The sequence below is a fragment of the Urtica dioica genome, chromosome 8, assembly GCF_054948205.1.
Source record: "Urtica dioica subsp. dioica isolate 48M chromosome 8, U.dioica_male_clone48M_v1_H2, whole genome shotgun sequence".
Classification (NCBI taxonomy): domain Eukaryota; kingdom Viridiplantae; phylum Streptophyta; class Magnoliopsida; order Rosales; family Urticaceae; genus Urtica; species Urtica dioica.
This window is the reverse complement of record NC_142763.1, coordinates 2757085-2829173: the sequence shown is the minus strand read 5'-3', so window position 1 is coordinate 2829173 and position 72089 is coordinate 2757085. Positions and strand designations below refer to the sequence as shown.

Genomic DNA, 72089 nt, shown 5'->3' with positions numbered 1-72089 from the left:
TCTTTTGTCACTGATGCATGTATGAAGAATGCTCTTTTCTACATCTATCCCACTCAACCTTCTCTTTTAGACACCGAAATAGATAACGATCTAATTAGGGAGCCAAAGAGGATCAAACTTTCTGAATCCTCCGATCTAACAAAATCAACATACCTCTGGCACTTAAGACTTGGTCATATCAGTCTAGATAGGATTAAGAGACTTGTGAGGGATGGTCCACTCCAAGCCTCTGCAATAGGCTCACTACCTACTTGCGAATCCTGCATAGAAGGAAAAATGACTAAGCGACCTTTCTCCGATAAGGGTCGAAGAGCCACTGAGTTCCTGGAACTAATACATTCTGATGTATGTGGTCCGCTCAACCAACAGGCACGTGGAGGATATGAATACTTCGTTACCTTCACTGATGATTACTCAAGATATGGGTTTGTCTATTTGCTTAAACACAAATCCGAGACCTTTAACGTATTTAAGGTCTTTAGGGCTTTAGTGGAAAGCAAACTGGCAAAGTGATCAAAACCCTTCGATCTGATCGAGGTGGTGAGTATATGTCTGGAGAGTTCGATGACTTTCTTAAAGAAGAAGGTATCGCTTCTCAGCTCACCGCACCTGGCACACCTCAACAAAACGGAGTGTCAGAGAGAAGAAACCGAACTCTTATGGAGATGGTTAGATCAATGATGAGTTACTCATCACTCCCGCTTTCCTTTTGGGGATATGCCCTCGAAACAGCCGCCTACATTCTTAACCAAGTTCCGTCCAAGACGGTTCCTGGTACTCCTTATGAACGATGGACTGGCCATAAAGTGAATCTTGGCCGCATCCGAATTTGGGGTTGCCCTGCACACGTGCTGAGGCAAAAGACTAGCAAGTTGGCTAGTAGGTCAGAATTGTGCCTGTTTGTAGGATATCCGAAGGAAACCAAAGGTTTTACTTTCTATAGTCCCGAGGACGATAAGACTTTCGTTAGCACGAATGCTCGTTTCCTTGAGGAGGACTTTATGAAGGATGCGAAACCTAGAAGCAAAATTGTGCTTGAAGAAAAGTTGGGTGAGGAAGCTTCTACCTCATCTGTAAGCACTGTTCTTACCCCAACTAAAACACAACCTAACTCATCAGAATCTCGTCAAGTAGTACTTAGACGTAGTGGGAGGGCTACTCAAAAGCCTGACAGGTACATGTCTTATGGAGACTCTCTTGTAGCCGTCTCCGACATGGATGACCCTGTTTCCTATAGCCAAGCGATGGCTTGTTCTGAATCAAACCTTTGGCTTGACGCCATGAAAGTTGAAATGCACTCGATGTATGTCAACAAAGTCTGGAAACTTGTAGACCTTCCTGAAGGGATTAAACCCGTAGGGTGTAAGTGAATATACAAGAAGAAAATGGGTCCTGATGGGAACGTCGAGACGTTCAAAGCACGACTTGTGGCAAAGGGTTATACCCAACAAGAAGGGATTGACTATGAAGAAACCTTCTCGCCAGTCGCGATGCTTAAATCCATCCGCATACTCCTATCCATAGCTGCAGCTCTCGACTATGAGATCTGGCAAATGGATGTCAAGACAGCCTTTCTGAATGGCAATCTTGACGAGCGCATTTACATGGCTCAACCAGACGGTTTCGTGGATAAAGGTCAAGAGACCAAGGTTTGTGAGTTGCTTAAATCCATTTATGGACTAAAGCAAGCATCTAGGTCATGGAATATTAGATTCGATGAAACTGTAAAGAGCTTCGGCTTTGAACAGTCAATAGATGAGCCTTGTGTTTACAAGTTAATACACGAAGGCAAAGTTGTGTTTCTGGTACTATATGTCGATGATATACTACTCATTGGTAATGACGTGGGTAAGTTATCTGAGGTTAAGGTCTGGCTAGCAAAACAATTCGATATGAAGGATCTAGGAGAAGCCGCGTACATTCTGGGAATCCAAATCTTTCGAGATAGGAACAACCGGACCCTGTCGCTCTCTCAAGCATCTTATATTGATAAGGTGATGGATCGCTTCTCGATGCAAGACTGCAAGAGGGGTCAAACACCCTTTAGGCATGGAGTTTCACTCTCTAAGGACCAGTCTCCCAAGACTGCACAAGAAATTGAAGACATGAGAAAGATTCCTTACGCCTCTGCCGTGGGAAGTCTCATGTATGCCATGCTTTGCACTGGACCTGACATCTGTTTCGCCGTTGGCGTAGTTAGCCGTTTCCAATCCAACCCTGGACCCGAGCACTGGATTGCTGTTAAGCATGTTCTTAAGTATCTTCGAAGAACTAGGAACTTGATGCTTACATACTCAGGTACTGACCTGACTATGACGGGATATACCGACTCCGATTTTCAAGCGGATAAGGATTCCAGGAAATCCACATCAGGATCTGTGTTCATCCTTAATGGTGGAGCTGTTGTGTGGAGAAGTATTAAGCAATCTTGCATTGCTGACTCCACAATGGAAGCAGAATATGTGGCTGCTTGTGAAGCATCCAAAGAGGCTGTATGGCTTAGAAAATTCCTTAAGTATTTGGAAGTTGTTCCAAACGTCGACGAGCCCATGACCCTTTATTGTGATAATAGTGGGGCTGTCGCTAACTCAAAGGAACCTAGAAGCCATAAGCGCTCTAAACATATTGAGAGGAAATACCATTTGATTCGAGAGATCGCGCAACGCGGAGACGTGGAGGTGAAGTAGATCTCTGGAAGATCCATTCACCAAGGCCCTAGCGAACATGGTCTTAGACCAACTTCGAGAGGGATTAGGCATGTAGGACTACTCACATCTTCTTTGAGTCAAGTGGGAGTTTGTTGTCTATGGTGCCCACAAGAAGAGTAGTAGTGTCTATTTATGTACATTTGATGTCATATAGTCTTACGAAGACTCTTGCTTGTAATTGCTTATTCATTAATAAAAAGTTGAAACGTTCATTCAATCTTCCTTGTCTGAAGCTTTATGATAAAACCATAGTCTTTCAGTCCATAAACAAACTAAACAACTTACGAATAGACAAATGTAGATTTGCATGAACAAACTCTTCGTAGTTTGCTTAAAACGATATATTCGCAATCTTAGGGTCAAAGGACTATTGACCTCAGTATGATTGTTAGAAGAATCTATGATGTCTGGTTATGAGGCATTGAGAGTTAGGAACTCTATAGTTCTTCTAGGTATCTTCCGAAGGTACTGAATTGACCAGTGCACTTCTAGAGACAAGATAAGAACAAACCATTTAACCTCTTATGTCTCGAAGTCACTATGTATGAATTGCATCATGCTTACCTTAATCCTGAAATGAGACATGCCATTTCACACCTTAGTATTCTCATTTGAGAAAGTCAGAGTTCGGACTCACTATGTCATTCCGAACAGGGCCTATTGGTGAAATACTAAGTTGTGAGTATGTCATGAGTAACTTTGTGAAGTTCTCATAGATATGGAATTCATGTACAAGATTGCTGAAATGCAATGTATGTCACCTCATGCTTTGTTCCTTGGAGTGTGAATAAATGAACTGGCCAGTGTCCAAATTGAGTCCTGACTCTTTCGGATGAAACAATGTGACTTGTTAGCTCCTCGTCAATACATTGTTTCTAACTTATTCACAAGCGACAAAGGAGTTGAGGAAATAACAGCTAGAAGGGTAAAATGGTAATTTAGTAAATCCCGACTAGCTGATGACATTCATGAAGGGTAGCATAGATAATATTCAGTGGATCCGCTCATTATAATTAGGTCGAATTCTTGAGTAGAAAACAAATTCATTTGAACCGAGAGATTTTCAGTGTCAGCTCTTTAGTGGAGTCAGCTGGCATTAAGCTAAACTTGGAAAAGGTTTGTGAACTTTTGAGTCCAAGTGTTTAGCTCAAGTTTTGTTCATTTGGGTCCATGAGGTCACTGTCACGAATCACATCGATAGGAATAGTTAAACTGGAAGCTAAGTCAAAACAAGAACGAAAATTGTCGAAAGGGTATTTTTGTCTTTTGAGACATAAGAATGAAATGGATGTCAATAAATTTTGACAAGTTCATTTGATGACTTAATGTCACTCGGCCATAATTTGATTAATTGGGCCTTGTGAATTAATTTCGTTTCATAAGAATTTTATTGAAAATTCTTAATGGGTCTTTCACATGTTGTCATGAACAAATGAAGAAGCTTCTAGAAGCTCCTTCTAGATGTGAAATGGGCGCCCAAATACCCAAGGGAAAGAGAAATTATTTTGTGCATAAATGTATCAAGATACTTGCCAAAAGAAAAAGAGGAAACAAATTTCCTCTATGAGGAAAGCATAAGTTCGGCCAACACAAGGGAAAGAGAGAGACAAACTAAATGAGGAAACAAATCCAAGGCTTATTGAAGCACATGTTGGACGTGCAAAGCAAGGGAAAAAGAGGAAATAAGATTTCCTCATAAAGGCTTGGAAAATAAGAGGAAACTACTTCTTTCCAAGGCCAACCCTTCTCCTATAAATAGGACCCTCATTCCTCTCATTCTATTTTTTTCAACATAAGTTAGAGATTGAGAGACTCTCTCTCTAGACATTGTTGGCCGCCCCTCTTCTCTCTCTTTCTAGTTTCTATTTTCGATTTTTCTTGTCTTGGCACCTAGGTCCTCACTCGACCTAGTCTTTAGCTCTGCGACTTTGAGACTCGTTCTTAAGTCGTAGTGTTTAAAAGTGTCCACTCACTGATTCCTTCTTTTCGAGTGATTTAGTGATAGAAACTTTCGTGGTTGCTCGAGGTGCCGAGGAAAGAAAGAGAGACGTGCTGCGAGGGGAGACGAGCGTTGCAACTTTCCAAAAGCTTCTACAAGGTTCAAGCTTCAAGAAAGGTTAGTAACTTTAATAGCTCATATTAGTTTTTATTTACATGCACATGCTCTTGTCTAGGTTAGTAAAAACTAGTTTTACTTAAAAAGAAAATTTTTAAAATTCCGCCGCTTAACGAAGCGTTAAACTTTTTCTCAAACCCTAGATCGATTCCAACAGAAAAGACTTGAAACCACACTGAAACAACTGTGCAGGTTTACAATGGCCACATTAACACCTAACTACCGGTTTAGAGGTTAGACCAATTAAGGCCACTTCGTTATAAAATAAGGGCCATGATGTCACATGGTCCAAGCGGTTATCCATATAACCGCTCATACACGGGGGTTAATAAGCTCATGATGTAAACTTTATCCACACTTCTAGAAAACAAGATAAACTCGACGATGAAACTCTACGCACACACAAAATTAAGGGGAAGAAATGAATTCTCTCCTTTCTTTCATCTTCACTTATTTGTATTTGATGGTTTGTTTGGCGTTTGGCAGACATCGATCTCCGTTAAAACAATGATTGTAATTATTTTTTGTCATTTTATATTTCAAAATATCAGTAGTTGAGTGTAAAAGTGTCAAAAAAATAGAGGTATAATAAGTTCTATATATACCTTCAAACTTCATGTATATTATATGTCTTTCCAACAAATTTCCTAGCATATTCAACAAAACAAAATAGGGGAGTTGGTTACAAGGAGTTTTATTATACATTCATGATGTACTGGAATACTGTATGGTATATGAAACTCTGATCAGATATCGCACACAATGTAGAGACAATATGTGCGATAATTTGTTTTGATGCAAGCGATGGATTATAAAAAAAAACAGTGCCTAAATATAAATGACACAAAAAATGGTAACTCAGCGGTGCAACGTCAACTCTAGAGGACAATGTTCCCAGTGGAAATAAAGTTCACTATAACAAAAAGTAGTTAACAGTACAACAATGGACTTATATGAACATAAATCCTGTCTCAATGCCATTTTTCTATTACTACCCGTAAATTCCAAATCAGGCTTCTCCTGAATATGAGATCCCATCAATTCCACTTCAAACACTCTCCAGTGTTTGATATTCTTTGACGTCAACGCTCGTGAAACATTCAATCACTAAATCACAAAATTCAGCAATGGTCTAACACTCAAATGTATGGAAATGTGTTTGGAGAGTTACACCACACACATCACACAATTAGTTTCTCAGTCTACCGATCTTGCACGTCGAAGAATCTCAAAAGTATGATGAATGCGTCGAGACTAATAAAAAGGAGGCGCTTGATTTTTATAGTAGTCAAGACATCTGAAAGTCGATCTATGGTTTCTTTACCATACACACGTAGAGAACTAAGTACAAAGTCTTCGACGAGACATTCTTGAAATTAAGAAACTTGACAAAAGTACAATCAAACATATTGCCGAATAAATTTGCAGTAAAAAATAATTCAACACCACAATTTGTTCAAACAATTTTGTTTTTTCAAAAACATTTTTTTTTCTTTGTACGAGTCCTCTCTCTTTCTCTAAGATAGGTTTAAAGTGGGAGGCGAAGTGCTTAATAATGACCTTTTCCCACCCCTTTTAAATTAGATGCAATAAATTCTTAAAGAAAATGTCTAGATTATCACTATGAGTGACAACGTATCGTATTCAAGTTTTAATGTTATCTCAAAAGAAGGAAAATATATATATTTTTCAATTGAGAATAATAATTGAAATTTGGATACATAATACATGATATGTATATGTATCTGTACATTGTATATGTATATGTATATATTTATTTTATGTTACATATTCATGAAGACGTTGAAGTTCCGGTCTGAGACTCCGTTGACTACTTTAATAATTTAACTAATTGATCAATTTCAAATAATTATTTAATATAATTTTCTAAAATACATATAGCGTAATTTATGTCTAAATCTTTCGTGATATTATCTTGAATTACAAATTTTATATAGAGCGCAATGAGTGTGTCTATATTTTATTTGAGATATTGGAGGAATTATATGTTTGACACAAGAAAGCTAATAAAGCAAAAAGAGCAAAACAGGACCCCACATTTTGGTTCTTTTTCAACCTTGCGATTAGTCAAAGTCAAGCCGAACTTACCACGTATAGTTGTGTGGTCCAAAGTCTCTATGAAATTATGAATGTCATATTTTTCGTATGAGACAAACCCTAGTTGATTAAATTACTCTTCCCACATATTTATTATTTCGGAAACTAACTAATTGTTAAAATAGTTAAATATAACCTAAACGACGTTATGTTGGTTTTAGAAGCTAAACTAAGCGCGGATTATTTGTTTTAAATATTATAAAGTATCGAGTCTTAATAATTAGAGTATAAACTCCAAAGCAGGGCCGGCCCAACCTACTACAATGAGGTCTTAGGCAATAATAAAATTTGAGGCCTCTATTTTGAAAACATATAAAATGTAATCTAAAAAATTGGGTTTTATACATAATAATAATTTTATTTTTTAGGCTTGTTTTTCTAAAATTTTGAGTATTTTTCTAAAATTTGAGGCCTTTTTTGAACTTATTTTTCCATTAAAAATTTTGAGGCCTTAGGCCATTGCCTATGTGGCCAAGAGCTAAGGCCGGCCCTGCTCCAAAGAAGTGAGGCGAAATTTTTTTTCTTTTCAAAAAAGTTAGTATAAGTTATTTTGACTAAATATCGAATATAACGATATAAAGTAAAATGCTTGACGCAACGAATAGACTAATATATATCATCACAACCCCAAACTGCGGACTGGGACGAATATGACCTTTTATTTATTGAGTTGATTTTTAGATAGGTTTCACACTTTCACATATGGTATAGCGTTGAGATTTTAGCGTAACAATAATAATCTCAATTAAAAGAATAAAAAAAAAGCTTGGAATCGGATTACTACACTTTAGTTAGTTATATTTTAACCAAACCCTATATGATGAGAATTGCTTGTTATCTTTCATTCTTTCACAACTTTTGAATGACAAATATGTGTGGATCGAAGAGAATATTAATTTATATAGCAAGTGTCATGCTCTGAAAACAACTTTAAAAATTCTTGTTATATTGTGCTTGTGTGTGTGAAAGTGATCCACGAATCCACAGGAATCAAGAGAAACGGCTAACAAATATAGGGATGAGATGAGATATATGACAAATGATTTTTAGTAAAAGGACAACAAAGGATATACCAATCTCCAAGTACACAAACTCAAAACCTACAATACCAAATTTTATAATATATTATTCCTAGAGGAATTTCAAAACATTTCATTCATATCTCACACCGTGTCATGTTCGCAATCTAATTCGTTATAATAATAATATACAAATGATCAACATCATAGCCCAAACAACACCTATATTCGTTTCGTTCATGTATAACTGCCAATAAAGTTTCTCGATTTGGTTCTCTAATGCGTGTTGGGTTGAATTATAACGAGAACATGGCTTTAGTTCTTTATTTCTAGACGCCTTTTTTTTTTTTTTTTTTTTTTTTGTAAACTATTGATACCGGTTCATTTAACTTTGTCACTATTTAGATGTTCGTTCTATAATATTAAAATTATGAATCCTAGATTAATTCTTGCTACCAAAGAACACTAAGAGTAGATTAGAGTGTAAAATTAATGTTATATATATATTTTTTAAATAGCTAGGAAGTTTATGACATAATTAGTGATGTTATGGTACTTTAATCTATACGTATTAATAGGACAAAACTTCATAGCTTGCCATCAGGCGATTTTTTTTTTCCTATCTTCGTTTGGTTTTTGTTTTTGTTTTTATTTCATTTTATATAAATATAATTTAACCTCTTTTTTTTTCAATTTATCATTTTTTAATATTTTTACCAGCATTAAATATATTTTTCATATGCAATTATAAAACTTTATAATAATGGTTTTGGTGCCTTTTCTTAACAATTTTTGTAAAAATTTTCAAAAAATTATTTGTAAATGATCTTAATTACACATGTCGTATATAATGACTTGTGCTCAGCACAAGTAACATTTAGAAAAGAAACTAACAAAAGTGCATTTATTGAGTTATTTTAAAATTTGCAAAAGCCATTTGTTGTTGTTGTCAGTCCCTTGTTTTCATTGTTTATAATTTGATAAAGCGAATCAAAAGCCTTAATTCAGTAGCCCACAAGCTACAAGTCCAAATTTTATAGCCCATGATCCAGTGAGGGTGGGGAGAGTGGAAATTGCATGTAATCGTGTTTCGTGGGAAGGTGGAAATTGCATGTAATCGTGTTTACTCATTGCCAAAAATAGCGTGTATAAAGATTTTAGAGGAATTGCCATAACTATCGTCAACTCAATAACTATTTCCAATAATCGATCAAACAATAATTTTGGCCAAATATATATACCACTTGTCTCTATGTGTAAAACCCTAAATACCCTTACAAAAATTATTCTTTACATTTTATCATTTAATTCCTTCTCTCTCTCTCCCTAACGTCTGATACCTCTCCAAAATCTCGTCACTCAAACTCACCCAAAATCAAAACCCTTCTTCTTCTTTGAACCACGATCAAAATCCTTGCCCAAACATTTCAGCGAACGAAACCCTTTTTCTTCTCCACGAATCCCTTCTCCTTCTCCACGAATCCCCTCTCCTTGCCCGGATTCTACTTGATTAGTTTCAGCGAATCTCTTTGCCAAAGACTCTACTTGGTTAGTTTTAATGTTTTTTCTAACCATTTATTTCGTTTTTGTGTATGTTTATTCTGAGTATGTTTAAATTTGGGGCAAAAATAAGGTTTTCGTGATTTTGGATAATTTTTGAAGTTGTTCAGCGAAGTTCGTAAGTTTCGTCAGATATCAACAGTTGACATCTTATGTCAACAGTTAATGTCATATGTTGACATATATTTGTTTATGTATAATGTCAACAGTTGACATGAACTGTTGACATCTGATGTCAACAATTACTAACTTTGGATTTCTTCTTTATTTGTACAGTGATGGCGGAAATTTATTTATTATTCAAGCAAAGTGGTACTTGGGTTGAATCTGGTCGGTATCATGAGAAAGGATCTTTTGGAATTATGGTGCCGTCTGAAGTGAACTTCGCTAGCTTTGTTCAATACCCTTGTGCCATCGAATCCCCTTATGCCATCAATACTCGAGGAGGGGTGTGATTCGGTCTCAACTCATGAATCGGCAATTCATTCTACATTAGGATTAGATGACTACTTTTTTATACTTTGTTCAGACTACTTTTTTTAAAAAATTTATTATGCTTTGTTCATACTACTTTTGTTTAAGAGTCTCTATTTATATAATTCATTATGTTTTTTGTTCAAACTATTTTTGTTAAAGAGAATCCTCTTTTGTACAGACTATTTGTTGACCTCAACTGTTGATGTCAACAATTGACGTCAACTGTTCACATCAATGTCAACAACATTAATGTCAACAATTGACGTCAACTGTTGATATCAATCTCAACAGTTGACGTCAATTGTTGACATCAATGTCAATAAACAGAGAGCTCATAAATCACAGATGTCAACAATTAACGTCAACTGTTGAGATTGATGTCAACAATTGACTTCAAAACCAGTAAAAAAACAACTACAGATTGATAATTGATATATTGTTGATATTCATTAAACATGCTATCAAAAGCATACCAAAAGATTAAGATATGAGTAGTGAACAACATTGCTATCAAAAGCATACCAAAAGATTAAGATAAAAGTAGTACGTGAAACACATTGCTATCTATTATTTACATTGTTTCCTAATTGTCATAAACCTCCATGTCCGATTCAACACGGGTCACTAACTTCACTGCCCCGTGCCGGTATAAGTCGATCGTGAACTTTTGCCGGTGCATGTACATCTCCTCTTGTTTGACATCTTGCAGATCTAAGCCATGAGACATAAACTCCATGGTCTTTAATGACAAACATGCCACAATCACCACTGTTTTTTTTTAAAAAAATTGGGATTAGACATCTTCTTTAGTATATAAATACGGTAACATTAAATAGTAGCTATATACGTACCCATTTCTCTGTTGTGTCATGGTGAGCGAAGTGGAAATTGTGAACCGGGCTGAACGGGTGTCTTCAATACCCAAACTATCAAACGCATGAATAGAGCAGAGGACCAGTGGGTCAAGTACTTGGTTGTCGCGGTGATGTAATCGTAGATCCGATACTGCTTTGTCCAATCAAACTTGTCCTTGTCATTGCAATTCAGCCAAACTTGATACCCTAGAAGGCAATAAGTGAATTGTGAACGATTTTTGCAATTTGCCAGTCATTCTCTTCTTCCGGAGGTAGTAAGAAATGATATCAACATGCTGCCAAAAAAAATGAGGGATTAATATCAACAAACAGAGAGCTCAAAAATCACAGACGTCAACTGTTGACATCGATGTCAATAATTGACGTGCTGCCAAAAAAATGAGGGATTAATATCAACAAACAGAGAGCTCAAAAATCACAGACGTCAATTGTTGACATCGATGTCAACAATTGACGTCAATGTCAACAATTGACGTCAACTGTTGTCGTCAATGTCAACAATTGACAACAATGTCAACAATTGATGTCAACTGTTGACATCAATGTCATCAATTGACGTCAAAACCATTAAAAACAACAGTGGAATTGACTGTCGTACCTGATCGCAAAGCAATTCTTCTTCGGTCCAGAGTTCATAGTAAAATGTCTTCAGTTTGATTTCAACTTCTGTGAAATTCCATCCTTATGACAATTTATCTTCTAGTGGCTTGTACCAACGCCTTTCCTCATCTTTCTTCTTCAACAATCCAAACTTCAGCCAACTCTCCATTATAGTGACGTCATCAATCAATTTTCGCCATCACTGCGTACAAATCAAGAAGAAATCCAAAGTTAGTAATTGTTGACATCATATGTCAACAGTTGATGTCAACTGTAGACACTATACATCAACAATATATGTCAACAGATGACATCAACTGTTGACATAAGATGTCAACAATTGATGTCAACTGTTGACGTCAATTGTTGACGTCAACTGTTGACATCTGACGAAACTTACGAACTTCGCTGAACAACTTCAAAGATTATCCAGAATCACGAAAACCTTATTTTTGCCTCAAATTTAAACATACCCAGAATAAACATACACAAAAACGAAATAAATAGTAAGAAAAAACATTAAAACTAACCAAGTAGAGTCTTTGGCAAAGAGATTCGCTGAAACTAAAAAAATAGAATCCGGGCAAGGAGAAGAGATTTGTGGAGAAGGAGAAGAGATTCGTGGAGAAGAAAAAGGGTTTCGTTCGCTGAAATGTTTGTGCAAGGATTTCGATCGTGGTTCAAATAAGAAGAAGGGTTTTGATTTTGGGTGAGTTAGAGTGACGAGATTTTGGAGAGGTATCAGACGTTAGGGAGAGAGGGAGAAGGAATTAAATGATAAAATGTAAAGAATAATTTTTTTAAGGGTATTTAGGGTTTTACACATAGAGACAAGTGGTATATTTGGCCAAAATTATTGTTTGGTGGATTATTAGAAATTGTTATTGAGTTGGTGGTAGTTATGGCAATTCCTCTTAATTATTTAGATTTTTTTATTACATTGACACGTTAATCTTTTTCTCCACTATACATTTCATGAACGAACTTGACTAGACCCAGTACTTCCAGATAAAAAAAAAATAAAAAAAATTTAACAAGTCATCAAAATAGACCTTTTATGTTAAGAGTAATAAATTTTTCAAAAAAAAAAAAAAGTTAAGAGTAAAAAATGATATTCAAGTATTTTAATTTCACATTTTTTTTTAATTATCTGGCTTTAGTTTTGCACTTGATTTATTAGGTCTACTAAAAAAATAGCTAATTTGAACTTCTGATATTATTAAATAGTCAACTTTTAATAAATCCTACTTAAATAGTCACTTTTAGACGTAAACTTTAAATAAATAGCCACTATTATATATCAAACGTTAACTATTTACCTAAAATTTACGTCTAGAAATTGTTATTTACTTAAAATTTACAAAACGTTAGTATTTAACAATATCAAATGTTTAAATTAGTTATTTTCTTAACTTTTTATTTATTTTATCCATCTAAATTTTCCTCTTAAGCTTCACTTTCACATCCTAAAGCACATTCAAAATAAACTTTGTACTGATATAATTATTTTTTTTTACATGTTTTTGAATATTTAAATTTCACAAAATAAAGAATATTAAACAGTACATTGAATTTCATCATTGTAATAAAACTCGTTAGTCCGTTGGATTTAGAGTTTAGACTGCTTCAGATACTTTCAAAATTTTTTTTTGTTAATTCTGAGCTATTGTTAAAGAATATCATATGCCATATCATATCATATCCGAAAAACACAAACATATATTTTTAAGAAGAGTTTAGATGTGATTATTGGAAGTTGAAAAAAAGAGAGAGAGATAAAATATATTGAGTGTAAGAATATTGTTGATAATAGATTAAGACCATCTCCAACCAAAAACTTCATAAATGTAATTTTTTGCACTCTAAAATATAGTTTATATGTCCCTTCACATTATTTCATCTACAATTCAATACTTTTTTTTACACTAAAATATCATCATCCATATTTTCTCTAATATTTTAATAATTTTAACTTTCTAATTTTTACATTATAGTACATATATATTTAGCTTGTATCTTTCATATCCAATCGGGGTATACAATTTTATACATATTATATGAATTTAAAATAATTACGTGACTCTCCAATAATATAAAATAATATTTTTTGTTAAAATAAAACTCATTGCATATAACATTTAACTACTTTAATTTATATGTATGATATGTACTTTAATGATTGTTTTTTTTATCAATATTCATTCCAAATTAGAATAATATAGCATGATTTTGTGATAAATTAATATTATTACATGTAAAATATTAAAATTCATTAAGTTTTTGGGTCATTTTGTAATTATTTAAATTATGTTAATATGATTAAAATTTCACTCTGAAATGGAGTGAAATGAATAGATAAACTCTATATTTGGAGTTTTTCTATTCACTCACTTCATAATTGAGTGAAAAATGTGTTGGATTTGAGCAAATCCAACCCCATTTTTATGGGCCAAATAAGATTAAAAAAATCATCTAATATATGATAAAAATATTTTTTTAAAATTGAATATATATATATATATACACTAAATTAAAGGGGTCAAAAGGACCGGTCCGGCCCAACTCGACCCTTTCAAGCTTAAGAGAGGCATGGCCCGGATCTGATCCTAATATTTTAAGGGTCAAGCGGCTATATAGCCAAATAGAACTCAAGCTTTTGCAAAATAGCCATAGTTTGCCAACTATAAGCAAACTAGCCTAAGTAAGATTAATTTAGGCTGGATTAAATTTAATCCCAACAAACTATAAAGACAAAATGTAAGTTTTACGAAGGCTGGATTAAAATTAATCGAGACATGATTAAAAGTCGTAGTACTCTCAATTGGCTATTTTGCTATACCTAATGAAACTATGGCTATTTTACAAAAGTCATAGTTTGAATTGGCTACTTCATACCATTTTTCCATATTTTAATTGGAAGGTCGGGTCCACAATTGGAAATGGCCTAAACTAGATCTCAGAGAGCCAAACTAAAATCATTTCTAAATGAAAATATAGATTTTAAACATATAAAAATATATATATTTTTTTAATTTTAAAGTGTTCGACCCGAACCATGCCTAAACATGGAACATGGCCTGAGTCATGCTCTAGTTGGGCTTTTTTGAAAGCTCGGGTTTGAGGACATATACCCTAGCCCAATCCCTTCAACGGACTAGGTTCGGCTCGACCTTTTGTCGCAAATGACGTTGTCGAACTAAACGATAGAGAAAGCAAAAGAAATGACACCTTGGTTATCGGGTTCGACGATAACAATAACAATCCGACTGAACTCACCGTCCCGGTATGGTTCTCATGATCACTTTAAAATAAAATAAAATAATTAATAAAAAAAGTTTCGATTTGTACTCCTTTTCTATTTTAAGATTATAGTTTGAGTTTTTTTAAGGTCTCGTCTAAGCTCTTTTTAAGCCGGAATCTAGCCCTAAAGGTCGAGGGCTTGATTTTGGGTTGAGCCTAAAATCTTATTCCTTATGCACGACCCTATCCTACCCTCTAATAAAAAGGTTTGGGCCAGGTCCGGATCTCTTTTGGGCTTGAAAAAAAGGCCCGGCCCAACCTTTTTAAACACCTTTAGAGCTAAATATCTAATTATTGCCGGAAAATAAATGATAATGAACTACATTAGTTCTTTGATAAATGTTGCTTCTTGTTTGATATGGACCTAAAACTTCTATCATGTGTATGAGTATTTTTTATTCAGTTCATCAATAATACCTAAAATAATATATGTTTTGGATTAAATAATCTATTACATAAATCACAAAGACTGTCCATATTACAAACTGTGGGAAAATGTCTACTCTACTCCGACTCCGAGGGTAACCTCCACAAAGTCAAGCCTAAACTTTCCTTTTAGAGGTTTACCATTCTAGAAAGGGAAAAAGAGAAATCGGGTCTTCAAACATAGTAATGAAAATTTCATTCTATCTGCAAGAAGTGGAGTAAAAAAATAAATAAATAAACTTTCAAAAATTAATATCCAAACTATGGAAAGAGAAAATCCTATACTTACTTTCGAACAAATGTTCGAAGTTATTTTTTTAATAAAATAAAATTCTGACTATTTTTTTTATTAAGAGCGAAGATTATTGAAATATTGACCTAATTGTCCTTATAATATAATTAACAATTGTGTTCAAAATTCTCAGGTATCGAACACTTGCTCTTTAAGAAGAAAATAATCATAAACAAGCAATTGAGCTTCTTTGTATTCTATTTTAATAAATATGTTAGTAATTTTGGAAAGTTAATTACAGCCTTCAATCGCCAGCTAATGAAATTGTCAATACCGTATAGTAACAACATCCATTCCTTCAAAAAAAAAAAAAAAAAGTAACAGCATTCAATTGCCAGCTAATAACTCCACGTCTTAAGCTTGCTCTCCAAGAAGTAGAAAAGGAAGGTCATGTGAAGATACTATCATCGTTCCTGATTCGTTCGATCAAAAACTCCAACTCTAAATCCAACGGCCTAGCACACCCCAAAATAGAAAGCAACGGTAATATTTCGAACATCACATCACATCATACTACATATAAAGAACTCGAGGGCTTTTAGCGCACAACTCACCCGCCTTTCTCTCAGTCTCTCTCTAATTGCGATTTTTAGGGTTTCCTCCAAAATTCTCCTCATCTAGTGCTTCTTCTCCGCCGTCGCACTCGCTAGCCGCCCCGCCGAGGAGCCTTGACGCCGTCGTCAGTATCTCGCGGCCGATCTTCCAAGCCGGTCCCTCTCAGAAGCCAGGGTTGCGAGTTTACTCGTCCGTAGAGCTAATGTTTGGGATCGGCGGCGGTGACGTTCGAGAGAAACACCCCGGAATAGAGGTCTTCCGGCGAGGACAAGGCTGGAGAGAATAGACTGGTATCTTTTTCTTCTGAAATCGTTTCCAATAGTGTGATTCGTAACAAGACAAGATCATTCGCACATAACAACCAGGTTTTTTTTCAATCTCTCTCTAATCGCGGGTTTTAGGGTTTCGTCGAGAAAAATCCTGATTTAGGTTTCTCTGACTCGCCACCGTCGGCCCGCCGTCTCTCCTTCCTTGCCGGTCATTCTGCGCTGATCCCTCTCAAAAGCCAGGGTTGCGGGTTTACTCGTCCGTAGAGCCAATGTTTGGGATTGGTGGCTGTGACGCTCGCCGACTTCCGGCATGGGAAGAACGATGCTCGGGTGGAGAAAAGAGACTAGATTAGTATCTTTTTCTTCTAAAATCGTCTCTAATTGTAAGATTTGTAACATCATATAAAAAGTCAAGACCGTTCACATATAACAACCGCGTTTCTCTTCTCAATCTCTCTTTAATCCCGATCTAGGTTTCTCTGACTCGTCTCTCTAATCCTGATCTAGGTTTCTCTGACTCTCCACTGTCGGCCCGCCGTCGTTCCCTCCCGCCAGGAATCCTCGACGCCTTTGTCATTATCTCGCGGCCGATCTGTGAGCCGATCCCTCTCAGCAGCCAGGGTAGCGGGTTTACTCGTCCGTAGAGCCGCTGTTTGGGATTGGTGGCGGAGACTCCCGAGAGAACCACGTTGGCCTAGCGGTCTTCCGGCGAGGGCAAGAATAACGCTCGGGTGGAGAGAAGAGACTAGACAACTAATCCTTTCTAATAGTAGAAATGTCGGTGTTTCGGGGTTAGGGTTTCATGGGGTTTGACTCTGCCTTTCAATGATTTAAAATAAACTTCTGGTGTTAATTTGAAAGTCATGAGCGTTGAAGGAGACATAATGGGTAATTTTACGAAGTGCGTATGCAAAGTGTGGGATATGCCCTTCCACGAAATGAAATACCTTTCTGCTGTATTGGGTGCCAGGTGAATGATTGGAGTCTCTTTAAGAATTTCTTTTTTCTCTTTTATGTTTATTCTTACCTTCTTAACTATTTCCCTTTGTTTTAGGAACCCGTGTACGCTGCAAGAACTTTTGGCGACGATGCAATCAAGGAGGCCCCAATACGGAACTCGTGTACGCTGCGCAGGTCATGATTTCTTTAGTGCGTACAACTCTTTTGTGCTATATAGTTAATCATTTGATCTCTTTGTGTGTTGTTGCTTCACTTTCTTAGGAACTTGGTTTTGATTGCTTACTACATGGTTGGGGCAAAACTACAGGATTGCTGAACATTGGCAGATATTCAAACTGGTTTCATCTTCTATTTTCTTTGTTATGCATTCTTTTGCAATTTGCTTAGTTCATTCATTAGTGTTTGAATGGTGTTGAATGTGTACAGATAATTGGAGGTGTAGTGCTTCATGATAGTCTCTATGCAGAGATGATAGGAAAGAGGAAATCATATGGATGCTTCCTGTGTATCTCATGTGAAACTGACAGCAACTAAGAGGAAGGTATTTTGACCAATTTTTGTATAATTCTGAAACTGCTTTTGGATAAATTTTTGGAAGTGATGTTTATGCCAAATTAGCCAATATTTATTTTTTTCGGGATTTTATTTTCATGAGGCTGCTGTGAGGAAGGAAATGGCCGATGAAACTGACTGTGAGATGGGTTGCAGGGCAAATTAAATATCTAAAATTCCTATCCATCTCAGTAATATGAACCTGACGGTACATAATATGTTCTCTTGCAATCATTTACCTCGTTATTTAAGACTTATTGCGTTGATAGATATGTAGTGTAGGTGTAAATTCAAGCACTGATTCATTAATGTGCTTTTATTGTTTTTTACCTTGGCAGTTGTGAACTTAACACTGTTGATCTTCCTGGATTTACAAAAGTAGATGTTGATGAGTGTAATCTCAAAACCTTTGGAATTCGAAATCCTAGTTTGGCATTAATGTTTTCAGAACTAAAGAATCTTATGTTTGATTTTATTGATTTTTATAGGGTCAACTTGATAGCATTGTGCGGAACATTGATAATTCATTGAGAAGGTAGTTCGTTTTCAAAATTTATTTGACTCCTTTCAATTATGAAACTGTATCACTTGAGTTGAGCATAGCAATTCGGAACAAATTAAATCTCTTTCTCAGATCAGTAAGTCGGATCTCAAACCCACAAGTCGCTGGTTCCTCCTCATCGATTTCCTTTGTTTTTATTTTACTCTACGAAATCTTAATCTAAATTCGAAATTCATCAGTTTATGACTCCTTAAAATCAGGTATTCATTTGCCTTTTGACCTCTCTCTCCAAACAAACTCTGCTGATATGTTAATCAACAAATAATGTCACAGATTTTTCAATTTTATTTTATTTTATTATTTTTTTTAAATTTGTTCAAACCGAATTAACTATGTATCATTGACATTTTTTTTATCTGAAATATTATAGAAGCATTTGATGCTTTTCTATTGAAGTATTGATGTGCAGGTATCCCAATTTGGGCTTCGCCAGACGAAATGAAGAAGCTTGACAGCTCAGGCTTAAAACTAATCAGTGGTTCAGTGCTTCTGATTTGCTTTTTTTTTTGACAGACAAATGAATACGAGCATTTGGTTGAGATTTGTGATGAACAAGACAAGAAGATCGAGGCGCTTAAGATAAAGGTAACATCTGTGCTCTTTCACTTCAATCTTACTTTAATAAATCACGAATGCTCGAGGCAAAGTTAACACCTCTCTCTCTCTCTCTATCTATATATATATATATATATATATATATATATATATATATATCTACACTCACATACAACTGACATGGATTATGCGTCGCAGGTTGAGGAGTTGCAGAAGAGGAAGCTTGAGAAGCAGACATGTTCACACAGCAGTAAATAAAAATGTTTTATTTCATCTCAATTAATTGACGATACAATATTGTTTAAATAAAATAAATAAACATCTCTTTTAACTCTGTGACCATAAAGTCTTTAATGGTTTTAAATATTTGAACTTCTGAGGTTAATTTGAAAGGCATGAACGTTGAAGGAAAGAGAATGGGTAATTTTATGAAATTCTGTGACTAAGAAGGTAAACAGAATAATAAAAATCAGAGTTAAATCTCTCTCTCTCTCTCTCTCTCTCTCTCTCTATATATATATATATATATATATATATATATATATATATGCGAAGTGCGGGATATGCTCCACGAAATGAACTACCTTTCTGTTGCATTGGGTGCCAGGTGAACGATTGGAGTCTCTTTATGAATTTCTTTCCTTTCATGTATTTTTTTTTTGTCTTTCTCAACTATTTCCCTTTGTTTCAGGAACCTATGTACACTGCAAGAAATTTCAAAGAAGATGCAATCAAGGAAGCCCCAAGTGGAAGCAGGTGATGAACTCTTTTGTGCATACAACTCTTCTGTGCTATGAAGTTGATCATTTGAACTCTTCACTTGCATAGGAACTTAGGTTTTGCTTGTTTACTACATGGTTGAGACAAAGCTACAGGATTTCTAAGCATTGGTAGATATTCAAACTAGTTTAATCTTCTACTCTTTTTGTTCTGCAAAGATTCTCCGATTTCAGTGTGCAGATCTCTCTCTCTCTCTCTCTGAGTATTATTTTTTCATTAATTTGTTTATGAATTTTTTTTCATGCTTGATTTACAGATCGTTGGAGGTGTAATAAAGCCCAAAGGATGGTCTAGAGGTATGGACTAGTTGACACCCTCTTTTTACTCTATGATCAAATTATAGGTTATTATCAAAGCCAGGGTTGCGGGTTTACTCGTCCGTAGAACCAATGTTTGGGATCGGCGGCCGCGACGCTCACCGACTTCCGGCGAGGGAAGAACGATGTCGCTCGGGTGGAGAGAATAGTATTAGTATCTTTTTCTTCTAAAATTGTCTCTAATTGTAAGATTCGTAACATCATATAAAAAGTCAAGACCGTTCACATATAACACCCGTGTTTCTCTTCTCAATCTCTCTCTAATCCTGATCTAGGTTTCTCTGACTCTCCACCATCGGCCCGCCGTCGTTCCCTCCCGCCAGGAATCCTCGACGCCTTTGTCATTATCTCGCGGCCGATCTGTGAGCCGATCCCTCTCAGCAGCCAGGGTAGCGGGTTTACTCGTCCGTAGAGCCGCTTTTTGGGATTGGTGGCAATGACTCCCGAGAGAACCACGCTGGCCTAGCGGTCTTCCATCGAGGGCAAGAATAACGCTCGGTTGGAGAGAAGAGACTAGACAAGTAATCCTTTCTAATAGTAGAAATGTCGGTGTTTCGGGGTTAGGATTTCATGGGGTTTGACTCCGCCTTTCAATGATTTAAAATAAACTTCTGGTGTTAATTTGAAAGCCTTGAACGTTGGAGACAGAATAAGTAATTTTACAAAATTCTGTGACCAAGAAGGTAAAGAAAATAATCAAAATCAGAGTTAAATCTCTCTCTCTCTCTCTCCGTATGCAAAGTGCGGGATATGCATTGGGTGCCAGGTGAACGATTGGAGTGTTTAAGAATTTCTTTTTCTCTTTAATGTTTATTCTTCCTTCTCAACTATTTCCCTTTGTTTTAGGACGCCATTTACGCTGCAAGAACTTTCAAATAAGATGCAATTAAGGAAGCCCTAAATGGAAGCAGGTCATGAATTCTTTTGTGCATACAACTCTTTTGTGCTATAAAATTAAAAATTTGAACTCTTTGTATGTTGCTTCACTTTCTTAGGAACTTGGTTGTGATTAATTACTACATGGTTGGGGCAAAGCTACAGGATTGCTGAACATTGGCAGATATTCAAACTGGTTTCATCTTCTATTTTCTTTGGTATGCACTCTTTTGCAATTTGCTTAGTTCATTCATTAGTGTTTGAATGGTGTTGAATGTTTACAAATTATTGGAGGTGTGTTGCTTCATGATAGTCTCGGTGCATAGATGATGGGACAGAGGAGATCATTTGGATGCTTCCTGTGTATCTTGTATGAAACTGATAGCAACAAAGAGGAAGGTATTTTGACTAATTTTGGTATAATTCTGAAACTGGTTTTGAATAAATTTTTTAAAGTGATGTTTATGCCAAATTAGCCAATATTTATTTATTTTTTTTCGGGATTTTATTTTTATGAAGCTGCTGTGAGGAAGGAAATGGCTGATGATGCAGAAGTTCCAATCCATCTCAGGTTTATGCTCTTGATGGTACACAATATGTTCTCTTGCAATCATTTACATTGTTATTTAAGACTTATTGCGTTGATAGATATGAAGTTTGGGTGTAAATACAAGCCTGATTTATTAATGTGCTTTTTTTGTTTTTTACCTTGGCAGTTGTGAACTTAACACCTTTGATGATCTTCCTGGGCTTACAAAAGTAGCTGTTGACGAATGTAATCTCAAATCCTTTGAAATTCGATATCCTAGTTTGGCACAAATGTTTTCAGAACTAAAGAATCTTATGTTCGATTTTATTGATTTTTATAGGGCCAGCTTGATAGCATTGGACAGAACATCGAGAATATGGTTAAATCATTCATTGAGAAAGTAGTTTGTTTTCAAAATTTATGTGATTTCTTTCAATTATGAAACGGTATCACTTTAGCATAGCAAGTTGGAACAAATTAAATCTCCTTCGCAGTCAGTAAGTCGGATATCAAACCCATAAGTCTCTCTGCTGCTTCCTCCTCAACGATTTCCTTTGTTTTTATTTTACTGTTCAAAGTCTTAATCTAAATTCGAAATTTGACAGTCTATGACTCCTTAAAATCAGGCGAACATTTGCTTTTTCACTTCTCTCTCCAAACAAACTCTGCTGATATGTAAATCAACAAATAATCTCACAGATTTTTCATTTTTTATTTTTTGGAATTTGTTTCGAAGAGAAAGAACAATGCATCTTTGAATTTTTTTATCTGAAATATTATAGAAGCATTTGCTGCTTTTCTATTGATGTGCAAGTATCCCAATTTGGGCTTCGCCAGAGGAAGTGGAAAAGCTTGCCAGCTCAGGCATAAAACTAGTCATGAGGTTCAGTGCTTCTGATGTGCTCTTTATTTGTTGTGCGCCTGTACTTTTTCAGATTTTTTTTTCCTTTGCAGACAAATGAATACGATCACTTGGTTGAGATTTGTGATGAACAAGACAAGAAGATCAAGGCGTTTAATAAAAGATAACACCTGTGCTCTTTCACTTCAATCTTACTTTAATAAATCACGAATGCTTGAGGCAAAGTTAACGGTTTTCTCTCCATCTCTCTCTCTCTCTCTCTCTCTCTCTATATATATATATATATATATATATATATGCATATATACACACATACAACTGACATGGATTACACGTCGCAGGTTGAGGAGTAGCAGAAGAGGAAGCTTGAGAAGCAGCCAAGTTCACACAACAGTGGTGACTAAATTGATTTCAATTAATTTGCGATACAATTTTTTTTATAAATAAAAAAAATAAACATCTCATTTAGCTCTGTCCCGTAAGTTTCTGTTTTCTTTTCATCCCCTGACGAAATACATATGTGTTGAACTTCAGTATATTGATGGGTCCGAGAAGAAGAGAAAGGGGCAACTTAATGCTTAAAATTGTAATGGAGTAAATCCAACATGCTGATTTACTGTTTAGTAATGGAGTTGCCAAACTTAGGCTTAAAGTTGTTGACGCCGAAGTAGCCGACTTACCAGCCCAACTTGATGCTTCTGAGAGGTTTGTTCCCTGCCTTTACGAGAAGCTCGACACTTATATTTGTATTTATTTTTTTTGGAAATGAAAGAGGCCATCAAAATGACTGAGGTGGAAGCAGTAGCATAAATCTCTGAAATCGGGAACTTTGTTGCTGTTTAACTTCCGCAAGTTATCCTTTTATATTCTTTTTTTTTCTATCCACTTCAGATATGAGTGTAAATTATTTTTCATGATGTGCCAGATGATTGGTTAAGCGTACGAGGATATGCAGACACAGAACCAACATCACTTGTTGCAAGTGACGGCGAGGGATTATTACAATCCCTAAAAGTGTTTTTTTTTTAATTTATTTATTTTTAATTTAAAGAAATTTATTTACTGTTGGATGTCTTATTCATATTCGATAAGGAAAAAAATATAGTCTATATAATCCTTTTTATTTAAATTTTGTTCTTTGAATTAATGCCAGCTTAGTTATGAAAGTGAAAAGAGAAAACCGGCCCCAACGGCTTTAGGAGCCGAGAAGCAGGTAATGGTGAATCAGCCAGCTTCAACACACAAGCTTGTTACTCAAATCTTCAAGAACGAGAATCGCGCGTGAGGAAAAGCAGGTATGCATATATATGAATACGAGTGCTGAAGAAGACGAGTGCTGTGAATGGGAGGGAATCGTGTGGGACAACGTAACCGGTCATGTCACGCACCTCCAGCTCGGTGATGCGTCATTATTATCAGGCAACATGTCTCCTTCCCTGCTCAATCTTAAACATCTTACTCACTTGGATTTGAGCTAGTATAACTACTCATTTGAACTCTTTGTATGTTGTTGCTTCACTTTCTTAGGAACTTGGTTTTGATTGCTTATTACATGGTTGGGGCAAAGCTACAGGATTGCTAAACATTGGCCGATATTCAAACTGGTTTTTTAGCTTCTGTTCTCTCTGTTCTACACTCTTTTTGTAGTTTGATTAGTTCATTCATTAGTGTATTGAATGGTGTTTTACAGATTATTGGAGGTGAACTGCTTCATGACAGTTTCAGTGCAGAGATGATGGGACAGAGGATATCATTCGGATGCTTCCTGTGTATCTCGTATGAAACTGACAGCAACCAAGAGGAAGATACTTTGACCCCTTTTGGTAAAACTCTGAAACAACTAAGAGGAAGGTATTTTTACCAATTTTGGTATAAATCGGAAACTGGTTTTGAATAAGTTTGTGAAAGTTTATAGCCAATATTTATTTTTGTTTCCAGGATTTATTTTCATGAAGCTTCTGTGAGGAAGGAAATATCCGATGAAACTGACTGTGAGACGGGTCCCAGCGAAATTGAACCTCTAGAGTTCCGATACATCTCTGTATTATGCTCCTAATGGTACACAATATGTTCTTTTGTAATTATTTACCTTGTTATTCAAGACTTACTGCGTTGATAGATGTGTAGTGTAGGTGTAAATACAAGCCATGACTCATTAATGTGCTTTTAATGTTTTTGACCTTTGCAGTTGTGACCTTGACACACTTGATTTTCCTGGACTTACAAAAGCAGCTGTTGATGAATGCAATCTCAAAACCTTCAAAAATTGAAATCCTAGTTTGGCAATAATGTTTTCTAAACTAAAGAATCCTATGTTCAAGTTTATTGAATTTATAGGGTCAGCTAGATAGCATTGTCCAGGACTCTCATTTTGGTTCGATCATTCATTGAGAAGGTAGCTTGTTTTCAAAATTTATGTGATTCCTTCAATTATGAAACGCTATCACTGGAGCGTGGAACAAATTAAATCTCCTTTTCAGGTCAGTAAGTCAAATCTCAAACCCACAAGTGTCTCTCTGCTATTTTCCCCTCACCTGGGGGCCGGGTCAGCTTGCTAAGTGTCGAGTGTGCCGTAGATCCTCATCCGCGTGGTGGCTGGAGAGCAAAATGAAGGTGTAAGTATCTGCGTATAAAAGTGCCATGGAGTCTGTCGAGATAAGTATTAAAACCGTTATAGAAGTTAGGTCATGTATAGGCGTTAGTTTGTTCCTGTTTATTAGAGATTAGTTCCTGAATATCAGCAAATAATAAATAAGTAAATTGTATTTCTTTATTAGCTGTAAGTACTGTTAGCTACGTTTGTGGATTTTAGTTATTCTTGTAATCTATAAATTCCAGTTTCAATAATAAAGAAAATATTCCGCCATATTATCTCTGCTATTATGGTATCAGAGCTAAACACACAAACACATATACGGTTCTAGCCAATTCCTCATGGCAGAGCCGAGTAATACCAGTACCTGTTCTACAGGTGAATCTGTTCGTAACAGTACAAACACCTTCTCTCATTCTCACTCTGAAACCCTTCAAAGCTACTCTATTACCTCTCATAAACTTAATGGAGGTAACTTCATGGAATGGTCACAGTCCGTTAAGCTATATGTCCAAGGGAAGGGCAAATTCGGCTATCTCTCCGGATCTGTGACTAAACCAAAAATAGAGGATGAAGGTTACGAAAAGTGGGAAGCAGAGAATTCTATGATCATGTCATGGCTAGTGAATTCGATGGAGCCAAGCCTAGGAAGGACGTACTTATTCTTACCAACGGCGAACGCGATCTGGTCTGCCGTGAAGGAAACATATTCTGATTTGGGTAATGCAGGTCAGCTCTTTGAGATCAAGACTCGACTCCGGAAGGCTAAACAAGGGGAGAAGAGCGTCACTCAATACTACACCGACCTCAAAACGCTATGGCAAGAATTGGATCTCTACTGCAACTATGAATGGAGCTGTCCACAAGATAGCGCCTTCTATCAAAAAACCGTGGAAAAAGAGAGAGTCTTCGACTTCTTGGTGGGCCTGAATAAAGAGCTTGATGAGGTACGCGGAAGAATCCTAGGCCGCGAGCCTCTTCCCAATACCAGAGAAGTCTTTGCTGAGGTTCGTCGCGAAGAAAGCCGGCGTCACGTCATGCTTGGACCGGGAGGTAATAACACGGCGTCTCAACCAGATACCTCGGCGCTGTTTACCTCCAGACCTGAGCCCAGCCGACCATACAAGCGATCTGAGCGCCCTGTCTGCGAACACTGCAACAAAGTGGGGCACGTTAAGGCTAAATGCTGGAAGCTTCACGGCAAGCCTGCTGACTCTCCACCAAACAGATCTTCACGGGACAACAAAGGAGCATATCAGGTCACCTCCGACACTCCAAAAGGAGCTCCGTCTTCTGATCAGTCCTTCTTCAGCAAGGAAAATTTAGAGCAGCTCTATAGACTCTGGAACTCTCATCAGAATGCTTCATCATCAGCAGATCCCTCATCCTCTTTGGCTCAAAAAGGTAGTTACCCTACAGCCTTCAATTCCTCCTTAGAAAAACCCGACCCCTGGATCATAGATTCAGGGGCCACAGATCATATGACTAGTTCTTCGTACATGTTTTCGTCATATTTCCCTTCTTCTGGATGTCAAAAGATTAAAACTGCAGATGGAAATCTCTCATCCATTGCCGGGAAAGGTTCCATCATTCTTTCACCCTCTCTTACTCTACAAAATGTCCTTCACGTCCCAAACTTATCCTACAATCTTTTGTCAGTGCATAAACTAACAACCGAGTCTCACTGTCGCTTAATATTCACATCCAATGGTTGTCTATTTCAGGACCTTCGCTCGGAGAAGATGATTGGCAATGCTAAAGAAAGCGGAGGGCTCTACTATCTAGACTCCGAAGAAAGCTCAAGTAAACAATGTCAGATACCGAAGTGTTCTAGTTTCTTATCTTTAGGAGATGAAATAATGTTGTGGCATTTTCGACTTGGTCACCCTAGTTTTGGTTATTTGAAACATTTATTTCCAGCTTTGTTTAAGAATAAAAATCTTGATCATTTTCAATGTGATATTTGTCAGTTTGCAAAACACAAAAGATCTGTTTATCCAACTCTAAAATATATGCCTTCAAAACCTTTTTCATTGATACATAGTGACATTTGGGGGCCTTCTAGAGTGAAAAACATATCAGGAACACGGTGGTTTATAACCTTTATCGATGATCACACTAGGAACACATGGATTTATCTCCTAAAAGAAAAATCTGAAGCAGCTCACACTTTTAAAACTTTTAATGCTATGATAAAAACTCAATTTCAGACCCAAATTCAAGTTTTTCGGACTGATAATGGGAAGGAATATTTTAATAGCATTTTAGGTCAGTTTCTTGCTGAGCAAGGCATTCTCCATCACAGCTCGTGTGTTGATACACCGCAGCAAAATGGAATTGCCGAAAGGAAAAATAGACATCTTCTTGAAGTTGCCCGAGCCCTAATGTTTTCTATGAACGTTCCAAAAAGGTTTTGGGGAGAGGCCGTACTCACTGCTTCGTACCTAATTAATAGGATGCCAAGCCGAGTACTTGACTATCAAACTCCCATATCTACTCTTCAAAAATATTTTCCGGAAAATAGACATTTCACAACTTTATCACCTAAAGTTTTTGGTTGTACCGTGTTTATTCATGTTCTTGCCAACAAAAGAGATAAGTTAGATCCTAGGGCCACTAAATGTGTTTTCTTAGGTTTTTCTCCAACTCAAAAAGGATATAAGTGTTTTGAACCTAGCTCGGGCAAAATTTTTGTAAGTAAGGATGTCACATTTTTTGAAAATCAACCTTTCTTTCCCACAATTTCTCTTCAGGGGGAGAATGAAAATGAAGATAAATTTTGGGAGTTATATGTCATGCCTAAACCTGTCCAGATCGAGGAACAAACTGTGGAAATAGAAAAAGAAAAAACTGTGGAAACTACAAACAAAAACCAAGAAACAAATGATACAAATCAGGATACTATTGTCGAAAATGCTACAACAAACAGGTCTGATCCTAAAGAGCTGGAAACCACTACTACTTCGGCCCCAATCCCTGACATCCGTGTATACTTGAGAAGGAAACGGAGAAGGACAGATTTGGAGTCTCCTGCTGCAAAGCCCTCATCAGAACCGAGCAAGGACCAAGGTAAAGTTCATTTTGTTCCATCTATTCCTCATATTCACGAGTCTAGTGTCCCACCTATTCACGAGTCATTAGAAGATCCAATCGAGTCAAATGATGAGCCCATAGCACTTAGGAAAGGAGTCCGAACCTGTACCAAACACCCCATATCCAACCATGTCTCATATCAAAATCTATCTCCTACCTTTCGAGCCTTTACCACTAGCATTACTGATGATGAAGTTCCCCTGTCTATCGAAGAAGCTCTAAGTATTCCGAAGTGGAGAGAGGCTGTTTTAGAAGAAATGAGAGCCCTAAAGAGTAATCAAACCTGGGAACTCACCACTTTACCAAGTGGAAAACAGGTTGTAGGCTGCAAATGGTTGTTTACCATAAAATACAACGCTGACGGGAAGATAGAGAGATTTAAAGCCAGGCTAGTCGCTAGAGGGTTCACTCAAACTTATGGTCTGGATTATGAGGAGACATTTGCACCGGTGGCTAAGTTAAACACAGTGAGAGTCTTATTATCCCTAGCAGCTAATCGTGATTGGCCACTGCTTCAGTTCGATGTCAAGAACGCCTTCTTGAACGGTGACCTTGAAGAAGAGGTGTTTATGCAAATTCCTGCAGGTTTTGAGAATGGCAGGTCAATTGGAAAAGTGTGTAGGCTCAAGAAAGCTCTATATGGTCTTAAGCAGTCCCCTCGGGCCTGGTTTGGAAGGTTCTCTAAGGCCATGAAGGAGAAGAACTACACTCAATCCCATTCAGATCATACTCTCTTCTACAAGCACACAAGAGGTAAAATAGCCATACTAATCGTCTATGTCGATGATATGGTCATGACAGGAGATGATGAAGTGGAACTAGCAAGCCTAAAGAAGTTTCTAGCTCAACAATTTGAGATTAAGGATCTCGGAAATCTCAAATACTTCTTGGGAATGGAAGTAGCAAGGTCTCCAAAAGGAATAGCTATTTCCCAGCGGAAATATGTCCTTGACCTTCTAAAGGAAACAGGTCTCCTAGGCTGCAAACCGGTATCGACTCCCATGGATCCAAATCACAAGCTTCGAAGAAGTAACTCAGATGTTCCCGCCAACAGAGTTCGCTATCAAAAATTAGTGGGTAAACTAATTTATCTAGCTCACACTAGACCTGATATATCCTTTGCTGTGGGCTGTGTAAGTCAGTTCATGCATGATCCATCAGAAACTCATCTCCAAGCCGTCTACAGAATTCTACACTACCTCAAAGGAAGTCCAGGAAAGGGAATTCTGTTCACCAAAAACAGCAATCGACAAGTTGAGGTATTCACTGATGCTGACTGGGCAGGTTCCTCAGAAGACCGAAGATCAACATCTGCCTACTGCACGTTTGTATGGGGAAATCTCGTAACTTGGAGGAGCAAGAAGCAGAATGTGGTAGCAAGAAGTAGTGCTGAGGCAGAATATCGAGCTATGGCACAAGGAGTGTGCGAAGCCATATGGCTTAGACGGATTTTAGAAGAACTAAGGGTTGAGGTGGACAAACCTATGAAACTCTTTTGTGACAACAAATCTGCGATCAACATTGCCCATAATCCGGTGCAGCATGACCGGACGAAACATGTGGAAATCGATCGTCATTTCATTAAAGAAAAGCTTGAAGGAGGTGAAATTTGCATGCCATATGTTCCAACAGCAGAACAATTGGCCGATGTCCTCACCAAAGGCCTCTACAAGCAGGTGTTTGAAGACTTATTATTCAAGCTGGGCATGATTGATATCTTTGCTCCAGCTTGAGGGGGAGTGTCGAGATAAGTATTAAAACCGTTATAGAAGTTAGGTCATGTATAGGCGTTAGTTTGTTCCTGTTTATTAGAGATTAGTTCCTGAATATCAGCAAATAATAAATAAGTAAATTGTATTTCTTTATTAGCTGTAAGTACTGTTAGCTACGTTTGTGGATTTTAGTTATTCTTGTAATCTATAAATTCCAGTTTCAATAATAAAGAAAATATTCCGCCATATTATCTCTGCTATTAGAGTCCAGATTGCTTAATTTCTTATTCTTTATTTTTTATGTCTGGCATAAACTTGCATTTTGTTAACATCTTATACCACTTTGCTAGGCAACAGAGCTCATTGATTTAAGATGATCTACCTTCCTTCCTTGTGACTTTGAGTGTAGTAAATGTTAGGGCTCTCATTTTAGCCAGCCCAAGTCATGGTTTAGGACTTACATAATTGTAAAATTTTCAGTTGGTAAAATAATGTGGAAAATAAGGTTTTAAGAGAAATAATGATGAAGGATCAGATATCAAGGTTTCAACTATATTTATCTTTCCACGCGCTACGGACTTTTAAAATGAAATTGTTTTTGTTTCGCTGTTTGCATGGGGGATATGGTCACGCGGGGATGGTTAGCAATGGTTGTTGTGGGAGAGACTCACTGTGGAGTAGTGGGTGTGTTGAGCACCAACCATGGTGTAGCCTATTTCTTCTCTATCTTTCTTTTCTTTTTCTCTTTTTGGTTGCCCATTTTGTGTATTGTTCTAATGTCCTCTCTGGAAATACTGTTTATTCATGTTAATTGCTGCCTGCTATTTTGTGGCTTGGGAGATCCTGGTCTGTAGCTGTGTCCTTAATGCTAGCCGAAATATCTAATGGTATCACTTGAGCAAAGCAAGTTGGAACAAACTAAATCTACTTCTCAGGTCAGTAAGTCGAATCTCAAACCCACAAGTCTCTCTGCTGCTTTCTCCCATCGATTTCCTTTGTTTTTATTTTTATTCAAAACCTTTGAAATTTGAAATCTTTGTTAGGCCGTTATAATTGTAAATTGAAGAGTCTTATGTTCAATATTATTGAGTTTGTAGGGTCAGTTTGACAGCATTGTGCAGGACATCGAGAATATGGTTCGATCATTCATTGAAAAAAAGGTAGTTCGTATTCAAAATTTATGCAAGTCCTTTCAATTATGAAACGGTATCACTTGAGCATAGCAAGTTGGAACAAATTAATTCTCCTTCTCAGCTAAGTAAGTCAGATCTCAAACCCACAAGTCTCTCTGCTGCTGTCTCCTCATCCATTTCCTTTGTTTTTATTTTATTGTACGAAGTCTTGCTCTAAATTAAAATTCGACAGTTTATGACTCCTTTAAATCAGGCATTCATTTGCTTTTTAACTTCTCTCATCAGACAAACTTTGCTGCTTGTTAAACAACAAATAATGTCACAGATTTTTCTCTTTTTTTTTTTGGAACTATGTATCTTTGACATTTTTTTAATCTGAAATATTATAGAAGCATTCGATGCTTTTATATTGATGTGCAGGTATCCCAATTTGGGCTTTGCCACATCCTAAATCCTATCTCTTCCATGCGAGGCATGCGACAAAGGCGAAGAAGAGATCTATATTGGGTGTTGTGACACAAGTCATGAGGTTCAGACACAAGTCATGAGTTTCAGTGTCTTTGATTTGCTCTTTGTTTTGTGTGCCTAGCTTTTTTCCTTTTTAGATTCTTCTTTTTTTTCCCTGGCAGACAAATGAACACGAGCATTTGGTTGAGACTTGTGATGAACAAGACAAGAAGATCAAGGTGCTTCGGTTAACAGTAACACATGTGTTCTTTCACTTCAATCTTACCTTAATAAATCATGAACGCTAGACGAAAAGGTAACACCTCTCTCTCTCTCTCTCTCCACAACTGACTTGGATTACACGTTGCAGGTTTAGAAGTGGCAGAAGAGGAAGCTTGAGAAGCAAGTAACTATAAACACGGTCATACAGCAATGGCGATGACATGTAAATCGATTTCAATGAATTGACTATACTAACTTTAAAAAAAAAAAAAAAAAAACCCTTCCCTTTTAGCTACGTTCTGTAAGTTTCTGTTTTTCTTTTCATCCCCTGACGATAGATGTATGTGTGTTGAATTTCAAGGCATTGATCGGTCCGAGATGCAAAGCAAAGGGCAAGCCATCAAGCTGATTTACTTTTAAATAATGGAGTTGATAGTTAAGCAGCCAGAGGAACTGAAGAAGCCTGTCAACTCAGGACTGTTGACGCCGAAGTAGCCGAAGAAGCCTATCTATATATATATATATATATATATATATATATGTATTATGTATATGCATATATACACACATACAATTGACATGGATTACACGTCGCAGGTTGAGGAGTTGCAGAAGAGGAAGCTTGAGAAGCAGACAAGTTCACACAACAGTGGTGACGACATGTAAATTGATTTCAATTAATTAGCGATACAATTTTTTTATAAATAAAATAAATAAACATCTCATCTAGCTCTGTCCCGTAAGTTTCTGTTTTATTTTCATCCCCTGACGACATACATATGTGTTGAACTTCAGTATATTAATGGGTCCAAGAAGAAGAGAAAAGGGCAAATTGATGCTTAAAATTGTAATGGAGTAAATCCAACACGCTGATTTACTGTTTAGTAATGGAGTTGCCAAACTCAGGCTTAAAGTTGTTGACGCCGAAGTAGCCGACTTACCAGCCCAACTTGATGCTTCTGAGAGGTTTGTTCCCTGCTTTTACGAGAAGCTCGACACTTATATTTGTAAATTTTTTTTTTTTTTGGAAATGAAAGAGGTGGATGCCGTAGCATAAATCTCTGAAATCGTGAACTTTGTTGCTGTTTAACTTCCGCAAGTTATCCTTTTATATACTTTTTTTTTCTATCCACTTCAGATATGAGTGTAATTTCTTTTCATGATGTGCCAGATGTATGGTTAAGTGTACGAGGATATGCAGACACAGAACCAACATCACTTGCTGCAAGTGACGGCCAGGGATTATTACAATCCTTAAAAAATGGTATTTTTTTTTAATTTAAAGAAATTTATTTACTGTTGAGAATGTCACATTCATATTCGATAAGGAAAAATATTGTTGTCTGTATAATCCTTCTTATTTTATTTTATTTTTAAATTTTGTTCTTTGAATGAATGCCAGCTTACGAAGGTTTCGTTTCAGACTGCTCCGTTTTCGGGTTTTTCTTTTGGACCCGGGGGTCAGGATGTAAACGTCTCATCTTTTTGTAAAGTGGTTTTTGCCTTTTTCAATATATATACTAAGAGGTTACTGTTTCAAAAAAAAAAATGAATGCCAGCTTAGTTATGAAAGTGAAAAGAGGAAACCGGTCCCAAAGGCTTTAGGAGCCGAGAAGCAGGTAATGGTGGACCAGCCAGCTTCAACACACAAGTTTGTTACTCAAATCTTTAAGAACGAGAATCGCGCATGAGGAAAAGCAGGTATGCATATATATTTTCAACAGTCTATACATGTAGTCTTAATTTCTCTTTTTAAGATATTTGATAGTGCAGATGATGGGTTTCCTGGCTGAAACAAGCAAATCAGCGGAAGAATAGAGACAGCTCGAGGTAGGCCTCAGGAACGCAAAGCTCCAATTAGCCGACTCCAAGTAGGAATTCAAGGTCACCGACTTCCAGTTCTCTCTTCTCTTCTCTTTTCTTGTTTGTTTTATATAAAACAATGGTCGACTCAAAATTGATACAACCACATTTTGTCTACAATCCGGAACACAACCTTCTCGCTCTCCCCACAACAGGTATCAATTTGGAGTTAAGATGATGATGATCAAAGCATAGCATTAACTCAAACCCCTCTGTGATAAACCAGTCACTTACTCACTTGTGAATTTAACTTAATAGAAAGTTGTGATTCACGACTTGTGAGCTAGTAGAGAAGCAAAGTTGATAGAATACACGAATATCTGATGGAGCAATATCGTGCCTCTGTTGATGTTTCTGGAAAGGTAAAAGAAAGGATCACTAGACGCGTGTTGGAGAGTAGAAGTTGAGGAAGGCAGATATAGAAGCCCACTACAAGAACTGGCCATGACTCTTCAACACGTGAAGCTACTGCAACCGCTTACATACATAATACAACCTCATATCTTACAATGTTAACTTAATAATCCAATCTTCTTCTTCTATAATCCCAATAATGCAAAGATTATCCGATTTCAGTGTGCAGATCTATCTCTCTCTCTGTGTTATTTTTTCATTCATTTATACATGAAATTTTTTGTCCATGCTTGATTTGCAGATTGTTTGAGGTGTAATAAAACCCTAAGGATGGTCTAGAGGTATGGACTAGTTGACACTCTTTTTTACCAATGTTCAAATTCTGGGCTATTATCAAAGCCCCATACTCAAACGCACTCTGATTTGCAGATTGTTTGAGGTGTAATAAAGCCCAAAGGATGGTCTAGAGGTATGGACTAGTTGACACTCTTTGTTTACCAATGTTCGAATTCTGGGTTATTATCAAAGCCCCATACTCAAACGCACTCTCATCTTAAACAGAAATCTATATTATTGTTCAACATGAATCATTTCTTAGGTTGCGAAAGATCCTTCTGGGAAGGAAATCACTGCTATGGAATGGCATATCAAGAACATTTTATCTGAGGCACCCCTTCAGCCTCCGTGAGGGCATTCATACGGCTATCTCCCAGAGCCTGTGGCTCAACATCCCCCACTACGGCGCTCTCACTCAGCTCGTAAAGCCTACTGAGAGACACACAAGTTACATTTTTTTTTTTTGGCGAAAAATCTATTCATTGATTAGTTTAATTGTTCAAACATTCATGCCCTTTATGTTTGTATTTTAGGTATGTTGATGTTGTGATGACCATTTTCCAAGGGCACTCTTCCAATGTGCAGTATGAATCTCACATAGAATTCAGTCATGTCTCCCAGAACCGCTTTTAGGGAGAAGCTTGTCACTTTTACGAAATCTCGCAGCCGATCGTCTGCACTGACTCCACGTCTTTGAGTGTCGTCGACCAACGGAATTTTTCCAGGAGGGAAGGTCGCGACACTTCCAGGTCTTTTGTGCGTTTGGGTGATCCCGGGAGCAACTTTTGTGGCAATGTGGCAGATGGTGACGCCCGAGAACCCGGCGCCATTGATCAATGATGGGAAATTGTTACCATAAAGCCTTTTAATGGTTTCAGATATCTGAACTTCTGGGGTAAATTTGAAAGGCTTGAACGTTGAAGTGACTAAGAAGGTAAAGCGAATAATCAAAATCAGAGTTAAGTCTCTCTCTCTCTCTCTCTCTCTCTCTCTATCTATCTATCTATCTATCTATCTATATATATATATATACATATATATATATATATATATATATATATATATATATATACGAAGTGCGGGATATGCTCCATGAAATGAACTATCTTTCTGTTGCATTGGGTACCAGGTGAACGATTGGAGTCTCTTTAGGAATTTCTTTCCTCTTATGTTTTTTTTGTCTTTCTCAACTATTTTCCTTTGTTTTAGGAAGCCATTTACGCTGCAAGAACTTTCAAAGAAGATGCAATCAAGGAAGCCCCAAATGGAAGCAGGTCATGAATTCTTTTGTGCATACAACTCTTTTGTGCCATAAAGTTAATCATTTGAACTCTTTGTATGTCATTGCTTCACTTTATGAGGAACTTGGTTTTGCTTGTTTATGACATGGTTGAGACAAAGCTACAAGATTGCTAAATATTGGTAGATATTTAAACTGGTTTCGTCTTCTATTCTCTTTGTTCTGCACTCGTTGGCAGTTTGATTAGCTCATTCATTGTGTATTAAATGGTTTGATTGTTTACAGATTATTGGAGGTGTAGTGCTTCATGACAGTTTCGGTGCAGAGATGATGGGACACAGGAAATCATTTGGATGCTTCTTGTGTATCTCGTAGGAAATTGACTGCAACTAAGAGGAGGATACTTTGACCTAGTTTGGTAAATTTCTTAAACTAACAGCAACTAAGAGGAAGATATTTTGACCCATTTTTGTAATAATTCTGAAAGTGGTTTTGAATAAATACTTGAAAGTGATGTTTATGCCCAATTAGCCAATTTTTATTGTTTTTTTTTTAATTATATTTTCATGAAGCTTCCGTGAGGTAGTAGCCGATGAAACTGACTGTGAGATGGTGGCACATAGTCGATTAAATCTCTAGAGCTCCAATCCATCTCAGTCTTTATTCTCCTAATGGTACACAATATGTTTTCTTGCAATTATTTACCTTGTTATCTAAGACTGATTGCGTTGATTGATGTGTAGCGTAGGCGTAAATAGAAGCCCTGACTCATTAATGTGCTTTTATTATTTTTGACCTAGGCAGTTGTGAACTTAACACTGTTTTCTTCCTGGATTGCAAAAGTAGCTGTTGATGAGTGCGATCTCAAAACCTTTGAAATTCGAAATCTTAGTTTGGCAGTAATCTTTTTAAATCTAAAGAATCTTATGTTCAATTTTATTTAAGTTTATCGGGTCAGCTGGATAGCATTGTGCAGGACATCGAGAATATGGTTCGATCATTAATTGAATAGGTAGTTCGTTTTCAAATTTATGGGATTACTTTCAATTATGAAATGGTATCACTGGAGCATAACAAATTGGAACAAATTAAGTCTTCTTCTCAGGTCAGGAAATCAAATCTGAAACCCACAAATCTCTCTGCTGCTTTCTCTTCATCGATATGCTTTGTTTTTATTTTATTTTATACTACAACGTCTTGCTCTTAATTGAATTCGAAAGTTTGTGACTCCTTAAATTCAGGGATATACTTGCATTTTGCACTTCTCTCTCCAAACAATCTCCACTCCCTTCTATGTAAATCAACAAATAATGTCAAACAGATTTTTCATATTTATTAATTTGTTTCTTTTGCTGTATTATTGTACTCTTCCAGTCTTATACCATCGGCTATCAAGTAATTTAACAATTCAACTTATAACATACCTCTATTGTATTACGTGCTTGAGCAGGATAGGATAATATGGAAATATGTAATTTTTTCTGAGCACGTCACATCTTCTTTGTTCTTCAATGAGTATTTTTTTTTACTTTTGATTTATCTGATTATTGTTAGGGCTTCAGAAACCTTAGTTACACTGAGAGCAAAATGAAGGTGTAAGTATCTGCTTTTATAAGTGCCATGGAGTTGAAATTGCTTAATTTTTTATTGTTTATTTTTTATGGCTGGCATAAACTTGCAACTATTTTTAAAGGTACCATTTTATGTACATGTTCTGCTAACATGTTGTACATTTTTGCAGGGCTACAGATCTCATTTTCTTTTTCTTCTGAATTTCACAAACGCATAGGTGAAGGTACTCTACTCTCAGAGTCTGGGTTTAAGATGATCTATCTTCCTTCCGTGTATGAACATTTTGTTAAGCTGACTTTGAGTGTAGTAAATGTTAGGGCTCTCATTTTAGCCAGCCCGAGTCATGGTTTAGGACTTACAAAATTGTAAAAATTTCAGCTGGTAAGATAATGGGGAACACAACAAGGTTGCAAGAAACATCATGATGGAGGATCTGATATCAAGGTTTCAACTTTATATAGCTTTCCACACGCTTTAGAATTTTAAAATGACATTGTTTTTTGTTTCGGAGTTCGGTCACGCGAGGATGGTTAGCTATGGTTGTCATGGGAGACTAACTGTGGAGTAGTGGGCGTGTTGAGCACCAACCATGGTGTTGCCTATTTCGTCTCTGTCTTTTTTTTCTTTTTCTCTTTTTGTTTGCGCTTTTTGTGTATTGTTCTAATGTCCTCTCCTGAAATACTTCTTTATTCATGTTAATTGCTGCCTGCTATTTTGTTGCTTGGGAGATCCTGGTCTGTGGTTGTGTCTTCAATGCCAGCCGGGAAGGTCAAATGGATGAAGAGAGAATTCTTGTTTTGTTTGCTATCTTGGATTTCAACGATTTATCCACATCCATCCATATAATATGTATGTGCATGAAAATTGTTGAATTAAATATATATAATATGTTTGTGCTGGAGAGTTAAGTAACTTTTTAACTAGTTTTTGTTTGAAAATTGCTTAGGAATTTAAACGGGGTTTTCTTTATTTTATTTCTTCAAAAAAAAATTCTGTTTAATGGTTATTGAATATTTCAATATTTGCTGCTTTCAATTTATTTCATATTCTCTTGCATCCAAAGCTCTATATCACTTCTGTTTTGTTCATTACTAGTTAATTTTTTATTATCTATAAGCTTTTTGAATATATGTTTATGCTATTTTGAAAGCACCAGTATCTATACTTTGCTTGTTTTGACTGTTGTGTTGATTAATTCTACGATCTTTAGCCACCTAAATTTTGTATATACTTAGGATAGTTCCTTTGACCAGTGATTTGAGATTTTCCAAAAACCATATCATTTTATTGTTCTGCTTCTATCCTTGTAAATTGAAGTTCCTTTTGGTGTAATTAGTATCCAAATTAATAGTAGGTTTTATTGTGAAATTATTTCTTAGGCCAGTAGGGTTCGTTGATATCCTTTCTGTTAACTTGTAGATACACTGAACCAAGAAAAAAATAATACTATATCTTTGAACTGTTTTCTAATGTTGTCTTATGACTTGCTTTCTGGTGGTTATACATTCGAGAAAGTTTTTTCAGTTTCATATTTTTCGAGAAAAAAGAAGCAAGAAGCAAATGATCGAAGATAAACCCTAGTCAATGACATCCGTAAGCACTTGATTTAAACGTTAAGTTTGAGTTCTTTGCGTTGCTGGCTTCACTTTGCTGAATTCGGTCGTTGCTTCATATCTGAGGATTATTGCTCCCTTCCGCTCACGATGCATTGTTTAATATGTCAGTTTATGTTCTGTTGCTTTTTGTTGGGTTTGCTTTAAATTCCTCATAACTTTGTTCCTCGTTTATAGATTTGTGTTTTTATCAGTTTATGTTTTGTTGCTTTTTTTGTTAGGTTTGCTTTAGATTCCTTGTAATGTTGTTCCTCGTTTATGAATTCGTTTATTTCAGTTTAGGAATCTGGTTTTACAACGGCCTGCGTTGATTCTGTTTGCTGCAATCGTAGCTTCTCACATGAGGTTTTGCTATCATGTATATGAGTTACTGCACCTTTTTTTTCTTCGCTTGCCATGTGCTCAGCATTCTAGAGTGAATGAAGACTTTCAACACGAAACACCAAGCATTTTTTTTTTCTTATTTGGTTTTGTGTTTGCATGATATGCTTATTATTACTTTCAAGTTTTTGTTCCTTGTACGATATTGCTCAGGGTCTTGACTACCTTACCACTTATTGAGTAATTTGAAATCACCATTTCAGCAGTCGATTCCCGCACCAGCTCCAAGGGTCAATATTATCTGAGGTGAACAACCACGCCACCATGGAGTAGAATGAATAGAGAAATTCCATGTTTGGAATTTTTCTATTTACTCACTTCATAATTGAGTGAGAAATGGGGTTGGGTTTGAGTAAATCCAACCTCATTTTATGAGCCAAATATGATTAATAATATCATATAATATACGATAAAAATATTTTAAAAAAATGAATATATATACACTAAATTAAAGGGGTCAAAAGGACCGGTCCGGTCTAACTCGACGATAACAATAACAATCCGACTGAACTCACCGTCCCGGTACGGTTCTCATGATCACTTTAAAATAAAATAAAATAATTAATAAAAAAAAATTCGATTTGTACTCCTTTTCTATTTTAAGTTAGTAATTGTTAGTAAATAAATAAACTTTCAAAATCTAATATTCAAACTATGAAAGAGAAATCTTCTACTTACTTTCGAACAAATGTTCGAACAGATCCCGAAAAACTTAACCGGCGGCGAGCTTTTTGCAGTGGATAAGTGATCCAATCACCGGAGCCACGTTGATCGCCTTGCAAACCAAGCTGTCACGACTCGCAAGCGACAGCTCGCTCACGAACCGCGACTGATCAACTCAAATCTGTACATGACTCATGTTACAAACATATAAATTAAACGTAATAAAATAGTTTGCGAAAATTCGGGGAAATTTTTCGCTTTTATAACTTAGAGTCTTATAGCGACTCCTATACAAATATGTTCCGGAACGTTTTAACAGAAGAAACTAACCCCCGATTAAGAAACCCCATAGCCCATAGGTCAAGGCAATACGCGCTCGGTCTCGGTCTTCAATCTCGTTTCCCGCTTACCAGTTTTTCCCTTATCTACATTACCAAGGGTCATAAAACTATGAGTCGATTGACTCAGTAAATGGGAGTCTATCTATACAGCAAAACGACTAATACCATGATACAAGAATTCAGAATGATTGCTAGATGTAGCCATAACATAACATTAGAGCATGACTGACGCGTGATATCACACTCTATCTATTCACTTGTCGTTCTGCAAGATCGTACATCATCTTCTGCTACGATCTCCAAAACGACAATAAGCCAGCCTCACTTACCTGGAAAAGATCGTCTGAAAATTTGTTGACTTCCGGAGTCTTACGGTGGCTTGGGTGTTTTAAGATTGTCTGGGATCCACTAGTGGTATCCCCGAAAGAATTAACGTTTCTCTTTCGCGCTCATTAAGTGATTTAGAAAGAAGATTCGGGATGTGACTCCCGGTACTTACACCCTTGATTCGAATCCAAGAGTTTGACTTATGCTCACCCGTCACCCTTGATCTAACCTATCCACTATGGTTAGCAGAGGAATCTAATAAAACAAGATAACATCGTGGTTGGTTCAAGTTAGCGTTTGAACCTAACGGGCGTACCTGAACTAAGTTTTCAAGTACGAGTGGCCGAAGCCTTAACTTTAAGTTTATTCATTTTAGGGCTTTCACCTACTCTTGTTTACTAGCAAACAAATGCACAAACGAACAGGGTTATTCCCTCGGTAAGTAATTGACTTATGTCTCCTCACTTACCTGGAAAAGATCGTCTGAAAATTTGTTGACTTCCGGAGTTTCCTTGCTTTTCACGCTTCTCGAGACTCTACACATCCTGAAGCGTTAACACATCCTGAAACGTCGAGAAACTAAAACCTGAAGTTGAAATCTCATTAGTCAATGATTCGGGAGAAGCTAACAAGCTTAAGGTTCGTTATCGGGATTCACTGCGAGTCGGTTCATGGGTTCGAGAATTTAATTCACTTATTTCTCGGCTTTTCGGAATTTAAACTTATTCAAGACTCGTGCGAATTCGTACCAGAGAACGAGTACGAAATAAAATCCAAATCATTATTTAACGAGTCTTAAATAAATTAAATGAATAATCCGAAAAAATCATACAAACCGAGAATTCTGAATTAATTGACAAGAATTTAAATTCTCGAGCATTCTTAAATAAATAATTAATAATCCCTGAATACAATCTCAAATCCAAAAATTAAAACACGAGTTTAACGCTATAAAGCGATAAACGACTCACGAGTTAATCGAGCTTTATTTCGATAACTCTTTTAACTTGATATCTTCAGAAACCGGTCTTGTCGCTCTTGACTCGTCTGAATCCCGTCCGTCCGTCAAGATCTGTAATTCAAACCCGGAATCCGATAACGAGTTAACATCTTAATTCCAACTCTAATAATCCAAATCCCGTTTTCACAACTCAAAACCCGAAGCCAAAATCAATTCAAGTGAGAACTCAACCCGAATCCAACTAACCGAAAACGTCCTAACCCAACAACAATCATCATAATTTCCTCAAATAAGTGCACACGGCCAGAATAGCAACCTCAAAGGAAATTCGTCCAAAAATTCAACAAAATTCAAACAGTCATATTGATCAAAACCCAAGCTTTAAACAATCTCAGAAACGTCTCAGAAGCATCAACTAAAACGCAGGAATTCAAAAGCCCCAATTATCAACGTCCAAAACCCTCGACTATGAAATTTTCGACCAATTTCATATCAAAACCAAGAAAATTCGAGAACAATCATCAAAGACAAGTTATAACCACCAAATTCCGAGTCCATTGAACACTCAAACACCATCAAATTCACTGAAATCATTCGCGAACTCAAAACCCCCAAAAATTGAAACCAAGAACCCTAGATCTCACAAATCCATTCGGGTTTGATTTCTTACCAAGATTTCCGTGAGTTTGGACTCCTCGGCGTGCTCTTTCTCGGGCGGCGGCCACGGCGAGCTCGCAGCGGTGTTGCTCCCTCGACTGGTGCGCGCGGTGGACGAGGGTGGTTCGGCTGGTGATGGCGCACGAAGAAGAAAGGAAGGAGAAGAGAGAGACGTGATGGTGGTCGGCAAGAGTGCAGACCAAGCTAACCCAAATTTTTTTTCTTTTCCTTGTGTCTGCAGATGAGCGCGCGCGAAGAGAGAAGGAGAGAAGAAGAAAGAGAAAGAGTGAGAGTGAAATGATGAGGTGGCCGAGAGTGAGAGAGGAAGAGTGGATTAGGAGGCTACGTGTCACTCTCAAAACGACCCCTCTTTACTCTTTTCTTTCAAATTCGTCCTTCAAAATGTTGCACATAAGTCCTTTTAAAATAAAATCTCACAATCCTGTCCTTAATTAATTAAAAATAATCTTGAAAAATAACAGAGAAAATTATTATTATTTCCCGTTATCTTGAATATATTTAAGGGGTTCCGGAATTTATTTTTACTATTGAGATTTTTAAATCTCCATGTATATTCCGAATAATTATATTGAATTACTCGAATATTCTCATTCCGAAATTTCATTGACCTTAAATATTATCATTTTCCAAGATATTTAAAATTTAAGGACATCTCATATGCAACAAGAAATTGAAATAAAACCCGTCCATTTTATTCAAATTCACACGTCGAACGTTTACAAAAGTTTATACATTACACAAGCCTTCCAAGAGCATGACTCCGAGTTGCAAAACACCTTGTGATGACGACAACTGCCTTCTGATAAGCGAACGTTCAAAGCCTTAAACGCTCCGATCGAAATAATATAATGAATCACACTATATTATAAAACAAGCAAACTTTAGCTATTTGCTTATGAAATTTGTACCTTATTAATGCGTACATGATGGGTAAAAATGTATTTCAAAACATTATATTCTCTATATATTTCTCCTTTTGGTTCACCATACCCCCAACTTTAATTTTCCTATTAACGAGCATTGTGTTTTCCTAAAATACTATTAAATTCGTTTCTTACTCCCAAAAAATATATAAATAGGCCATTTTTAAGTTTGGGTTTCGTAAAATAGCACAACTTTCAAAAATTAAGGCAAAAAAAAATTCAAAAATACCAACACATCGCTAGGTATCCAAACTTGGCTCTGCGCGTCATATCTCGGCAGTCGCGGATCAAAGGCTTCCATGGCGGCGAGTCACGCTGCAGAAGAGTCGAATCGCTAGTCGACCGAGGAGAGCGTTTTGGGTGTGGAGTTTCTAACTTAGGGTTATGGTGACTATCGCCCTAGCGACGGTCAAGGCGAGGAGGATAACGGCGGAGATCGCGATGGGACGCTGTTTCTTCGCTGGATAGGATTTTTGGAGCGATTAGTAATTGTTGACATCAGATGTCAACAGTTGACGTCAACAGTTGATGTCAACTGTAAACACTATACATCAACAATATATGTCAACAGATGACATCAACTGTTGACATAAGATGTCAACAATTGATGTCAACTGTTGACATAAGATGTCAACAATTGATGTCAACTGTTGACGTCAACTGTTGACATCTGTCGAAATTTACGAACTTCGCTGAACAACTTCAAAGATTACCCAGAATCACGAAAACTTTATTTTTGCTCCAAATTTAAACATACCCAGAATAAACATACAAAAAACGAAATAAATGGTAAGAAAAAACATTAAAACTAACCAAGTAGAGTCTTTGGCAAAGAGATTCGCTGAAACTAACAAAGTAGAATCTGGGAAGGAGAAGAGATTCGTGGAGAAGGAGAAGGGATTCGTGGAGAAGAAAAAGGGTGTCGTTCGCTGAAATGTTTGGGCAAGGATTTCGATTGTGGTTCAAAGAAGAAAGGTTTTGATTTTGGGTGAGTTTGAGTGACGAGATTTTGGAGAGGTATCAGACGTTAGGGAGAGAGGGAGAAGGAATTAAATGATAAAATGTAAGGAATAATTTTTTTAAGGGTATTTAGGGTTTTACACATAGAGGCAAGTGGTATATTTGGTCAAAATTATTGTTTGGTGGATTATTAGAAATTGTTATTGAGTTGGTGGTAGTTATGGCAATTCCTCAAGATTTTATCAAAAATAATATTTCTTAAGTTGTAAATAATCATTTTTATTGAAATTTTAAAAAAAAATTAAACACAATGTGTAACTACGATTACAATTTCATTTATAAGAAAAATAATCGTAGATAACTATATGTGGTAGACCTTTTTTTTATCATATAAAATAGGTTCATTTAACTTTTTTTTTTCACTTCATTTAGATGCTCTTTACAACATAAAATTTTCATTTTATAAATTTTGTAATAGCAATAATTCTTGAGTGAACTTGTTACTAACCATTTTTAAATATGAACATTTATCCCCTTATAGACTAATATACCTCATTTCAAATTATTTTTATCATTCTCTCACTTCTATATCTTAATTATCTCTATAACTCTTTCGGTTCTCAATCCTTACTATTCCATCCGATGGTCTCTAACGATCGTAGAGGAACACACGTTTTATTTTATTTTTTTATCTTTGAACTCTATCATTGAAAAATCTATTAAATTTTCTCAAAACTTATCAAATTAATCGGATTTAAGCGCAAACACTCTTTTTAGATTCCCTATTATCCATATAAGAATCGGTGTTGCCTTTACATTCGATTAAATTCGATTATATATATTATACCTTAGATTAAATAATTGAATGCCGAATATGCAATTTTTTAAAAAAACATTATAACTAACCAAGTTATATGAATGTCAATTATATTTTAACCAGTATTTGATTCATAATAAAAAAAATTAGCCGGTTTAATTACATGGTAAGTGATAATAGGAATGAAAATTAGTCCATTTGATGATGTGGCATATGTTTAACAATAAGCGTCTAGAGTCTTATTGACTAATTTCTAAATATTAACTGAACAAATGACTAAAATACATTTTATTGTATAATATATTTTTTATTTGTTGAAGGTCTAAAGCTCAATAACAAAATTACTTCAGGAAAGTGAGAAGTATTGAGAATATGAAATTAGCCCCATACAGTTTCCGAAATTATAAAATGCGCGACTAAGTGGGGTTTGACTGTAAATATAACAATAGTCCAGTTTCGCTTCTCCTCTATTCTCTCGTCTCTCTTCTCTTTTATTAACAGATTTCTAGGGTTTCTTCGATTTCATATTCTTCAATCATTCTCTGCATTCGTTTCGGAAACCCTTCTCCAATGGCACCACCAGGACCTTACTCGGGAACCAGTACTCTGGCTCTGGTAATAATCCTCTTTCGATATTCATTTCGCGAAAAAAAAAGTTTTGATTTAGTCTTTGTTTTAGCAATTCATCTTCGGATCTTCAATTTTTTATATTCTCCTGTTTCATAGGTTGAATTAGAACTATGTTACCACTATTGTGTACTGAATTAGGATTCTGTCGTTCTGTTCAGGTCGCTCGAGCTTCGGCGTTTTCGATCGGGCTTGTCTATGGAAGCCTTAAGCTCAAGTACCTACAGGTAATTCAACATTTCGCCCTTCTCTGTCTAATTTTTTTCGTTAATCTTTGAGTTGTCCTTGAAATTTCATTGAGAATTGGGGATTCGCATTTTGGGTATTTTATTATTATTATTCATCTTGTGATGTTTATGTTTACTTCCCTTTTTTTAGTTTAGTCAGATGATTTTTTGTTTATCTAGTTTATATTAAACTTGGAAATCTGTTTATAGCATTTCCTTTGTTCGTGCTGGTTAGGAATCCAGGGCGTGTCGCATAGCTTTATAAAATGTGTAATTATCATAGCCGCTGTAATAGATTATATATTATGCGATGACAAACTTGGGATTATGTGTAATTTCTTGTTGATGTGTTTGTTGTCAATTTAACAAGTAAATCTTTGTTAAACGGTGTTTGTATACCCAACAAATTGAATGATACCATTTGTACGGAAGAGCCTAGAGAAAGGCGAGAGAACAAAAGAGAATGGACGGGTTATAGAATAGGTTTTTTTTTCATAAGTTTTTCTCTGTCTGTTGTAGAATCTGAACTCCTTTACTCCAAAGAGATTGGTGTTTTACATGGGGACTATACATCAAAGCTTAAATTGATTTTGAGGCTGTATTTTAAGATATTCACACTCGACCCCTTTCCTTGAATTATTGAGAATCGGTTGTGTCCAATTTGTTTTGGTTTAATCATTGACATTTGATATCAAATAAAGTCTATGCTTGAAACAAATGGCAGACTTACATTCTCTGTGTTTCATCGTTTAGTTATTGCCATATTTTATGCTTAGTTATGAGGTGAGATTTGAGCGAGGATGTTGATAGAAGTAGAACAACTTATCTCTCAATTAGAAGTACATAATATTGTGTCTCTGTTGGTCTATGGGTAATGAAAGGTGTCATATGAATGCAACTAGGTATAAGCTGTACTTGAAGGGTGTCAAGTTCAAAATTTAATTTGATAAATAATAAGCATGCTTAATTATGTATTCATTTTATCAACTGCAGGCAAAGGCAAAATCTCATAAGAAAGCTGAAGCAAGTGCACATCATTAGGAGAAGTGAGGCTGAGAGAGATCGCATTATGTTGGACATGGAATAATTGATAAATAAAAGAATGGCAGATTTTGTGGATTATGAAAATGCTTTTTTCTTGCAGTTCTTGAATTTTCTTTTTTCTTCTCATAGGGAATCCCTAAATTCAGTTATTTTGAGATTTATATCCGACGTTGGCCTTTGCCAATGATGTAACATACTTCGGTTTTTGACCCGAGTGAATCTTTTTTTTTTTTTTGGTTGCGTTAAAAGTAAAATTCTTAATTTCTTATCGTGTCCTCTTAGTATGTCCTCTTCCATTGCAAGTACGACTCTCCTCAATCCAATGAACTAATCGTTCTTGCGAAGGTAACGGTTTTAAGCATCAAAATTTTGCCAAATTTCCTGGATTTGTTTTTGCTTCACTTGATGTTAGTATGAAGTAACGCACACTGTACAGAAACATTTTATAAAGTTCAATGTTGGAGAACACAATTTATCACTATTGGTGGTTTCGCTGAAGTATCGGGTTTTGCTGGCTATGACGGGGAAATCCGTATGGAATTATAAAAATTATAACGCCAGAATTCTCGCAAAATTGTATAATTAGACAATTTTCTAGCTATTTGTTTAATAGCTAAATTCAGTGGAACATTCTAGTGGAATTATAAAATTTCATTGGTATATACTTTCCGTCGTCATCCGGACATGATTGATTTTAAGAATAGTAATATCACCTGATACTCGTTAATCTGCTCGTTATCTGGCTCTAACGGGTCAGATACATTCAAAATTGGTTAATGGGTAAACGGGTATTGCTTAGTCATAATTTGGCGGGTATTGTTAACCCGACTCATTAGGATTTGAAATATATATAAAACTTAGTAAGTAACGAGAAATTTCATATTATAGACCTTATAATTAACAAATATCAATAATGAAGCTGTTATTTGAAAATTATATGAAATTGTACATTTGTCACTTTTTTAGACAAAAAAATGCATATTCAAACCATGCTTGTAATCGGAAATCATCGAAAAACATCGTAAACCATTAGAAACTATCGTAAACCAATCGGAAAAAAAACTAATCTAATTAGATCATCAGAAGTCATCGTAAACCATCAGAAAAAAAAAAAAAAAAAAAAAAAAAAAAAAAAAAAAAAAAAGTTATTCTAATTAGATCATCGAAAATAATCGAAAAAATTCTTTGAAAAATAAGGCTTAAATACTCCTTGGAGCATTTTTATTTGAAAGTAGGTCAAAAGTTCAGTTTCAAATATTTTCCAAAGAACAAGTTTATTTTTGATATTTTATTAAATACTAGGTTTAATATATGAAATTTTTCTAACCTAGAGATACCACTTTGATTGGAAAACGCACAATCCTTCTTGCCGTCGTCCCCAATTGCTCGCCGTCTCGCCGTCAGCCACCGTCTCTCGCCTTCTCGCACCGTCTCATCGTCACGACCACTAGGTGATGTTCAAACTCTTATGCTGCTTCTTAATTTCTTTAGTTTCAGCTTTTTTATTTTATTCTGTTTTGACTTGTTGCTTGAATTCCCTATTTCATTGCGAAAAAAAATATAGAATTGATGTGTTTTTTACTCGAGAGTAATTTTTGTTGTTTTTAGTTTATGTAAATTGAAATCGTCTAAAATTCAAATCCTGTTTTTGGCAAAGGTCTAATGAAAGATATACCATTCCAAAAAGATTTTTTTTTTTTTTTTTTTTTTTTTTTTTTTTTTTTTTTTTTTTTATCAGAAGGACATTCAAAGACTACCATAGTTTTGATCTGCAATAATGTTGCCCAAGGAATTTTACACTCGTTCTGACTCGCTTTGATTTTCACTTCTTTTTGCAAACATGTTTTAAAGCTCTATTGCATATATCATTAGCTTAATCGTTGTAAATGAAACTGAATGTGCTTGTATTTTAGACTGATTTTTTTTCATGATCTTCACAGATACCATTTTGAAAAAAATATTCATCAACTGTTGCCACAATCTATACGGGAATCAGATCTTCTTTGCAGCTTGGTCATTATTTTTTAGCTCGAGAATTCGAGACCGAAACATATTCTTTAGAAAGCCATGGGAGGAGGAAGAAAGAATCTAAAGAGAGGAACGGAGGAGAAGAGCTTGAGTCTCGAAGATGGCCAGTGCATCGTCCAAGTCGTCTCGCTTAGAGGCTCCAATCTCATCGAGGTTGTGTTAACTTATAGTTACTCTATACATATAAAAATGGTTTCATTTATTTATTTATATCATATCGTGACTGAAGGTAAGGGATGCGAAAGGGGATGCTTCATTAGCTTATTTCCCGGCTAAGTTTCAGAAGAGCATGTGGATTAAACATGGTGGGTTTAGGGTTTTAGATTTTAATTTATTTTTCCAATCTTTATTTTATTTTGTTGGTACCCTTTTTTTTGTCTTCTTTCTCATGGTGGGTTCATTGGGTTTCAGGTAGCTTTGTGGTGGTCGATGAGAGTGGGAAAGAGAAGGCTCTTGGATCGGGAAGCAAAGTTGGGTCTAAAGTTTTGCAAGTTCTGTTCTACGAACAAGTTCGGACGCTTCAGAGATCGCCGGACTGGTAATGTTGTCTGTGAAAGAAAATTACCATGGTTTAGATCATTTTTTTTTTTTTTTGTCTTACGTTACTTTTGCTTATTCTTCCAATTCAGGCCTGAAGTCTTCAAATCTAAAGATCCAGGCAGTAGCGAAAATCCGGAGATAGAAATGGCCGAGCAAGAAGAGGCTAAGCTCGAATCAAGCGACGATGGGCTTCCACCACTTGAAGCCAACACAAACAGAAACAGACCTTATGATTTGCACAAACGCTCAGGTTCAAATTCGCATTCGGATTCAGACACGGATTCAGATTCTTAAGCAGAATTAGGGGAGCTGATTTCCAAATCATTGGATACAATTTTGTTATTAAGATATGTGCCCGAAATGACAAGCGTTATTGAGAACTGAGCGTTCTGTGTTCCAAGTTTCATTCTATGTTTGTGGGTATATAATCCAAATTAATTAGATAATATAACGAGAAACTGTACTCGTGTTAAGAGCAAGACTTTGCTGGCCTTTTCACTACAAATAGTTCTTGAATTGAATTGTAAACTGGTGGTATTTTGGACCTCAAACCAATTTTGTAACATTTTTATCTTTTTTTTTTTAGAAGCCGAAGACTGAAAATCGGATATAACATTTTTATCTTTGACAACAGAATATTATAATTTTTTTTTTATTTCAATAAGATCCAACGGCTAAACAAAAATGAATTTGCTTGAATTTTAATTTCTCACATCTTAAAGGATAATAAAAGCTGTACATTTTCTCTCCATGATATTTTGAACTTCGTTTCCTTACAAATTTTCTTTGATCGAAATAACACGGAGATATACAATTGTTGTCGCTCGTTTTTTTTTTACAATGTTGAGGAACTCAAACAGTTCGATCCAAGGCCTGACTTGTAACCACACTTGAGTCATGATGTGTCGAATCCTAAAGCTTCAAGCCCCTTTTAGGCCCTTTTAGGCTGCAGAATCTATGTTCGTCTTAGAATCTTGAAATAAGATGAAGAGATATTGGACTACGAGAGAGCGCGGTCCTCAACATTAGTAGGGTTTGTTATAAGAATATTTGTGTTTTTGGGTGTGATTTAAGGATATAACATATATAAAGTCAATTGTATATATACATGCATATACCCGTTACCAACTTACCATCCATACAATGGCAGAAATGAGCACTTTGATTAAAAAAGTAAAGGAACAGACTTTGAAGAGAGTCCTAAAAAAAGATTGAACCTTGTCTCAATTATACACACAAAACATCAGCAAATTTGCTATCAGCATGACTCAACTTAAAAAAAAAAAAAAAAAAAAAAAATCATACGAGACAGTGAAAAAACAAAAAAACAATTATCATTTACAATAGCGATCGGCCTTCTTTTTAACGCGGTCGTCAAGAGCATCCTCGACGGACTTAACCTTGGTCTTGGGATCATAACTGAACTTCTTGGCCTCGACAGGAAACAGCTCGTCGTACTTCATGCGCTTCGCAGCGTCGATGGTGTACTCCGGCGGGCCCGCCCCTTCTCCTTCTCCTTCTCCGTCTCCCATGGAAGCCATGGCCTCCAAATCCAGCGTCTGTGTCTCGACGCCTTCCTCGACCTTGAGCTGCTTCTTCTTCTTTTTCTTGCTCTTGCTGATCGACTTGCTCGTCTTCGCCAAATCTCCCCCTTTGAAGGCCAGCCTGTTTCCCTTCACTCTCTCGTACGGGTCCGACATTTTTCGGAAGATCAAATTCTGGTGAAAACCCGCAGGGAAAATCCCCAGTGAGCATTGTTGTATTTTATGTAAAGTGAATCTACATGAACAAAATCCTCGGTTTTTCCGCTCGGTGCTCTTCAAGGATAAACTAACTTGAATTTGCTCTCATTTCTTAAGCATACACGAAGAAAGTTACTAACTTTTAACATAATTGACTATTTTTAAGGGTGTAAAGGAATGAGCATTGATATTTCAAAAACTGCATAGGCTACGCATCTTTCCAAAATTTCAGATCCATATCGAAAAGAAGTTCTTGATTACATGCACACAGGGTACATATTTTATTGGGTAAAGAGCTAAATCCCAGTCAAAGGTGCAAGAAGATAGAATGAAAAACACCCAAAAATTACAATTACACAAGTGCACACATCGACTACCACTTAATCACAATTTTTTAAGCACTAACATTGACAGACATGACATGCATTTCCGCTACCATAATCAGAGTTGATATAATCTAGAATTCTCCACTAAATGAACGCCAGCACAAAATTCACCAGATATTTGTCAAAAAAATGTAAATTCCAAAACGGCTAAATCTCAGCGTTGAAGACCTAGAAAGGAATCATATATGAGAGAAATTACCTCAAGGAGCAAGCAAGCGAACGATAAAGAGGGAGACGAGTGAAGATTTGAACGATGGTTGAACCGAAACCCCTAATTCACAATAACCAGAGAGAGCTAGCGATTTTGCGACCACAAAACGCCGCGTTTTGGTTTTGTCAACAAATTTTATAGAAATGCTTTAGCAATGGCCTATTTTAACTTTTTATTTATTGATTTGACGGCAAAGTGGGTGTGGTTTGCCCATTTTAACTTGTAACTTTATAGAAATGTTTTACTTGGTCAACTATTTTTATTGGTAGTGTACTTAACAATATTCTTAAAAGAGTAATGCTATTCGGCACGGCTCACGATTTTCAACGATCCACTCAGAAGTTGACACGTGGATGTTTAATATTTTTTGGTGGGTACGTGTCAACTTCTGAGTGGATCGTTGAAAATCGTGAGCCGTGCCAAATATCATTCTCGTTCTTAAAATGTTGAAATTACATTTCAACTCTTGCTTGGTTAATAATTTTAAAATTAGCAACTCTTATTATCAAGTAATTGTCACACAATCAAATGGACTAATTTCACTCCCATTATCACTTGTCACGTTATCAAATTAGCTAATATCTTATTCCTAACTACGAAGTGACTCAAATGCAATTGATAAATTTAATGTGGCTTAGTATTTATAATTTGTATATTTCTTTGTCTAAATAATAATATTTTGGTCAACCGTACGTAATTAGTCCTTTTTTCATCAACACGTAATAACCCTTGTATCAATCAATATGTGTTGTCCTCTTTCTTTTTTGTTCTCAGCCACCCAATCCGACCGGAGTTGGTGTTTAAGGTATAGGACCAAAGCTCCGACCCATCCCGTTCAATCTATTATACAAACAAGAGTAATTTATTTGGGGAGACATAATCGAATTCATAATCACGGCAACATAAACTTCACCAAATATCTCCGCGGGGTATGACTTCGAAATTTGAATCAAGATAGTATTTTAGCGTTATAATCACAGGTCTTGTCCTTTAGAGGAAGGATTTTTAGCGGTTTTTAGGTTATTTTCTTTGTAAAATATGAGATAGCTTTTTCATTAGGCTTGATTAATTATAATTGTGGTTATTTACTATATATTTATTTATTGAAATTTGTTTAAGTCGGTAATAGGTATTATTGGATTGGAACAAGCACACGAAATTAGTATCCACTTAGAATCCCCTGTTTTTTTTACCCACCTAATAAAAGAAGATTGTACCATGTCTCTTACAGTCTTACTTTGATAGGGTGTTTTTTTTTTTTTTTTTTTTTTTTTGAGAAATAAAATATTTCACTGGCTCTAATCAGGACTAGGAAAAATGACAGATCTGCAGAGTTGTAACTTAATTTTTTTTCTCCACATATAACTAACCTGTGACAGACAAAGATTCGCCTCAATTCAACACCCGAAAAACGTAATCACTGTCGTCACATACTAATTTACATATATAATATCTCCATCCGAGTCGTCTTCATCTGGAGTTGCCTCAGATGATCCAGTCTCGTTGTCATCTTCATCGTCTTCTATGATCCTTTTCTCGTTCTTTATCTTGTCCAGGATTGCAATCACCTGAAACACTCCAAAGTTGATACGAGATCAGTAGTTATTCAAACAGAGTTTACCTAATAATATTTCATCAAAAGCTCGAGTTTAAATTAAACAAAGTCTTGCCCAAACGAGAAGCCCAACCATGTCTATTGCAGTAACATAGAAAGAAAAAAAAAAGTTGGAGTCTTGACTATATTTCGGAACTAAAATCAATGGAAATTAGTTCGCAAAGCAATTCCATTCTCTGATCCAGAAAACCCAAATGATTCGCCACACTTTACAATTACTTGTTTTCGGAACTTTTACATCCAATGCTGAAAGGTACGATATATAACATCTTACCCTGCTTCCTCGCTCTAACGATTCATCTTCGATGAAACGAATTTCTGGAGTCAATCGCAATTTCATACGCCTTCCCAATTCGGCTCTTACATACTTGGCTTTTGACTTTAACCCTGCTAGAGCAACTTCTTTCCCTCTTTCGTCTCCGAAAACAGATACAAAAACTTTAACCACCTACAAAATTCCATATGAAGAAAAGAAAAAGGTAAGCTTTCTCTAGGCCGGGAATCAAGATTCAGTAGTAAATCATGGTAGAGTTAATTATCACAAACAAGAAAAAAAAAATATCAATTTGATTCCATTTCGCTCTGTCAAATCTAAGAACACAGGCACAGCTCTACCAAGCTCTCACACCACAAACAAACTCAAGCTTCCAAATAGTCTAGAGATCAACTTACCACAAAAACCTAAAAAACGCAAATGACTAATCAAGGAATCGTAATTGCGAAAAAAAAACGAGAAAATGCCTAAATTGCAGCTATCGTTCATGAAACCCTAGACTCCATGGATAAAATGAACCTGCAGATCGGTGGAGACCTCGACGTCGCTGATGGTGGTGAGGGACGAGAGGTATCGGTCGGCGCCGAGAGCGGCCTCGGGAAGAATGGCGTACTGGAGCGTGGTGTCGGTGAGAAGCATGTCGGAGATTTCCCGCCTTATCTGCTTCGCCACCATCGCAACTCTCCTTGCTTTGGCCATGCACCGAGCTCCTCCTCCGCCGCCGCATCGCCGCACATTTCCGAAGCTCACCGTCGACGGCGACGGCGAGGATTGGAGATTAGGGATGAGGCGGAGCGAGAGAGGTGAGCGCTGAAGAACGAGGTTTTGCATTCTGTCTCTAACTGAGTAGAAAAAAAAGATTATCTTTGCCGTTCCCTCCAAATTTGGATTTTGATGTTGATGAACGGCTGAGATTTAAACATCGTTTCCTAACTCCGGCCAAACATATATTTAACATATGTAAGAAGAAGAAAAAATTACCAAAGAAATTTTATTAGAGAGATGGGTGTACAACTTTCGAAAATAAAATCCATAAAATATTCTATAAATAATGAGCGAAACTCCAACAGACCTCAAAAATCAACCTCAAATTTAAACCTTGTTTCATCATAAGAGACAGCAAACAAATAAAATAAAACATAAACACAAATGCAAATCAACAAGATAAATAGAGATCTCGACGAATTCGCGCTAAGAACGAATTATGAAGAGGCGGAAATTCGTGGTTATACTATGTTCACCCTCGCACCACCCTCGCTGGAGCCACCAAGCCCACACTTAGTGAGACTTGAACGAGTTGAAATCGCTCACTAATAGAAAAATTATATCTAATGAGCATGGTACCACGAGAATGTCGATGATGAGTCCCTCGTGCGCAAATCCATGAAACAAGACTCGCGCATAAAGAGCCGTAAAAAATACCAATCATTACTTGCAATGACTTCTCATGTTTTTTAAAAAGTCTAACTCAAGTGTCAAATTAGGAGAAAAACGACACAAATTCCAATAGAAAATATACCTTCACATGAAGATTCGATCGATGCAGTTGAAACCTCACTTCTCGATGCACTCCCTCCATATGATCGACGTGCACCAACAAACATAACGCTCATTGCATAAAGCATACTACGGGGAGGAAAATATACCTTACAAAAGGATAAGATCATTTAAAAAAAAATCTCAAGCGTTTGAAAATGAAACATATATAATTGTTAAGACATAAAATATCGGTCATGAGTCATATATGTCGATACATTGGTGATATATCATGATATATCGCCGATATTTTGAAACTTGGTCATGCCATCCAAGTTTAATTATATAGTTGAAGGATAAATCTCATTTTATGACTCATAATGTCCAACTTAGGTAAGAAACTTCACTCTCCATGGATAAAGATGATCAAAAGATGATCTGCTTATTTATTTATTGCTTGCCAAATAAACTATAAATTTGTAACACAAATATTTAACTCAATTTGAAAGAAAAAACAATAAATATAATCAAAACTCGATTTACAATAAATACATATGTAAAAATTTTGGAATACACTAATCATATAGTTAGCTCTACAAAATGGATTTCATAGACCACAAATTTAGGAGGATATTAAGTCCCTATTTACGCGTAGCTTAAAAGCATCGGTCCAAAACGACACATCCGGGAATACAAAAATACATGTAAAATGACACCACTAGTGTGTGAAAGAGTGAACAAACAAAGAAGAAAAATAAAACAATATCATTTCAATGGACACCTTTAAAAGCCCAATGGGTTATATATATGTTGCCCTAAATAGGAGTAAAAAAAAGTGTTTTGACTTTTTTGGACTTTTTTTTCAAAAGGTCACAAATAGGACCTCTGACACTTTTTTCATTTATGTAATTACCATTATATCCTTATTTATTTACTTTTTGTAAATGTCAATATCTCATGGACTCCACTCTCACCTACCCATCTCTCTCTCTCTATTGTTTGTCCTTATATGTTATAATAAAGTACACATAAATAATTAATAAAATAAACACATTTTTTTATTTTTATGAAATTAGTTAGATTTAACTTTCATGAAAATAATAAAGTACACACATAAATAATTAATAAATTAGACACATTCTCGAAAAAAAAAACGAGAAAATGCCTAAATTGCAGCTATCGTTCATGAAACCCTAGACTCCATGGATAAAATGAACCTGCAGATCGGTGGAGACCTCGACGTCGCTGATGGTGGTGAGGGACGAAAGGTACCGGTCGGCGCCGAGAGCGGCCTCGGGAAGAATGGCGTACTGGAGCGTGGTGTCCGTGAGAAGCATGTCGGAGATTTCCCGCCTTATCTGCTTCGCCACCATCGCAACTCTCCTTGCTTTAGCCATGCACCGAGCTCCTCCTCCTACGCCGCATCGCCGCACATTTCCGAACCTCACCGTCGACGGCGACGGCGAGGATTGGAGATTAGGGATGAGGCGGAGCGAGAGAGGTGAGAGTTGAAGAACGAGGTTTTGCATTCTGTCTCCAACTGAGTAGAAAAAAAAGATTATCTTTGCCGTTCCCTCCAAATTTGGATTTTGATGTTGATGAACGGCTGAGATTTAAACATCGTTTCCTAACTCCGGCCAAACATATATTTAACATATGTAAGAAGAAAAAAAAAATTACCAAAGAAATTTTATTAGAGAGATGGGTGTACAACTTTCGAAAATAAAATCCATAAAATATTCTATAAATAATGAGCGAAACTCCAACAGACCTCAAAAATCAACCTCATACTTACATAAACCTTGTTTCATCATAGAGAAACAATCAAATAAAATAAAACATAAACACAAATGCAAATCAACAAGATAAATACAGATCTCGACTTCGCACTATGTGCACCCTCGTACCACCCTCGCTAGAGCCACCAAGCCCACGCTTAGCGAGACTTAAACGAGTTGAAATCGCTCACCTCTAGAAAACAATATCTAATGAACATGGTGCCACGAGAATGTCGACGATGAGCCCCTCGTGCGCATATTCATGAAACAAGACTCGCGCATTATAAAGAGCCGTACAAAAATAAACTTTCACATGAAGATTCGATCGATGCAGTTGAAACCTCACTTCTCGATGCACTCCCTCCATATGATCGACGTGCACTAATAAACATAACGCTCATTGCATATAAAGCATACTACGGGGAGGAGAACATAACTTACAAAAGGGTAAGATCATTTTTAAAAAAATCTCTAAGAACAAAGCGTTTGAAAATTAAACATATATTATTGTTAAGACATAAAATATCGGTCATGAGTCATGATATGTCGATACATCGGTGATATATTATGATATATCGCCGATATTTTGAACCTTGGTCATGACATCCAAGTTTAATTATATAGTTGAAGGATAAATCTCATTTTATGACTCATAATGTCCAACTTAGGTAGGAAACTTCACTCTCCATGAATAAAGATGATCAAAATATGATATGCTTATTTATTTGTTGCTTGCCAAATAAACTATAAATTTGTAACATAAATATTTAACTCAATTTGAAAGAACATACAATAAATATAAATCAAAACTCGATTTACAATAAATACATATGTAAAAATTTTGGAATACACTAATCATATAGTTAGCTCTACAAAATGGATTTCATAGACCACAAATTTAGGAGGATATTAAGTCAATCGTGTGGCGTCATGCACGTTGATGACAATCCAATTCCTCTTTAAGTTTATGTCCATAACCATCCAAATATACACTCCTATTTACGCGTAGCTTAAAAGCATCTGTCCAAAACGACACATCATGTAAAGTGACACCACTAGTGTGTGAAAGAGTGTGAACAAACAAGAAGAAAAATCAAACAATATCATTTCAATGGACACCTTTGAAAGCCCAATGGGTTATATATATTGGGTGTCTCCGAAAAGACCACTAGATCATATTTACCTTCATATGCAACTATGTTCAGTAGCCCACATAAAACCGTGAACTATAAATAAAGAAATTATCCGATATATCTATTCAAACAGTACTCGATTTGCCGCATACTATTATTTATAGTTATATGTAGATAAATTTCATTTTATAGACCTACAAGTTAATAAAATATCGGGATTAGACCTCACACTTTAAAAATATCTAAAAATGGACTTTTATCTCAATTTTGGACATAATACCCTTTTAAACAAATGCACTCATTTCACTTGAGATATCTTCTCAATCCTTCATTCGATCTTTCACGCTCGATTCCGACAAGATATAACTAAATTCAATGAGATATGAAGGAATCCGACGAGCTATGATAACATAGAATGACAAAATTTCACGTGAATTTGACGTTTTCCGCTTAAAATGTCCAAAAAATATGAATCTTATCGTATAACATCGTACATTATCGTATGGCATCGTACATTATAATTATAATGTACATTATAATTTGTATGAATTTTAATGTACGATAAAATTCATACAAATTATTATGTACATTATAATTATAACGTGCGATGTCGTACGATGCCGTACGATGAGATATGATACATTATAATTATAATGTACGATAAAATTCATACACATTATAATGTACATTATCATTATAACGTACGATGCCGTACGATGAGATACGATACATTATAATTATAATGTACGATAACATTCATACACATTATACTTATAACGTACGATGCCGTACGATGTCGTACGATTTGATACGATACATTATAATTATAATGTACGATAAAATTCATACAAATTATAGTGTACATTATAATTATAACGTACGATGCCGTACGATAATGTACGATGTTATACGATAAAATTCATACTTTTTGGACAACTTACGCGGAAAAAGTTAAATTCACGTAAAATTGTGTCATTTTATGTTATTATAGCTCGTCGGATTCCCTCGTATCTCATTGAATTTAGTTATATCTCGTCGGAATCGAGTATGAAAGACGGAAATAGTGATTGAAAAGATAGAAAGTGAAGTGAAATTAGTGTATTTATTCAAAAGGGTATTTGTGTCCGAAATTTGGACAAAAGTTCATTTTTAGATATTTTTAAAGTGTGAGGTCTAATCCCGATATTTTGTTAACTTGTAGGTTTATAAAATGAAATTTCTCTATATGTACGTTAACTCTAAATATAAACTAATATACTCGAGAAACAGTATATTTACTGTTTATTCTAAAGGTGTTTTAAAGTTATGGAACAATTTATCAATTTAGCTACATATCACACACATAAACTAAAAATAAAAAAATTAAAGAGTTGATAACCCAATTCGACTAATCGTGCATACTTCTAAAAGGATGATACTCTCGATAAAAAGAGAAAATTCACTAGACGGTAAAGTAAGTACAAAATCGGACAACTATAGATAATCATCTTACAGATTTCCTATAATTTCAAACTACCCTCGAATTTCTAACTCAGTCTTCCCCATGTGTTTGAGTTCCACTCACACTCTCTCAGTGTTTCAATAACATTTATAACAATACGTGGTTACAATAATCCGAATCAATACACAAACAACTCTGTGACAAATCTCTAACAATGGCTATCAACAACACATAGTATAAAGCACACCTAGGATGGAGTATTTCGGCGATGAAGACTGCAACAAAATACATAGATGTGTAAGTGTAACCCTATCAAAGAGGGAAATGGACCCTTATTTAAGACACAAACCAACGTAGTGTCTTTGGCTAGGGCTTTTCAATGCAGATGGTAAACTCTCATTGGATGATCGATAAAAGCGTATAAGCATATTTGACAAAAAACATGTTTGCAGAAATTCACGCCACAGTACTTACGTGTAAAGTAGATGTTTAATGTTGTAGACTGATGTTTCCAACATCGTGAAGAACAACAATTTTGTCAAAACAAAAACAATCAACTCAATGTAACAACATTTAGGAATTACAAAGTAGTAAACAGAAACTATTAAATTTACAAAATAACTCAATTTATTTAAATTTGGTGAAAGAACTAAAATCTATAAAAGTGTGCAAGTATCAAGTGTTTATTTTTTTTTACCATGCAATATATTTATATACGGACGATATCACGTATAAAGAGTCAAAAAGTTATATGACAACATAAAGATTTAGAAAAATGTCACACTTTACCTATTCTGCGAAAATGCTGAAAATTTTAGCTATTTAGTAATCAATTTGTTTGGCTGGCATGATTATTTTGTATAAAAAAAATTATAATAAAAAACCTGATAAATTTTTAACTAGTATTTTTTTCTTCAAACCACTTGATTTGCTAGTTGGTATTAGAAATAGTACAAGTTAGGAACCCTGTCATTTATATTTTTGAATTGCTTTTTATTTTTTATCAACCATATTCATTATCCAAGAAACCATTCCGAAGACTTTAATCAATATAAGTCCATAAGTTGGGGTCCCAGATATATTCCCAAAATCTTCAATGATTATTTTTTTAATCTTTTGTTACTGTTCGTGAAAAAAAAAAAAAAAGATACTGGGGGACAAGGGATAATGGGAATTTTGCAAGGGGGGAAAAAATGGAAAACAGATCTTGGTGATTTTATGTCCTTTTCAACTTGAAAATTATTAATAACGACTGTAGTAGAACATGTACCAAAGTTAAAATTATGGACCCCATAATAACTACTTAATTAATCATTGATTTTCTTACTTGTATACTTTTTTTCAGTATAAACTATTTATTTATTTAAATCAAGTATCAACCAGAAGCATGCCTTGAAAGACACTGTTAAAAGCTGGTGGTCGTGGATCATGATGTAAAGATCAGCCATTTCAGATTTACTTAATAATATTTTTTGTTGTTAGAGTAAACTTTTTTGTACGGAGTGTTTAACGGTAGTTTTTTATATTTAATACAATGTCCGACAAGATAATTATTTTCTCACACAGGCGATCTCTGTGAATAATGCTTCTTATGGAAAATACAGTCAACAAATTTTTAATGACTTTGAGAGTGTTCAAATTAGAAGAAAAAAAAAAATTACAGTTAGCCTTTCAAAATTTATTGATTTGTAAAATAGTCATGGTAATAAGTTTTTAGTAGAATAGTCAAAATCGGAAATTGTTTTAGCAAAATAGTCATGATTTGACGTTAATAAATTTTTTACACATGTATAAGATATTTACCTGTATAAAATTTATATATGGGGTCGAAAAACTTATAGACACTTAAAATGTGCAGATTTTCTTTATACTTTTAGACAAATTTTAAGTCATTTATAAAGTCGAGAGCAATATTGAAATTGATGAAGCATGAACTACCTCAAATTGAGTAGTCCAGTTTAATAATGTAAGAAAATATATCAATTTATAAATATTTCAAGTTATTTGAGGACAAGTTTCTAAAGTAACTAACACCCTCTAAAAAGAGAGAAAGTTGAGAAACCAAGCTCAACGATACCTCACATTTGAAAACCAAACTCCATGTTGAACACTTTAAAAAAATTCAAGCTTTTGAATATGTAAAACGTCCAAAATACATTTTTTAAAAAATTCAAAATCACTAGGAAAATGAAGGCAAAATCTTCGAAATTACTAATTTCATAATAATTTATTTTCAAAGTTTTTGCCTTCATTTTTTTTTATATTTTCGAAAGTTTTGCCTTTATTTTTATGGTGATTTCAAAGTTTTTACTTTTATCTTTTTAATCGTTTCGAAGTTTTATAACGAATGTATTTTGGACGTTTTACCTATCCAACAACTTAGTTTTCCTAAAGTATTCAACATTGAGCTTGATTTTTAAATGTGAGCTAACTTAACAACATTAAACTTGTTTTCTTCAAAAACTAACCATGCATTGTCGTATTAGCCCAAAATTAAAACTCTTTAAGACAAGGACAATTTAATAATAGAGTAATTTGAAACTATAATATTATATAATTTTTAAGGTAAAGTTAAGATTGAGATCTCTATATATAAGGACTACAGACAGTTTACAACAGACTTATATTTCTCTGTGTTTTTGTACCAAACAAGTAGTTAGATCATTTATTGTATCTTGCAATTAATTAAATAAAAATTCATAGTCTAAATTTTCAAATAAGACAACAAAGGTAAATGACAATTGTTGCTAGTTCTTTGAGGAAAAAAAATAGTTAAATTGCAAAATATAATATGGTTACGTTGTCCAAATATACTTAATATATATTTTCATGTTCGATTTTTTGCCTTGAATTGACATGCGAGTTATTAATATTGGCATTAGGAAACCGGCCGATTGATGCCAAGTTGACGAAACAGCACAACTTGAACATAATATTATTTTTCGTGTCTATTTAAACTCACATAACGTCCAACATAATCAAGTGCTCACTTGTGTGTTATATATATATAGATCATTTCACATCTCAGAGCATAAAAATAAACTAATGATCCCATATAGAGTGCGCATCCGACACGGGTCTAAAATAATGGGAAAAAAAGACAAAAAGACAAGATTAAAGAAAATTAATGAGCCCATGAAATACAACATTTTTCAAGAGAGAATTCAATGCATGTTAAGACGACGTGAGATATGATATATAGTGATATTTTGTTCTTCCTCCGGCAAAATAAGACAAGGCGTATAAACAATATATTCGCATGAATTTTGGTGTGAAATAATTATTTCATCGAATCATTATATTTAACATGAAGATCCATTCCTATATATATGCTTGGGCAGTGACAAAGTGAAGATGAAAAAGATTCAGTTTGTTGGCGTCAAATAGCTTTGAAACTTCGAGAGCATGTGGGCTTTTTTGAGTTTCAAAGACAAACAATATCTAATATTCGTATCTAATCAACCATTTAATAATTAATCGGTAGCAGTTTTAAAACAGAACTCAGAGAGATGAGGAAACATAGTAAACTCGATCTACTTGAATTTAAATATTTAGACGTGTCAGTTATTGCGAGTTTGAACTCAACAAATTTTATGTATTTACAATATCACCAAAATACTTATCTGACCAGGTCAAAAGCTAACTGATCATCCAATAGGTATTTGAGAGCATGCACGAGTCTGGTTCAAAATTTCAAATATTGTCACGCTAGATATTGCATTGTTTATCAAGTCCTATGAGATTTATTAAATCAACTGGCAAAATGAATTTTAAAAAGAATTTAAGCTACGATCACGCGTCGTTATTGCAAACTGCAAATATTATATGCATGAAAATAGTTGAAAAACAAAACTTAGAAAGACACGTAAAATGGGCAAGTGATGTAGTTATTATAATACTTACATACCCCAAATGTATACAACGACTTTAATTTAAAAATAAAAAAATAGATACATATATATTCAACTTTTAACGGACGTAAGCACACAATATATATATATATATATATATATATATATATATATATATATATATATATATATATCTATCTATTCGCCTGACTGTCAAAGGAAAACCACGAAACAAATTGTAGGTCCATCTATATAGATACCTGTATAGAAGATATGATTAGTACCAGCGAATATAATAAAAAAGGAAATAATTTGATGTTTTATTTAATTTCTTTTTTTCCCTTCATATAACAATAGCTTGTTGGATTTCCTAATTTGACATGTACTACTTTTGAACAGAATACATGTACGTAGCAATTAGTCAAGGGACATAACTTCCACAATGTGACCTTATTATTAGTTAGTTAGAGGACATAACTGAACTTATGTGTTACCAAATATTATTTAAATGGCAAAATACAAAATCTTAATGAATAGTCTGTTTGCTGGTCAAGTAACAATGTAGAGCCCATTGCCATCATGCCCCAAAACTTTCCCAAGTGTAGTGTTCACAACATTAATAATAAGATTTCTATTAAAATAATAAATGAATAAATATTAACGCTAAAGAAAAGTTAGATAGGTCATCTCATTCATATCCATATAAATTTCTCTACTAGAACAACTCTCACCGTAGTATAGTAAAATTACAGTAACTGATTGTTACATATTGAGGTTATACTTGGAAATAATCAATTTTATTTATTGTCATATATTTTTTTAGGAATAGAGAGACATACTTGTGACAATGAGAAAGCCAGGATCCCTCGTACACTTCAAATTTGATTGGAATTTCGTTTTGTAAGGAAGTAAAGTCTCAATTTTAATCACTCCCATTCTCTCCAAATTCATTTTGGTCTATTTTTTCTCAATCCAAATATTACAAAAACAAATTAAATGTATTACCATTTTTTCGCTGGTATTTTTCAGGTCCTAAAACATGCCTCGAATCAAATTCACGAGTGAGACCATTTCCAACCAATAACATAATAAAACAATTCTATAAAATAATGTATTGTCCATCACCATCAAATAGTACTTTAGTTACTAACTCAGTACTACATCGGTAGAAAAATGATACAAAATAACTATTTGAAATTAAATGATTAGTAAAACAACAAAAGTTCAAGTTTTTATTAAGCAATATAATCAAAATTACGATGTCTATTCCTTTTTTTTTTTGCAATACATAATAAATTCCACTACATAATTAACTTATGCCATGTTATTTACTCTTTTTAAGTCAATGACATGTGATCTATTCTTATTAAACATTTATACTACGGTCAAACTCATAAAATATAAATTTTATTATATGATTTTGTTAATTAAAAAAGGCTTAACGCTAAATTGGTGTGGATGAATAATGCACACCCAAAATTTGTAGCATATTATTAACCAAACAAAATTTTACACTAATTTTGGTGCTAAAAATGGTGTGCGTTTAGCTATGTCGACCAACACCAAAACACTAAATACCACGCTAATATGACTTAGGTTGGTGATGGCCTAAAAATTAATTCTCAATCCTCAAATAATACATTTATTTCAACCAATTAATTAAGATATCGATAACGAAAAAATCGATATATACTAGTGATTTGATTTAATAGCGACGTCACTCACCGACATATATTTTTAAGAAATTGACACAACGGTAGACACAAGTATAAGGCTTACTCCGATAGAAATATCGACATATATTTTTTAATACGTATATGTATATATATCAAAAGTATAGTTTATGTTATAAACTTGATATAAACTAGAATGATATAGTAGTTTGTCATGAGATTATTTATTTCTCTTTATGTATGTAGTATACAATAATCATGCGATCAATGGTGATGCCATAATTTGATTTTACGGGGACGTAGCTAATAAAAGTATAAAATTATAAATAAATACAAAAAGTCAGAATGTGAGAGATTTTTTTTTTCTAAGAACGCAAATATGAATTTTTTTTATATAGTCATGACTGAAAGTATAAATATAAATAATAGAATAAGGGACATGTGTAATTTATGAAACTTCAAAGAGGACATGTGCCAATGACATGGTTTGAGAATGTATATTGGCGTACGTCTGTATATTATAATTTGCAATGACGAAAATACCAATAGCAACCGAGTAATACTAATAGATGTACTTTATAATTTTATTTTACGGGCATACCAAAAATACACTAACGATGTATGAATGATAATATTCAATCCAATCCGCGTTTCAAATCTAAATTAATAATTGAAAAAAGCAAAACTATCTCATATATATACACAACACAACTATACTTTTTTGAAAGGCCACTTGATTATCATATTTAAATAACTTGAAACTAATAGTGGAATCTTAGTATTAATGCTAAATAATTCCCACGTTAAAGTGTTTTTAATGCCTCGATGATCCTTTGTTTTTTTTTTTTGATCGGAAATTCGGAATGCCTCTTGATCTCTCACATGGGCAACAGCCCAAATTAGCGTAATTAACTAAACATCCAAGGGTATTTTAGTAACCCCCGAAACTTTTGACTTTATAAGAACGGATGTCTCTCAACACAATATTCCCTCCCAAGTCCCAAGACCGTTTTCACTCTCCGCTCTCGTTTTTCTCTCTCAACAAATACACAGAAAAGGGAAAGGAAAAATGTCGCCGGCGATCGGAGGAACAGGATCGAAGAGCAGCAACAAGATCCGTCACATCGTACGGCTCAGGCAGATGCTTCAGACGTGGCGGAGGAAGGCGAGAGTTACGGCGGCGGCGTCCGGAGCTAGGGTTCCGCCGTCGGACGTTCCGGCGGGTTACGTGGCGGTGAGCGTGGGGATCGGAAGGAAGAGATTCGTAGTGCGAGCGACGTACTTGAATCATCCGATGTTCCAGAAGCTTCTCGCTCAGGCGGAGGAAGAGTACGGCTTCGCCGCCGGGAACGGGCCTCTGTCTCTACCATGCGAAGAGGCCTGCTTCGAAGAGGTTCTCCGAGTCGTATCCCGAGTCGACTCGGCCTCCGGCTCGGCGCGGTTCTGCCACGTGGATATCAGGAAGAGGCTCGACGGGATCGCTGAATCTCGGCCGTTGCTTCGAGATCTCTCTGATCAGACGATCTTTTGATGATCCGTGGACTGGACTGACATTTTTATTTTATTTATTATTAACATTTTCGGAATTAGTTATTACTATTAATAATAGTTAGGGCTTCAAGTTTTTTTTTTTTTTTTTTTTTTTTTTTTTTGGTGAGTCGTCCCGAATTGGTTCGGACGAGTTGGTGATGGCTCGCTTTAAGTCTCAAATGAGATGAACTGTAAATTTTTATTTTGTTTTTTTTTTAATTTTTTTTTTGGGTATCGTATATGATACACGGAATGTTTGTAAGGTTGATGTGATTTTATTTTTTTGGATATGATTATATTGTTATCCAAAAAAAGCGATCTACCTCATAATATGTAATTTTTTATCGACTGTTAATGAAATTTGTTGCCTGAATTAATTCCGTATTATTTATTTTCATTGATTACTTCACTGGGACTGGGTTCGAAGGTTTTTTATTTATTTATTTTTTTTGGCTGGGAGCCTGAGACACTGGATTTGAAGTTGCACTATAAAGTATAAAGAGACGTCTTCATGAAAATAACACACACACAAACACACAAAAAAGTAATGAAAAGAGAACAGCGTATGAAATAGCAGATTACTTTTAAATATTATCTCGAACATCTTTTGAAAAGTTATTTGTTTTTTTTATTCCGTAATATGCGGTCTTTGCATAGATTAAATTAAATAGAAAATAATGAATATAAAATAACTTCATATTGTACGGAAAACTACGAAAAAATGACATGTAATTTATTATTTCCTTTGCAGTACCACACCTGTACCAGCATCTAAAGAAACTTTCTTATTTCCCTACAACAAATCCTCATTATAGTAGTACTTGAGGGAAAAAAAATCTCATTATAAGTAGAGATTTAGTTTTCCTTTGAAGATTATTAACCGCATAAAATACTTTAAAATTAGGAAATTATTTACTGCGTTATTTTTTTTTCAGAACTATATTTTTTGTTTCGTGGTGTAGGTTTATTATATCTCAAATTAACCTTTAAATATGACTTTTCTTTATTGGACTAGAGAAATGAATGTGTAAGAATGTTTTTTTTGCTTTGCTTTCCAATTAAAATCTCACTTTGTCACATACGGTTACTATATATTTCAATAAATACAGAAAATTACTATTTAAACCTTCTTCTTTTTACTTAAAAGTAAAAATAAGGCATCAAGCCAAAGCAAGCTCGAATATTCAAACAACCTTATCATTTTTTTTTCTTCTTTATAATAATTTTCAAGGACGTCTCTTAAAGATGAGTTGTCTATTTACCCAATACGAGGAAAAAGCATGTGGATTAAAAGCATAGGAATTTTTTTTTTTTTTTTATCACACACCATTGTCTCAAAAGCTTTGAAGATAATGTAGGCACAATAAATAATGATAATTGGTTTTGAGCAAAAAAAAAATAATGATAATTGGTTTTGAGCTAAAAAAATAATGATAATTGGTGTTTTAGCCAATTAAAATGTTGCGTGGTTTAGTCATTCTTCCACAACAAGTGTACTATATATTATATGGTCCATAACCTTTCTCTTTTTAAATAATATTTTGACCTTAACCTATAAAGTTACACTTTGGCCCTTTTTTAAAAAAGAAAACATAAAATTTAACACGGATACAGCTTAACCATATTTACAAAGTAATAACTCAATAACTCTCTCAAAAAACCCTAACCACTACTCTCTCTCTAAAAAAAATCAAAACTCTAGCTTTCAATTTTCGGTATCATCACCTCTCTTGAAATACGAACACTCCGATAGTCTTGACCAACGGATGAGTCCCAACCTAAGAGAAGGTATTTTGTTATCTCTATTTTCTTTTTCATATGTTTTATTTTTTCTTTCGATTATGTTTCAATAATCAAGACTTATTAGATTTGGCTTTGGAGGATTAGTTTATTCAGATCTGAAAGATCTGAAGATATGATTTTCTTTGTGCATGGATCTCAGTTTGGCAAGACCCCTATAATCCACAATGATCTACAACATGCGAAGATTGGCGTTTCTGCTCGTGATTTGTGTATTAATTTGATAATGATTAGTTACCTGCATAGACAGATAACTCACATGTTATTTTTTTTGTATTTATAATTGTTTGTGGTCCACTTTTCATCTTATTCGTGTAGAAGTTTTTAAATTTTTTTTGCGCTATTCTTGTAATTTAAGTTTTTTGTACTTTTATCAATATATTACTTTGAACAGCCCTTTATAAATAAAATATATATTTACAAAGTAATATACGTCATTAGTTTTATAAAACAAATTAATTAAATAACATTTTGACCCAAAAACACTGTCAAAAACACTATAACAAAACAGTAATTTTAGGTTTTTAGAGCAATTTTTTTTAATGATACTCTTTACATATATATTAGGCTGTAAACATGCTTTGAGTTGATTAGATGTTGAATTTCATAATAAAATAATATTTATTTTTTAAAAAGGACGAAAATGCTAACAAATCAATATATTAAGGATTAAATTGCTCCAAATAGAGCGTATAGAGCGAAATACCACAATCATAGAAGTTTTGGGGATATTTACGCTAAAAAAATCTTGGTTGTGAGTATGCTCTTTTTCTCTTTTTATTTTCTTGCGGCAAATCATGAAAAGTCATTCCAATTTTTTTTTTTTTAATCAAGATCGATGTTAACAGATATTTGGAAAAAAAATAGCAATTTGCATTAGTTATAGTTTGACTACGTACGTATTATAAATAACGACAAAAAAGCTCTTGTGAATTAATTTTTCAGTGATAAATAATAATCCATGAAATAAAGGTACGCGAAGGGTTAAATTCTTATGTCACAGCACAAGAACCCTTTACAGTGCACATTGCATGATCAATATTAATTCTTACATCATTTTGTCTTCTTATTTATGATCATTGGACAATATTTTTGTAATACTTAATATAATATCACGGCCACGGAATCTTTCTATTTTTTCTTTAACATTTATGTAAACTAATAATATAGTTTGTTGTTGTTTTAAAAAAAAAATAATAATATAGTTTGTTGTTATTAGGCATTCTCGTTTAAAGTTATGCAAATGAGAATAATTAAGGATTAGTGTTTTTGTATTATATATATATATATATATATATAATATATATTAATATCTTTGCTAATCACAAAATCTCTTGTGCGCGTGTGCGAGTGCGGTGTGAGTCAATACTTGCAATTAATATTAATCCCATAATCACCGGTTACTTTAACAACTGTATCCAAATTGTAATAAATTTGACAAAATAGAAAACGACAGACCTAAACTATTTCATTTGATTCAACCATGTTGCGAGTCGTTGATTGCCACAAATGAAAAGATTGCTTGAATCCGATTTATACTATCTTCAATTCATGCACCTAGTCATTATCAATTCCAAACATGCATAGATTTTGTTTATTCGATTAATCTCTTTTACATATATATACACCCCTTTAGAAATGCGTGATAATTAATATACATTTTTTTTGGTATTTCATTCTCATATCATATATTACATAATCAATTCTATTGAATATTCTAATCATAAATATAAAGTTTAATCTTAAAACTTATATGAAAGTTTTATTTTTATTTTTGTTACATAAACACAAAGAAGGGATCGCCTTACACGAATGATGTCATGTCACCATACTTTATTTTTATAAGGAATTGACATACAATTGAATATTAGAAAAGTGCAAAATATTATAAGTACCTATTTCAAAATCTAGCCATAATCCAATGCCACAGTACTAATATTTTTTGCTTCAAGTGAAAAGTCAACATGGCCGGCCCAAACTCATCCCAATTCATTACGGGCCTTAGGCGAATTAATATTTTGGAACCCCTTCGATGATAGTAAAAATTTAAATATATAAAAAAAGTTAAAAATATAAAAATTTTGGGTCCCAACCCAATCGGTGGCCCTAGTCATCAGCCTTGCTCGCCTATAGTCAGGGCCGGCTCAAAAAGTCAACTATTATGCATGTTAATCTATAATCATGTCCAATACTAACATGATGGTGGCAAAATAATTCTAACCTTGAAATATATATATATGTATTAGTACCAAGTCGGATGTCAAGATTGCTTTTCTTATTATGTTTGATTATATGAATTTACGTCTATCTATTATCGACGATATTTAGATACATTCATGCTCGCATGTACCTCATATTCATGTGTAAAAGAAGATATTCTACTCTTAGAGCATCTCCAGCCGAGCGGGATAACTATGCTTTGGCGTTATAATTCACTCCAACCGAACCGTATATATAACGCCAATATAGCGTTATCTACTTTTCATAATTGTTTTGCGCTATATATGGTGCATTACTATTCATCACTCTAAAAACACTTTTCACTTGTTATTTAGTCCTTATAAATTTTGTTATTTACTCAATTATCATTGTTTTATAAAAGTATTTCATATTTATCTCAAAAATTATTTATATATATTAAATATTTTAAAAGACCACAATATTTTAAAATACAACATTGACATTTGAAGTTTGGGAAAAACTAAAATGACATTAATATTAATACCGAAACGAAATAACATTACAACGACATCGAAATGCAAAACTAAAAAAAAGACATTAAAAAAACAGAATACAACAAAATAAAATTGAAAATAAAATTACAATACATAAACTAATACTTGGGGAGATTAGCGTCGGATCCTCAAAGACCGGTGAAATATTGCGAATATGAATCGAAATTAGGAAGTGGTGTTTGAGATTGTTGTTGTTCGGCTCTCTTTTGTAAAACCTTGGCTTGTTCAGCTTCCCAAAATGCACGAACATGAGGATCTGATACTCTATTTAAATTCATTTTCATTATTTTATTTTATTCTCTTATTGTTTTCAAATTATTAGCCTTATCTATACTTTCTAAGAGGCGTTCCCTCATATCACCTGACTTCTTCATCTGCTCAAGAAGTAGTTTATTTCCTTCATCAAGCTTGCTGATGGATGAAGCTACTTTGTCATCCGTTTTCATTTTTAGTTTGGCTTTTTTCACTCCAATCGGTCGCTCAGAAGGAGATGGTTGTCTAACCGACTCAGGAGTTTGTTGTTCGAACTCCGAAAAAGAACACGAACCTCGAGATGTTTGTCTGAATTATTCTAGAAGCTGTGGCTGATTATGATCTTTGGATATGGCACGCTTATTTTGGCATGCCGGGAAGCAACAATGACATCAACGTGTTAGAGTCTTCTCACCTATTTTCCAATCTCACTCAAGGTATTGCTCCTCCTGCTCATTATATCATACAGGGAAATGAGTATAATATAGGTTATTATTTGGCTGATAGTATATATCCAAAATGGTTTACTATTGTTCAAACTATTCGAGAACCCCATGGCCGAAAAAAACAATATTTTGCAATGAAGCAAGAATCCTGTAGAAAAGACGTAGAACGTGCTTTTGGAGTTCTCCAAGAACGGTTTGCAATTGTGGTGGGACCGTCAAGATTTTGGAGAAAAGATGTCTTAAAAGATATAATGACTACATGCATAATAATGCATAACATGATAATAGAAGATGAGCGTGATCTCAACGTGCCCATTGAAGTTAACATAGAAACGCCACCATTGGGGGTTGAATTAGCGGAGAATGATGATACACGATTTCATGAGTTTTTCAGTCGCTACAGACAAATAAGAGACAAAGATGCACATATCACGCTCCGAAATGCATTGATCGACCATTTGTGGGAGAGATATTCTAATTCAGATGTGTAATTGTACTTTTTTTTATTTTATTTTATGTTATTTGTTTTGTATTGTATTTTGTGTTTAATAAATATTAAGTTTACTTTGTGTTAATTTGTATTTTCAATAATTTTATGGAGTAATACTTCATTATTAAATAATGAATAAGTGGTATAATTAAAATATATTAAATAAATATAAAGGTATATAAATAAATAAGAGAAAGTTGAATATAAAATTAATATTTCAATTTGGTGTAAAAAATAGAGTTCGGTTGGAGAT

General features: G+C 35.0%; 4 protein-coding genes and 1 pseudogene across 5 annotated transcripts; 3 read left to right on the top strand and 2 right to left on the bottom strand.

Annotated features, from left to right (window-relative positions):
• Positions 1–44967: 44967 nt before the first annotated feature.
• Positions 44968–46703, top strand: LOC149387261 (uncharacterized). Its single transcript, XM_089621794.1, has 3 exons — positions 44968–45152; positions 45326–45391; positions 46385–46703. The coding sequence occupies exons 1-3, from the start codon at positions 45108–45110 to the stop codon at positions 46430–46432; spliced, it is 159 nt and encodes a 52-aa protein (XP_089477920.1). The 5' UTR covers positions 44968–45107; the 3' UTR covers positions 46433–46703.
• A 986-nt stretch (positions 46704–47689) lies between these two features.
• Positions 47690–49592, top strand: LOC149387260 (uncharacterized). Its single transcript, XM_089622089.1, has 5 exons — positions 47690–47886; positions 48376–48616; positions 48693–48768; positions 48875–49001; positions 49093–49592. Exons 2-5 carry the CDS (start codon positions 48503–48505, stop codon positions 49295–49297), a joined length of 522 nt encoding a protein of 173 aa, XP_089478215.1. The 5' UTR covers positions 47690–47886; positions 48376–48502; the 3' UTR covers positions 49298–49592.
• A 660-nt stretch (positions 49593–50252) lies between these two features.
• Positions 50253–51498, bottom strand: LOC149387259 (uncharacterized). The gene is made up of 2 exons (XM_089623697.1): positions 51331–51498; positions 50253–50721 (listed from the first exon to the last, which is right to left on the bottom strand). Exon 2 carries the CDS (start codon positions 50701–50703, stop codon positions 50338–50340), a length of 366 nt encoding a protein of 121 aa, XP_089479823.1. The 5' UTR covers positions 50704–50721; positions 51331–51498; the 3' UTR covers positions 50253–50337.
• Positions 51499–52458: 960 nt separating this feature from the next.
• LOC149387258 (ribosome-binding factor A family protein) lies at positions 52459–54120 on the bottom strand. 2 transcript variants are annotated; one of them, XM_089621858.1, is made up of 3 exons: positions 53769–54120; positions 53232–53405; positions 52459–52910 (listed from the first exon to the last, which is right to left on the bottom strand). In XM_089621858.1, exons 1-3 carry the CDS (start codon positions 54060–54062, stop codon positions 52776–52778), a joined length of 603 nt encoding a protein of 200 aa, XP_089477984.1. In that variant the 5' UTR covers positions 54063–54120; the 3' UTR covers positions 52459–52775. The 2 variants fall into 2 exon arrangements, with proteins under 2 accessions (XP_089477984.1, XP_089477985.1); XM_089621859.1 differs by having other exon boundaries at positions 52500–52910; positions 53751–54102.
• An 11431-nt stretch (positions 54121–65551) lies between these two features.
• On the top strand, positions 65552–66486 carry LOC149387257 (auxin-induced protein 10A5 pseudogene; annotated as a pseudogene).
• The last annotated feature ends 5603 nt before the right edge of the window (positions 66487–72089 follow it).

Bases quoted from the DNA above. Each gene is read 5' to 3' on its own strand.
- LOC149387261 (XM_089621794.1), top strand. From the start codon at position 45,108: ATGGCACCACCAGGACCTTACTCGGGAACCAGTACTCTGGCTCTG. The intron at 45,153-45,325 runs GTAATAATCCTC...CGTTCTGTTCAG, and splicing joins GAACCAGTACTCTGGCTCTG to GTCGCTCGAGCTTCGGCGTT. The intron at 45,392-46,384 runs GTAATTCAACAT...TATCAACTGCAG, and splicing joins TTAAGCTCAAGTACCTACAG to GCAAAGGCAAAATCTCATAA.
- LOC149387260 (XM_089622089.1), top strand. From the start codon at position 48,503: ATGGGAGGAGGAAGAAAGAATCTAAAGAGAGGAACGGAGGAGAAGAGC. The intron at 48,617-48,692 runs GTTGTGTTAACT...TCGTGACTGAAG, and splicing joins GAGGCTCCAATCTCATCGAG to GTAAGGGATGCGAAAGGGGA. The intron at 49,002-49,092 runs GTAATGTTGTCT...CTTCCAATTCAG, and splicing joins CTTCAGAGATCGCCGGACTG to GCCTGAAGTCTTCAAATCTA.
- LOC149387259 (XM_089623697.1), bottom strand. From the start codon at position 50,703: ATGTCGGACCCGTACGAGAGAGTGAAGGGAAACAGGCTGGCCTTCAAA.
- LOC149387258 (XM_089621859.1), bottom strand. From the start codon at position 54,062: ATGCAAAACCTCGTTCTTCAGCGCTCACCTCTCTCGCTCCGCCTCATC. The intron at 53,406-53,750 runs GTTCATTTTATC...GGAATTTTGTAG, and splicing joins AGGTCTCCACCGATCTGCAG to GTGGTTAAAGTTTTTGTATC. The intron at 52,911-53,231 runs GTAAGATGTTAT...GGAGTGTTTCAG, and splicing joins CGTTAGAGCGAGGAAGCAGG to GTGATTGCAATCCTGGACAA.